The sequence below is a fragment of the Pelmatolapia mariae genome, linkage group LG1, assembly GCF_036321145.2.
Source record: "Pelmatolapia mariae isolate MD_Pm_ZW linkage group LG1, Pm_UMD_F_2, whole genome shotgun sequence".
NCBI lineage: Eukaryota > Metazoa > Chordata > Actinopteri > Cichliformes > Cichlidae > Pelmatolapia > Pelmatolapia mariae.
The window spans coordinates 15006774-15077774 of NC_086227.1; the positions used below are offsets into that span (position 1 = coordinate 15006774).

General features: G+C 40.5%; 4 protein-coding genes across 5 annotated transcripts in view; 3 read left to right on the forward strand and 1 right to left on the reverse strand.

Annotated features, from left to right (window-relative positions):
* Nucleotides 1-4856: 4856 nt before the first annotated feature.
* On the reverse strand, nt 4857-8642 carry psmd14 (proteasome 26S subunit, non-ATPase 14). Its single transcript, XM_063488662.1, has 11 exons — nt 8532-8642; nt 7690-7752; nt 7364-7435; nt 7148-7267; nt 6913-6983; nt 6552-6702; nt 6288-6395; nt 5664-5738; nt 5455-5580; nt 5267-5329; nt 4857-5129 (listed from the first exon to the last, which is right to left on the reverse strand). Exons 2-11 carry the CDS (start codon nt 7735-7737, stop codon nt 5031-5033), a joined length of 933 nt encoding a protein of 310 aa, XP_063344732.1. The 5' UTR covers nt 7738-7752; nt 8532-8642; the 3' UTR covers nt 4857-5030.
* A 4082-nt stretch (nt 8643-12724) lies between these two features.
* On the forward strand, nt 12725-28958 carry rbms1a (RNA binding motif, single stranded interacting protein 1a). Its single transcript, XM_063473569.1, has 14 exons — nt 12725-13219; nt 15157-15296; nt 17912-17970; nt 18985-19076; nt 20049-20206; nt 20898-20977; nt 21111-21211; nt 21474-21523; nt 21624-21714; nt 23030-23080; nt 23886-23987; nt 24579-24647; nt 24906-24980; nt 26927-28958. Exons 1-13 carry the CDS (start codon nt 13169-13171, stop codon nt 24972-24974), a joined length of 1113 nt encoding a protein of 370 aa, XP_063329639.1. The 5' UTR covers nt 12725-13168; the 3' UTR covers nt 24975-24980; nt 26927-28958.
* A 6694-nt stretch (nt 28959-35652) lies between these two features.
* Nucleotides 35653-51798, forward strand: itgb6 (integrin, beta 6). Of its 2 annotated transcripts, none has more exons than XM_063488692.1 (16): nt 35653-35764; nt 37835-37904; nt 38238-38320; nt 38499-38697; nt 38797-39043; nt 39176-39341; nt 39442-39603; nt 39743-39838; nt 40090-40179; nt 41380-41514; nt 45711-46128; nt 46216-46438; nt 46915-47009; nt 49195-49311; nt 49394-49560; nt 51311-51798. In XM_063488692.1, the coding sequence occupies exons 2-16, from the start codon at nt 37850-37852 to the stop codon at nt 51407-51409; spliced, it is 2352 nt and encodes a 783-aa protein (XP_063344762.1). In that variant the 5' UTR covers nt 35653-35764; nt 37835-37849; the 3' UTR covers nt 51410-51798. The 2 variants fall into 2 exon arrangements, with proteins under 2 accessions (XP_063344762.1, XP_063344825.1); XM_063488755.1 differs by having other exon boundaries at nt 38241-38320.
* A 1322-nt stretch (nt 51799-53120) lies between these two features.
* Nucleotides 53121-71001, forward strand: part of pla2r1 (phospholipase A2 receptor 1) — a 29335-nt gene continuing 11454 nt past the window's right edge. Inside the window, exons 1-20 of the mRNA XM_063473580.1 lie at nt 53121-53509; nt 54850-55230; nt 55315-55488; nt 55638-55802; nt 56247-56360; nt 56706-56852; nt 57389-57583; nt 57683-57846; nt 58231-58341; nt 62049-62161; nt 62261-62436; nt 62548-62756; nt 63763-63908; nt 65038-65122; nt 65204-65339; nt 65448-65483; nt 65835-65995; nt 67965-68029; nt 69065-69168; nt 69247-69383. Of these exons, the coding sequence (XP_063329650.1) occupies nt 53362-53509; nt 54850-55230; nt 55315-55488; nt 55638-55802; nt 56247-56360; nt 56706-56852; nt 57389-57583; nt 57683-57846; nt 58231-58341; nt 62049-62161; nt 62261-62436; nt 62548-62756; nt 63763-63908; nt 65038-65122; nt 65204-65339; nt 65448-65483; nt 65835-65995; nt 67965-68029; nt 69065-69168; nt 69247-69383 (2967 nt within the window). The 5' untranslated portion in view covers nt 53121-53361. The remainder of the gene's footprint in view (nt 53510-54849; nt 55231-55314; nt 55489-55637; nt 55803-56246; nt 56361-56705; nt 56853-57388; nt 57584-57682; nt 57847-58230; nt 58342-62048; nt 62162-62260; nt 62437-62547; nt 62757-63762; nt 63909-65037; nt 65123-65203; nt 65340-65447; nt 65484-65834; nt 65996-67964; nt 68030-69064; nt 69169-69246; nt 69384-71001) is intronic.

Below are 71001 nucleotides of genomic sequence, written 5' to 3' on the forward strand. Positions count from 1 at the left end.
GCCTGCCTTGTTTTTCGCCTCCCTCTTTAGCTCATCTCTTTGGAAGTCCTTTGGAAGCAGGGAGAAAAACACTTTTTTTATGAGAGATACCAAGAGATGGTGTCTTTTCAGTTTCCTTGCAGGAGAAGATGTTGTTAGATTTGGGGAGGCAGAGGAGATGATGTCTGACCACGAAGGATCAGCTGCATGTATATTCAAACATGGAGAGGCAGCAAACTTCCCGAGTCATCTAAGAAAAAGAAAGCAGACCGTGCTTTTCTCATTCCCAGAAAAAGTGTCCAACAGCAAATACGTTCAGCTCAGACTTGAAGTTTGGAAGTTTCTGGAGGGTGAAGATAACATTGTGTTGTTGTTATGGCTGCTACTCCGTGTGCACGACTGGTTTTGTGCTGTAATCTCAGGGAGACATCTCCTGACATTTGCAGAAGAATATGTCTGGAAATGCCTCTAGTGCAAGCTAGCAGAAATTAAAAAAAAAACCTACTGTATCATGATTCAGCACTAGAAATATGAAGGTACACTTTGTACCTAAATACAGACTTGCTGCATGTGAATTGGCCCATCATGCTGACTGTTTTTTTACGTAAGTGAAGCATGAGTTATTATTGAAATATGATGATATCCATCTGTTTATGCAAAAGAATCAATCATAATTAGCTACACTAGAACACAAACATGTTATTACAATGTAATAATAATGCAATATTCATACATTTGAACTAATATTACAAAAGAAGCTATGCTTCTATGACTTAAATAAATGGTAATTAGGCATTTTTATTGCTACTTCTGTAGGTTTGTATTTTGGTTTCTGAATGTACGTTGTGGTGTAAATACACTGTGGTTTCCAACATTGTTATCTGGAACTATAACTATGTCTTAATCGGGTGTGGAACATAATATTTTTAAAAGATGGTCTCTGTAGGTCTAATAGCTGATGAAAATGAAAGATCACCAACGTGAACCTCACAGTGGAGCTTACACCGGAGGCCTCTCACAGAGATCTTTCACAAAAAGTAAACATTTTGGCCTGTTGGTGACATCAAAGAAAATCTGCGTCAGTGATGTCAGTAATCACTGATGTAATGTTAGGGCTCATCCTCCAACTGAAATTTTTCACTTCAATTCCAAAAAATGGTGCACTACATGAAAGCGTGAGAGTCTAACACATATACTCACCAAACACTCTGTGAGGTACACACCTGCTTACACTGGGCTGGACTCTCTTAATTCTTCATGGCATAGATTCAGTAAGGTGATGGTAACATATCCATGTTCATATTGACATGACAACATCACGCAGTCACTGTAGATGTGTCAACTGCACCCTTGGGATGCTCTATGCTATGGGAAGCAGCCGTCAATATGTATAATCTGTACATATATTCTGTACTGTCAATTCTTTGTATTTATTATCTCACTCCTATTGCCTGTTTATGCCCTGTCCTTATCTTCAACGTCATGCTGCTCTGTTGTATGTTGATTGCCCCTTGGGGATAAATAAAGTCTTTCTGATTCTGATTCTGATTCTAATCTGCATTCATAATGAGATGGTCATGGATCTGCTTCTGTTTATTTCAGTTATTATTGCCTTTCTATCACCTCTAAGCAGTCTGGGTATTATCTTCTGACCTCTGACCCTCATCAACTGCTTCTCACTGGATATTTTCTCTTTTAAAAACCATTCTCAGTAAACCTTAGAGATGGTGGAAAATCTCAGTAAATCAGCAGTTACTGAAATACTCAGACAATCCGGTCTGGTACCAACAACCACGTCACATTCAAAGTCACTTAAATCAACTGCACTGAGTTACTGCCGTGTGATTGGCTGACTTGATATTTACATTAACAAGCAGTTTGATCGAGTGGTAAGTGTGTGAGTGCATCAAAATAACCCCATGAAGAATTTCAGGAAGAGAAAGACAAGGTCACATTTATAACCAGAGATTATCATCCTTCCACATTCTTACATAAACTGACACTTTGAAATGTTTCTAATTTTATACATTTACAAAATGTTACTGATACTTTTTGGTGTTTGCAAAACTACAGCTTGAGTCGTTATCAATTATTAAGAATGCCAAGCATTTACTGATTTCCTATTGGCTTTTCATTAATTTTTCATTAATTTAGGTCAAAGAATTAGAAAGGGTACTCCAGCTTCCTCCCACTATCCAATGATATTTAGTTAGGTCAACTAGTGATCCTGAATTGGACACTGGAATTTGAGGGGGAATTACTGTGTGCCTCTCTTTCTCTCTTTTGTCATCTCTATTATGTGTTTTATTCTATTTTTAAGTGTTCTTGGGTGTCTTGAAAGGTGTCTCACTGTATGACAGCTGGACTAGGCTTCAGTTCCTGGCAACCATGAACTGGACAATCAGTTGATAAAACAGATGCTTTCCAGTCAGTTACACAGCTGTAAAATGCTTCCCGTCTTGGAATTTCATGTTTTTGATATCAAACTCTTATGAATTATGTGTGGGCTTGCTTTGTCTGTTTTGGCTGCTTAATTAAACAGCCCTTTTTATAAAAATCATTTTTCACAGCTTTGGGTTGCAGAGATTTTGGTGAGGAGCAAAAATGACGTAGCCTGAAATACCTTAAGGTTGACAGAAGGGCAGGAGACCATGTCTGTCATAACTATCTGTCCAGTTAGTGTATATTAGATAGAGCGGAGCGAGACCATATGCTCCACGTTCTTCGCCATCACTGGAGTTGATGTGATATATGTTGTTTGTCTGGCTGAGATCCTGTGAACCCATTGTGTCTTTTTTCCCTTTTTAATGAACTAAGACGAGCATCGGCTGTTAGGCTCAGCTTTTGCTGTTAGAAAATGAGTTCACCCACACATAAACACGCCTTTGCATAAGCTGAGAATGAGGTCTTTGTCAAGATGCTGTATGTTCAGCCATGTAATTTGTAAAGTTTACTGTTCGTGCAGCCTCTCAGTTCATACCAAGGTCTACAGTAATACATCATTACTTTATTTGTTTCTCCTTTCTAGAAAAGCTGTTATCTGTGCAGTTTCTTTTCCATGCCCTCACCGCTGATTCACATACGAAGTGACGCAAATGTCAGCAGAATCACACTAAAAAGGACCTTTCAGTCTCACTGATTAGTCTTTTTTTAAAAACAGGGAAACATAATTATTACTCATATTTTTCCTGTAAACTGACTTTGTGCAAACAAGTCTTGCCTTGGTCAAGAAAAACCTTTCACAACATTTGGCCAGTTATCACTGTCAAAGTCTACAACTGAGAGATGCTTTCATAAAGGCAAGCACAGAGGGTATACCACAAGGTGCAAACTACAGAGTTGTACTCTACAACAAATAGGTCACCTTAGACTTTCCCAGAAAACAGAGTCTGCACAGTTCTGGAAAAATTCTTTGAACAGATGAAACCAAGATTAACTTGTACCAGAATGGCAGGGAGTGAAAAGGAGATGACGAAAAACATCCTGTAAAACATTTGTCAGTGTTGTGGCATGAGCATGTGTGGATGCCAGTAGTATTTGTTTAGTGGCAGTGTTTATTGATGATGTGACTGAGGATAGAAGTCACAGGATGAACTCTGAAGTGTTCGGGGCTGTACTCTCTCCTCAGATTCAGCCAAATGCTGCAAAAGTGATCCCACGGCACTTCACAGTGCAGATGGATAATGGCCGAAAACAAAATGTGAAAGCAACACAGGAGTTTAAAAGGACACAGAAATTGGATATTCTTCAATGTCCAAGTCAGTCACCTCATTTCAACTCAACAAAGCATGCTTTGCAGCTCCTGAAAACAAACCTGAAGGCAGAGAGGTCCACAAACAAGCAGCACTTGAAGGCGGTGAAAAATATATTAATGGTCCAATTAACTTTGAGCTCCTGAAAATGGAACCCTTCATATAAAAAAAAACATCAGTCCAAAACTTTTTTAAAACCCCTCAAAATAAAGCCTCAAATTAAGTCTGCGCCTCACAAATGGTTTGATTTCTTTACTTCCGTAAGTACAGAAGAAAAAAAAAGAATTAAAGTTGTCTCTGTGTACATAAGAGCGTGTGTATGCATATGAACCTTTGTTTCTTCATTAGTTGAATTATGTAAATGCATTTTATATAAGAGCATTATGGTTTTGGGGATTCTCAACCATTTCAAAAGAAACAGCTCTAGACCCTGAGGAAGAAGCCCGCTTTTTTACCAGGTCAGCAGTCAACTGATTTTAATACTGTATTGACTGAAGGTGGGGCTATTGGCCCTGTGGCATGTAACCCTGTCCCCATCTAATGGTCTAGAGAGGCGTTACATGAACATACAGAGAGTCTCTGCTGAGTCAGCTCAGTGCCATTAGAAGCTTTGGCACAAAAGAACAAAGTTGTTTGCCCTCTGCGATGTCTGTAAAATATATTCTGATAAAAGCAGTAACTTCATGGTAGTTTTTTGGTTTTTTTTCCACTTTTGTTTTAAGCTACTGAAACCTCCAACAACGGAAAACATCTGGCTGCTAATACTTGAATGTTCTGTAAAGGCTACAGTTGAGCATCAGGAGTAAGGTGGTCATGTATATTGCGCTGGCACTTATTTATCAAATGTTCAGAGTTGTTTTTACAATCTGTTTTAGAATAACTGATTAATAGACTGCACTGCTTGGTGCAAATAGTCAACCGGACTCCAGTTTCTGACAGATTATATCAACTATAAAACCTAATATGACATTTCTGGTTCTTTCCAATAAATAGTCGGGTATGTTTTTGCTTATTCACAAGTGGGCACTTTTTGCGTCGCATCATCTGACAGGTTACTGTTCTCATATTTGTAAAACTGTATTGGATTAAGCTTTTCCAAAAGCCCTGCGTTAATTAAACTAGATTTCTCCCTGTGGTGCATTTGCTGTGGTTCAACTTCCCTCAGAAACTGTTAACAAGTTCAGTTCACTACAAGTCAGTCCAGACACAAGCACAGGAATTACTGTCATACATACATTTATTTTATATAAAAGAAAACAAGGGTTGTAATATTAACAGTTATACACACACACAGCCCAATCACTGGAAAACTACTGTATCCAACATGGCAGCTAGGCACTGAACAATGTTGGATGTCATTAAAACATCTACGTGCTCCTCCAAGTGCCTCTTGGGATCCTGTAGATTAAATAACAAAAATTTTAAAAAATTAAAAAGATGAAAAACGTCAACCACAGGGTCAAGATTTTCAGATCCTTTTTGAGAATTCCCTGGTTTCAATAAAGTTTATAATAAATACATAAATAAAAATCTACCTGTTTTCCAACATTCTTGATTGCCAGCTGCTCGGGGGTCATTTTGTCCTCTTCTTCAACGGCCTGAGGTGGAAATATGACAGTATGTCAGTATTGTGGAACAGCATGGTAAAAAAAATAATAAAAATAAAATAAATAAAATAAAATAAACATTATCTGCTGCTGAGATACACTATTTCAAGTCGTACCTTATTGTAGTTCTTAGCCAGCTCCAGCATTTCTTTGACGATGGTCTCATTGTGCTTGCAGTGCTCGCTGTAGTCCTGCAGGGTCAGACCCTCCATCCAGCTCTTCTTATGCAAGTTCAGCAGCATCTGAATAAGAAAAGTCATGTTTAATATGTTCTATCACAAATTTAAAAAAGCAATAACTCTTTAATAGGTTGTGAGACTCAAACCTTCTGCTCCAGCTCATTTTTCCTGTAATTGATGGTGATGGAGTAGTAGTGTCTGTTGAGTCCGTGAATCAGGGCCTGAAAACACAAGAAACATCAAGTTTAGCATTTTTTTCCTTTTTGGATAATGTCAACAAACATTGCACAAAAAAAACCCTAACACTGGATTTGTTTTGAATTTTTTTTTTTAAATCCTCTTTAGATCTTTTACACTGATTTAGTTTCAATACAATGGCTGGAAATGAAGTGTGATGAATGGTGGGGCGCACAGCTGTTCCTGTTCTTCACGTCTCACTGAATGCAACCTTACTAATGCCAACTGCCTCAGGTATATGCTGTTATGCAACGATTTAACTGCATGTAAATAAAGTTAACTGAATTGTGTTTGTTCATGTTATAACAAGCTGATTGTTGAGGCTAACTGAACACTAACAACAAAACATCAAACAGCTGATGTTATATGCAAATATTCAAAGAAAACTCTGAACATAATTTTATGGAGAAGCATGAGTGACTATTACTTTGCATATGATGTTCAGAAACTGGAGATAACAATACACTTTGCTACCATCTGTTAGGAGATTTTAAGAAAAAACCCATGTTCTAAGAACAAAAAAAGCAGGTTACCTGGATTGAAGGCTTGTTCAGATGACCCAGGTTGGATGTGGTTTGTCTTGGTTCATGACCCAACACCATCATGTTGGCATTGATCAATCTGAAGGCATCAATAACAACCTGAAGATGACAGTGGAGGAAAAAAACGTTTCACAATTAAACGATCATCATCACTAATTCATTATGAATTCTCACTTAATAACTAATCTTGTGCACTGCAATTGAAATAATAGAGGCTGATTAGAGGGTTTCTCCTTGGTACCCACTCATCCCTACCTTCCCTTTGACGCTCTGAATTGGATCAACGACCACTGCGACAGCTCGCTCTGACAGAGCCTCAAAGCTCTGCTGTGTGTTGATGTCCACACCAGATAACCAACAACCAAACCCAGGGTGACTGTGGTACCATCCCACCACCATCTCTGGTCTGTTAAACAGCACAGGAAGAGGACAGCAGACATATGTGAATATGATTTTAGAGACATTTAATGTAAATTTTTTCATGAAAACTTTTCATTTTCTCTTCTAAGCCTTCACTTTATGCATCAGTTACTAGCTAAGCAGGTATTTGATCAAACTGTCCTTTTGAAAATGCGTTTTTATTCATTTTATACAGTCTCAAGTATTAGCGTGTTACCTGCCGGTCTGCTTTAGCATGTCCAACATCTTGGCCTGAAACACAGGATCCACTGCTTCGACACTCACACCCTGTGAGGCACAAAATTGTGATTTTGTGAAAAAGTATAAAGTCAACATTAATCATCACAAATATATTTCAAAATTGGTCATATCATGATACAAACAAGGTGTTTATTATCCAACTGTGCACTCCTTGGTAATCTAGAGGAGGAGAGTGGGACAAATGAACTTACTGTTCCTGACTGCGGCATGGCAAACACATCAATCACTCGCACTGTGTAGTCATCAACAAATTCTCCCAGCATCAATCCCATGACCTCCATGGGTACACCAGCACGCCCATGTTTCAACATCTGAGGAATAGCATGAAAAGTCATCGAGATGGGTTTTTTTATGGACATCATATATTTACCATATTTACTGCTGATGATGTGGTGCAGAGGTGTTACCTTGAGTAGGGCAAGGGAGGAGATGTACACCTGCTCTGCTGTGTCCACAGCAGGTGCATCTGTTGGGGGGCCCTGAGGAGGCGGGGAAGTGTTTTTTTATTAGTTCAGGCTTTTGTAAGACAGTAGCAGCTTTTACTAATCACCACAATCCAGGTATCAGTTAGAATTTTAGAGCATACAATGTGCATATGCATTATATTTTTTTTCTGGTAATATTTATTTAATGGCAGTAACCATCTGATAAAACCTGCAGCACACAAGCACTCGCCTTTAGCCGGTGTTTTTTCTATGTAATGTAGTTATACTGTTGGTTATCTTTATGTTACCTGGCCAAGACCTGGCATTCCACCTCCGAGCCTAAGCAGCCGGTCCATACTGAGATGTGTTAACTGAAAAACAGAAAACAAACAACAAAAAAAAACTTTGTTAAACTCGTGACCAGGACATGGTTTGTGAAGATACAGAGTTATATGTAATAGTCCCTTGAGTCCACATTTATTCAAAGCAAACTTATAAAGATCAGATTTTACTCTGTTTGGACAATCTCCAAATTGATAAGATTACCCTATATATTATTTTAAATTATATTTAACTGCTAACATTAAAATAAATGTACCTTATACATATTTTATTTTAATATTTTGGTTATATTTTGTTTTTATGAGATTAGACGTTATGTATACAGTGTACGTAGGCCTAACGAGTAAACTTGAGTAGAAAATTCGGACTATTTCTAAGCTCTGTGTGCAGAAAATGAGCTAAACTGCACCGTCAGTAACACAAAAAAAAATGCATTAATTAATCAAATATCCATATTCCGTAGAAAGGCTAATGACAGTTAGCTCCAATGTGCTAATTCACCCATAATCGTCAAACGCAATACGGCAACATCATAAGCCTGATAAAACACTATCGGCTCCTATGTTTTAGTTAATGTATCATTACATGCCTGTGGCTGATGACTATAGTTTTAGCTTGTTTACTGCTTTAAGCTGCTTTTAGCTCAGTTCACGGACACAATTAGCGTGATGCTAGCGCTAGCCTGTTTGTGCTAACTTAGCCTGCACCGTTTAGTACAAGAAAATGATTAACAAATTGTTTACAGTAATCCCCTTTCATCAGATTTAATGACTTCTGTGAGCTGTGTTGAACGTCTGCCTCCACTTACCTGCTGTCAGACCTGTGTGGTATTCAGAAGAGTTTGTTTTTCTGGTCGTAGCCGAAACAAACCACCCGGCTACAATGAATCAGCCAGAATCGTCTTTTTTCCACAGAGTAACTGTCGCGCTAATGACGTATATTGGTGGAGCCCAATGACTGTAGAAAACCGTTTTCTACAGTCATTGGTGGAGCCCGACTGGCATTTGCAACATTGAGACACTAGTGGGAGCCACAGTTATGTATGTGGAGTCATTTAGGACAACAAATCGATTATGTACAGAATTCGACAACAACAACAACAAGGATAAGAAGAACCAGATTTATACCAAATTTCTTTATAATTTATTATTTGTATTAACGTTTCTGTTAATCTAACCAGTTGAATTATGGCTATTTATATATCAGCTCATCTTTCTGTCAATATATACAGATTTTTGAAGTCATTTACATACCCTCATCATGGACATGACTGTCATGTTAATTTTGGACAACTCGGCCCTTGTGTATGCTGTATAGGTTTCCAGGGAGGAATGATTGTACAGGTTACACATTTAGTGACCCAAGAAACAATAATTGGGTGTACAGGCTTGAATTTATTTTGTATTTTCTCTAAGTCACACAGGGTCAGATATAAACATACACATCAACTTATATTAAAATGTCTATTAACAAGCAGCACCTTGACCAGATGCTTTTGCAAGCCATCAAGTCAATCCAAACTAACAGTAACCAAGTTCGAACTGTCTCACTGTTTTTGATGTGATTTGATTTGAGGTGGAGTGGAAGAATTTGGAGGTAGCCCTTCATTATTATTCTTCCATCCATTTTGTGCAATTTATCACTGACAGCAAAACAGCCCCAGAGCATGACACTACAACCACCATGCTTGACAGTCAGTCCAATTTTTTTTTAGTTTGAAAGCCTCACCTTCACTCCTCAGTACCTACATACCTCTTGTCACTGTGACCAAGTAGCTCAGTCTTTATCTCATCTGACTAAAAGGCGTTTTGTTAGCTTTAGATTTTTTGGAGCAGGGGCTTCTTTCTCTCTCTCAGTCCATGGCCATGTAAAACTAGCTTCACTGTGGACAGTGACGCTGGTTTTCCAGCAGTTTTCAGTTAATAGAAGGCGTGAGCCTTGGTTTCTGAACATCCTAACCAATTTACTGTCATCTGAGGGTGAAAGTTTCTTTTTCCAGAACTTGCCAAAGTGGCGACACATCCAAATTACTGATGATCCTGGAATCTGCAGCTGTTTACAAATGGCCCAAGAGACCTTCACAACTTGTGTAACTCTAGAATTCTCTTTCTTAGATCTTCACTGAGATCCTTGGATGTTCCCATTGTTCTAAGTGTTGATCAATCCAGTGAGTGCTGTCAAACAAATCCTTTTTATGTATTTTCTAAATGTAATGAATCTAACCAGTTGCCACCTCTAGCCCTCACATCAGTATCATTTCTATGGAAAACAGTGGTGTATAAAGTAAATAGTATTTTTATATAAAGGCTGAAGACTGCTGTGATGTTTTCATGGTTTCTCCTTTTTCAGCAATCAAGCATTTCATTGCTCCCAAAGGAGCCGCAAACGCTGAGCCAAACCACACCATTACTGGAGTTGTGAAAAAGCTTTTCTGTTTGTTTCCTGTATTCTAGCCAGACAGGAGCCAGTTCTACAGAACAACTCGTATGATCTCACCCAGCACCGTTACTAGCCACACTGCGACACTAGACGCGTCAGCTGCCACGCTGATGGCGCCAAGGGGGTATTTCAAATTCCCTAATTCTTTGGTGGATGTGGACAGAGCAGATAATCATCTACATTCCTCAGTCCCTCCCTCTTTAAACCCTCAGGACCCCCTGCTACATCAACACAGTTCAATACACTCAGCAGTCTTAACCAGGATGTGCTTCCTTATGATGGGTTTCTCTGACCTTTGGGATCCAGGGCTAAATTAGTAGGGCATACATTATTAACTTTGCCTCAAAAGTACATTGTTTCAAGGCTTTCTGCTGGCTTATTGTTTGTTATAGTTTTAATACATACAGTCATTATTCTACCAAAAATGATGATAGAGTCAAAACAGGGAGAGAAGAAATTCTTAAAACATCTGGAGGAGTTATTCAGAAAACTAAAAATAAATTCTATGGAACAATCGACCTACTGGATATTTTAATTATTTATAAAGAAGAGCTTTAAAAAAAAAAAAGTAGAATTAAAACAAACAAACAAACAAACAAACAAACAGATGCTCCATACACAGATTTGACTCATCTACATTTGAATCTTTTGTGAAACCTCATCTGTCACCAGCACATTGGATGTATTGGGTTTATTAATCAAACATAGCCTAACTTCATAAAAACAAGTGCACAAACACATTTATGAAAACAAATGGTGCAGCTGACTGTTCAGATAGGAATGATTGGACTTTTCAAGTCACATCGGAAGTGGCTTGTAACTCAAAACCAGCATGAAACCTTAATCCTACCAGCAGAGGAAATAAGGAAGAGAAATTTGATGCTTTAAGAGCTTCCCTGCACCCTGATGGGATTTGGATTTAGAGCTGCTTTATAAATCTCCAGCAGGACTTGCAGCAGGATGACTACTAGAGGCAGGCACTGCTTTGAGCCTACATTTGTATGTGAATGTAAAATGAGTGTAATTAGATCAAAGTAAAAAAAGGTAAAATAGGTGCTCTAAAAGTTAGAACCAACACATCCACGGCCACATCTACATGTGTGTGGTCTCTGACACCATTTCCTCCTTTGTACATGTGTGAAAACCTCTTGATAATGGTTCAGCTTGGGCTTGGGCTTGTATACCATCATTTTCCTATTATCCCTTCATAATAATAATAATAATAATAATAATAATAATAATAATAATAATAATAATAATAATAATAATAATAATAATAAAACAAAGGCAGAAACGATGCTGAAAATATAGCAGTTTCCTTCTTTAGAAACCCCCCAAAAAGAGCATCATACCGTTTTTCTATGTGTTTATTAATTATTATTATTATTATTTATTCATTTTCTGTAGCAGCTTGTTTCTTTTCTACACTGAAATCCTCTGCATCATTTGCACAGGTGAAAAACTCAAACTCAGTCCTGAAAAGATTCTGATGACCTGCACACTGCTGTGGACTCGTTTTCTTACACAATTAAGGCAATGCACTGTGGTAAATGTGGTCATGTACTTACTATTTATGTCAAACTAGACTACCATGACTGTAAATTGACCCATATCCAGAAGCAATGTCTTGATGCATTCTCAATCATCCAGGAAAGTAAATCTCCAGAAGTTGATTCTGTTCATCTGGACGTAGCGTCACTCATGTGACGAAACGTTTCTCCCACGTCCTCCTACGTCCAGATGAACAGAATCAACTTTTGGAGATACAGAAGCAATGTGTTGCTGTGTGGATGTGAAGTTTATTTGCCCAATAAATAAAAGATTTCTTTACTCAAAATTTCAGATTTCTGTACAGACTTTTTTAGGTTTTTGTTTTTAAATGTTATTTTTTGTTTTATAATAAAATTCTCGGCCTTAGAAGTAGGAGACGGGGGCGGGACTTTTTAAGCGCTTGGTCTTTAAATTAAGTCTTCAATACACAGTGAAGCCGCTGATGAGAATCTAGAAAGGTACAGTTCCTGTTTTCCCATCATTCAGTGAAGTGGTTAGTGTTAAAACGCACTTTTACGAAGGGTTCATGAACTCATCAATCTCGTAAAGCCGTTCAATTAAAAAAAAAAAATTCTTCTTCTACCTCATAATTATGTGACATCAAGTACACGAAGCCTTCCAGAAAACATCAATAGCATTTTTTTTATGTTTTTTGAATTCAATATTTGTTCTGTGTTCATGCCTCCGTCCCACATTGTGCGGTTTACAGGGGAACTGTGACCTCGTCTGTGGGCCGGTGGCGGCTGCTTATATTTCACTGCATCCTGACTTCTGTGACATGTACTAGCCTATGTTGGACGGGGTGTGTGTGTCGGGGGGAGGCGGGGGGAAGGGTACAAAGAGGAAGAGGGTGTGTGTGTACGACTCTGTGTGTGTGGTTTCAGGAGGTGGGGGTGAAGAATGCTTGGTATGTGCGGACGACGACAACATGAAAGGCGGCGAGGGTTGAGCCCAAACTGATTGTGCTTCCCAAAATCAAACCCAAACCCGCTTTGTGTCTGAATTTCGACCGAGCCTCAGACACCACACGTCTGTTTATCGCAATAAGCAAGCGTCCGCTGCGAGTTTTTAGGTGGCGGCAACGCAGTTTATTTGATGTCAAACACCCTGCAGAGGCGGAGATGGTTTAGTCTGTAGTAGGTGGGACTGCCGAGCGGTCTGCAGCAGGACGTCGTAGATCAATGAACCGGACCGGAGGGCTGGTCCATCGCCTGGTGTGCATCTGACTGTATAGATGTAACAGTGTACTTATGCGGGACCGAGACTTCTTTTTTAAAGTGTCCAGCAGCCGTTCATGATGCGGATGTTATAAAGCGACTGGCTATTTGATAGGCTCCTGAACCCCGCTCGGATTTCGTCTCTATAGTGGCTCTCATCTGTGCGATTTTTCCTTTTCTTTTTTTTTTTCCTTTTTTTCTGGGGGGGAGGAAGTAAAATCCATCTGTAACCTCCAGGATGATCTTTGCAAACACGGGCAACCCGCCGAAGACAGCCAATCGTAAGCAGGTAGGCCAAAGACACACACATACACACATTGGGTTTTTCCCCCTTCTTCCTACTTTTTTTTTAAAATCACACTTTGAGGGGAAAAATGGGGTGAATAATAGCACATGACATTGGAAAGCCATTTCAGGATTTACATGCATTCACGCCACATTCTGGTAATATTAATAATAATTAAACCCCGTTTGGAAAACAGATCATCTGCTCTCAGCACTTGTCAAAAGGGGAAACCTAATAAGATGAAGAGATTAAAAAAAAAAAGATAAAATCCGAGCCGATCTGTAGCTGTACAACCGATACTTTAATTATTACGTCCGTATAACCTTGCTGGCCAACTCTGGTCAATGTGCATGACGGTTGTAGTCCATTTTATAGGTTAATGCATTCTGGTTGGATCCAGAGAGGGAGAGAGAGAGAGCTGGGATGAATGTCAGTGTGCTGGGGTGAACTATGCAGCCTGCCTGCCTGCATTCTTCTTTTTGACCTCTCAGGTGAAGAGAAAAGGCTGGTCTGAATGAAGGCCGTGCCCCTGTGCTTTTCCATCTGAAGATGGAAGATGGAAGGAGAGAGGCGGCGGGTGTTTAACCTCTGCCGCTGACGGAAATGTGAACCCTGCTTCAGATAAGGTGGAGCGAGGGTTCAATTTTCTTGTAATATATATTCATCGGAAGGTACTGTACGTTACTTTGAGGACGGGGATGTGAATCCGATCTCCTATGAATCCCTTCAGGGGAAGAATGAGTCTTCAGTGTAGGTGTTTAATCAGCTATAAGAGGGCCCTGCGTGTAAAATATACCATAGCTGCCCTCTAATGGAGAAGCTTTGATGGGCTTTTTTTTTTTTTTAGCTTTAAGTTAAGCTTTGTAATTGCACACCAACAAAAGTGTAAGGCCTCTACTTGAACACACAAGAGACCTAACAGATGTTCCTGCCACAGGAATCAGGTCTTCATGTGTGAAAGAATAATACCTGCTATGAACATTTAGCCATAGTTGGCCATGTTTGGCCCATGTGCACAGTTTTGGCTCCTAAAATGTGGATTGTATTTCGGTTGTGGACAGATGGTGTTATTTTGCCACGCTTTGTCTTTGATCTGATCTGGAGAGGGTTGCGGTGGCTGGTGGGGGGATTTTAATGAATGAGTAAAGGGAAGGAAATGCTTTGCAGGGCAGTGGTGTGGTTTGGTGTACAAGTAAGAAAAAAAAAATGGAAGTGTCTGTCTGATGTCAGACCCAAAGGCCCACCTACAAGAATGCAAAAGAATGCACAGGAAAGGGCAAAATTGTTTTTTTTTTTTTACAGCTATGGGGTTAAAGGCCAAACCTTTTACTCAGTTTAAGAAAAGGTAGAGAATTCAAGGAGTTCCTCTGTGACCCTAAGTCAGATAAGCGAGTTAAGAACACGCATGCATGGATGGAAATATGTAAATGTACAAAATTATTATAAGAACATATTCAAGATGTATTCTGCTTTTAGGCTGCTGTCCCTTTAAATAATGTAATTTGTTTGATTGCTTAATTATAGGTACCTATATGCACAACTGGGTAGTTAATTAGTAACATTTGTTAATATTTGTTGAGTTTTCTGTGATCGGCATCACTGCAAACTCAACAAATGTTTAGCATGCCTTATTCTTTAAAATGAATGTGAGTGGCATACAAGCAAATAACCTAAAAACAGCTCAAAGTTGGCCAATCCTTGAGTCCTTCTTCTGCTACCACCGGACCTGTTGTGGTCTCAGGTGTGTCTCGCTGAAATGCAGCTCTTTAGTGAGCAGTGCTTATTGATGTTAGACGAGTACTGCATGGACTAGTGCAGACAGCGTTTTCCCTGTGTGTTTGTCACACAGATGAAATGTTCTTGTGATCACGCTTGACCTGGGTTTAAATTAGATTATCCAGCTCCCGTACATTTCCTAACAGTGTGTTTCCTGTGTGCAGTCCTACCCCATGACTCCGTCCAGTCCCAGCAGCAACAGCAGCAGCAGCACAGGCCTGGAGCAGCTCAGCAAAACTAACCTTTACATCCGTGGCCTGCCTCCTGCCACGACAGACCTGGACCTGATCAAACTCTGTCACCAGTGAGTTCGTGCGCATATACGCTTATGGCTGTGCAAACTAATGTTTTGTCACTTATTGTACTTTGCAAATGAAAAGGGGTTGAATAGTAGCTCTAAAAAAGGACAGCAACAGTTTCTAAAAATACATTTTAATTGAAAGAATATATGACAAATTCAGGCTCAGATAATGGCCCAGAAAAGGCAAAATATAAGTAGTTTATGGTAGCTCTAAAATAACTCACAAAATTGAAAATTATTTATTAATTTTTTTATGTAAGGGATTTCTTATGGTATATGAGCGGCACTTCAGTGGTTCACCAGGTCGATAAGCCCCACACACTGGGAATCACTGATCCACAGGTTATTGAAGTCCTGCTATCGACCCTTGAGTGTTTTCGCCATGATCGTCCTGGTGTTTAAATTTGCAGCATTAATTTGATCTTTTGTTCAGTGTAATCAGAAACTAGCAGTTGTGACCATAAATGTATCAGGAACATGTTAACCGAGGTCACAGTCCAGGGGTTTCTATCCGCCCAAAGTTATTTTGGAACCACAAGAGTCGTCCCCTGCTGGCTGTTAAAGACAATCCAAAGTAATTCCACCTTAGATTCACTTTTCACGGCTAGAAGCTAGCTCCATTGTTCAAGAGCTGTCCTCCATATTGGACATCAAAAGGGAAAAATATTATATTCCCCAAACATTTCGTAAGTAGTTGCTTTCTTGTACTACAAGAAAAATCCTTTTGCGCTTGCTTTGGTCACTAGCAGTAGCTTGTCTGCAAACACTTGTTAACTACTAGCCAAGTAGTAAACCCTGAAAAAGTGCAACACAAACTGGAAAAGAATAATGTTCGCCTACCCGAGACATTTCAAAAGGCGCATTTTTCACAGTTCTACTGCCATTTTTAGAGTAGTTGGCCAGTGTTGGTAGACAAGCTAGCTGGGTTCATGCAGACTACAGCATTCTGCTAGCAACCAAAAACCATCACAACAAAGTTTTTGCCAATCGGTCAGGGAATCCATTTTTCCCAAGAAATGGATGGTTGTCAGATGGTCACAGACCGGTCTTTAGCCCTGTGTATCTGGGGTTTTATTCACTTAACTTTACATTGTCGGCATGATTGTCACACGTCCAAAAATGGCAGATAAGTTGACATCTCATGGCTGTAAAATCTCAATACTTTCTATGGTCAGGGTCAGCTTGTCTTAGGACAAAGAACAGAAAATAGAAAGCTAACATCTGTACCAGCACAGCATGAAATTGTTACATTTAAGGTTTTTAAAGCTAATAAGTAAGAATTTAAGAGTGGACATGAGACATATTTTGTTCTTTTGGGCAGAATATATATTTATTTTCAATTCATCACATTGTAGTAAGCTAAGCAGATTAACAGATAGAGTTAGCCATCAAACACCACCTGTGTTGTGTGGACTCCTGCTTCGATATTACGGCTTTCACAAGAGGTGAACATATTTGGACAAGATGGTTGGATTTTTGCTACTCAGTGCTTGGTAACAGGAATATTTCATTCACCATATATTCAGCACACTTCTTAAAACTTTCTCCAAAAGGCACCAACACTACAAACACCCGTCACAGTCATTGTCGTTGGATAGTAATTAGTTTAAGTAAAGCCTAGCAGTCTGCCTGTTATTGCATAATTTTAAGTCTGAATGCAGTATAAAGAGGTGAGTTATGATTTCTTGTTATTATTTTGTGTATAACTGGTTTCCTACACAATAAGAAGAGACCTTTCCTGAATATGCTAAATAAATAGCGTAAGTGGTTTAATAGTTACTGAAATTAAAGTAAATATTACACTCTTAAAAAGTCTGTTTGCTGTTTGATGCCAAAAAATCAATGCAGACATGCAAAAACCAATGCTGGTTTAACCGTAGTGTCCACATAAAAGGTGCCAACCACCATAAATCTAAACAGGCACATATAGAAAAGTCACAGCTCATCTTTGGTATGCAAAGCAGATTGCGAAACCCTCATTTAACGCAACTGGTGAGAATGCCTTATATGTGCTGATAGTATAGGACGCCAGTCTAAGTGGTTAATGTGGTGGGTTGCCATAATTAGTGCTGTTTTGTCCAATCTTTTTCCTTCTGATTCACGAGCAAATGGAAAAGGACGTCCACTCATGTAACCCGCAGCAGCAACAGCAGCTGTTTGTGTCATGTTTGCTTGTGTTTTGTTCGTGTTCCCAGTGGTGTTTGGCAGCACAAAGCAGAAATGAAAGTGCTTTTCATAGCAACAAGGTCTGAATGGTGATGTAAGCTAGGCATTCAGTGTGTATGGCGCGCGGGTAGAGAAGCTCACAGTTTGTGTCAGAGTTCAACTTGAGTGGAAAGTCAGAGATAAAGCAAAGCCTGAAACATGTAAACTGAAACCAGTTACACATTGTGTGGTTCTTTTAAAATGAACTGTCTCTATATTTAATCGTCCTGTGAACTTTTCTTTTCTTTAACCTCACTGTAAAGTTGAATGAAAGCTCTCCATGTAGAGATTTCTCTGGAAACAAATCCAGAGAAATCTGGATCTGGAAATCTTAAATAATACACAATGAGAACAGTCTCAGTTGTTGATTCATCGTTGTCTTTAACAGTAGTCTACATCTTTTGTGCACGCAGGTATGGAAAGATTCAGTCTGCAAAGGCAATCCTGGACAAGACAACTAACAAGTGTAAAGGTCAGTGAGATCAATAAGTTCTAGCTGCCAAAATATACTAACAGTTCAACTTTAAATTAAGTACAGAGAGTCACCTAACACGTGAACACTGTTGAATTTCCACACCTATAAATCAGTGATGACCTGAAGCCAACTGTGAATACGCCCGGTTTATAATTTTGTCACACAACGTGTGCTGTTGTTTTGCTTTGCAGGTGAAAGTGTAGATTGATTGGTAAAATCTTCATTGCATTTTAACACTATGAAGACAGAAGTGTGATAAGTATCACAGAGGTTTCACCGAGTCTCCGCAAATAGATTTAACAGATTTTTACACTTTATGGAAATAAATGGAAAACAGTGCATAATGGCTGGCTATATAATAAGAAAGCAGATGGTAAGATTCAATGCACTGTTAAAAAATACGAAAAAACTTTCTTCATTTTAAAATGCAGAACATACTGTACTGCATTTTTATAGATCTTTTTCACACTGTTGGAATGCTCTAGAAAATGGTGAAAAGGCATGCATAGAATGTGGGTGAGACATAGATACCGGTTTAAAGGAATAGTACAGCATTTTGATTTCAATACTACAGAAAGGTGGCTGAAAACCAAAGGTTTTGCCCAGATAAACAGGATACAATGCATTAATTATATCCTGCTCATTCTGAAGAGGTCCTGGTAGACGGTTATCTTTTTATCTTTCAACAAAGCCAAGTATAGTTTTCAGTGTTTATTCTTAGCCGAGCTTACCCGCTCAAGGATCTTAGTGTTATCGAGCTTCTGGTCTAACTCTGGGGAAGGAAATGAATAAGCAGACTTCCCAAAGCAATTCCTTTAAAAGATTTCCCACACATCTCAATTACAAGATTTCTTTTATGAGTCTTTCACGTATAAAATATGTTGTTATATTTACGAGAATAAGCAATTTTTATATATATATATATATATATATATATATATATATATTATCTCGGTAAGTGATGTTATCACTTACCAACTGCTGATGTAAATACTATTCTGCAAACTCCAGGTTACGGCTTTGTGGACTTTGACAGCCCAGCGGCTGCTTTAAAAGCAGTCCATGCTCTGAAAACCAGCGGCATACAGGCCCAGATGGCCAAGGTGAGTTTGGTACATGCACATGTGCGTGTCTGTGCATATTTGTTATGCTTGCGAACATCTCTTTTGGGTTGTGCTTTTTTTCTTCCTTTTTTTTTTTAATGCGTGCACGCTTGTGTCCAGTGTGTGTTGGGGAATGACATTAGACCGGTCACATGACCTCAGCTGACAAGCTGTTCTTCCCGTGACCCCATTTACTTTCACTGTAGAAACCAGATGTCACATCTCTCTCTGCCAAATAACCTGTCAGTCAGTGCAACACATTACCCACTATCCTTTATACACTATACAGAATTTTACCAGGAACTTTACTGCTATTGGGTATTTGCAGTTGCTATTTATACATAGTGATATCTGCAGCAGTGCTCTGTTATAGCAGCACTTTAAGCGTTGACGCATTCCCGAGCCTCTGTGGCCAATTGAAAGTAAAGCACACGAGGATATTTCTGCATAATATCTGTGATTTCTTTCATAGTGGGCAAACGTCTTCCAGTCCTTTCCCTTTCACATGCATGCTGGGTGTGATTGAATTCACGGGTGAGAGTTCACTGGTGTGCGGTGGCTCACTGGAGACCTGCATGTAGTAGGCTTTGTTTGGAGCAAACATGGCTGAACGCAGTTTGTGTGTTGCGGTAGCTAGGCTACGCCGCTCTCCTGCTGTTTCTAGGGAAGACTGTGGAGGCGCTGAGCTGCTGCACAGTGCGGATGAAGTGTGTAACACTGTGTGTGTGTGTCTGTGTGTGCAGGAGAGCTTGTTTAACCAAATGTTCCTCTAGCCATTAACCACACTTTAGCTGATCTGCGCCCAGGCAAGTTTCATGCAGAGATTTTTTTTTTTTTTTTTTGTCATGCATTCATTTGTCAGTAGAGAAATGGCACAACACAGCCTTTGTGAGTGTTGATTTCATTTTATCGTGACATGATGCTAAAGCATTCAGTGCATTTCTTCTTTTCTGTCTCCTTCCACGCGAGCAGCAGCAGGAACAGGACCCCACAAATCTGTACATTTCCAACTTGCCTCTGTCTGTGGATGAGAAAGAGCTGGAGAACATGCTGCAGCCCTTTGGTCAGGTCGTCTCCACGCGGATCCTACGAGACTACAGCGGCAACAGCCGAGGTGTGGGCTTTGCCAGGTCTGTCACAGGAGACTCACAGAAAGAACATTCTTTTCTTTTTTTTCCCTGTTTGATCGGTATTAAAGGAGGTACAAAATAAACCTTCAGCAAACCTATGATGATAAATTGCGTTATGAAGTAGCAGTGGCACTGTGCAGCTCCTGTCCTAGCACAGCAATCTGTAACCTGCCTTCCTTTATTAGACATAGAATTAACAGTGCATTAGTTACTGTTACCGTTTGCTTTTGACATTGTGTAATACAATAGCTCACTTGAGGTACCATTTTATTGCAATGTAGAGCAAACAAGCCTGTGTTCTGCCCTCAGACTTATTAAATAGAGTCAGTTATGGCCCATTGTCTGTGTAAGACATGCTTTTGCATAACACTGCTGTCAGTAACAGCAAACACGAAGCATACAGGCTGTGTTTGTGTTGTCTGTGTTCCTCCAGAAACTGGCGTTACAGTGCAAAACCCAAAGCAGTCATCGATAACTGGACATATAACCCTATACTGCCTCCTGTTTCACTTCACATATCTATGCCGGTTGTTGGCTATAAACCCTACAGAATGTAAATGGTCACAAAAATGAGAATCCGAGTTATTCCAGTCATGCCAGCATCACTGCGTTAAAGAAGATTTCACTTTAGATGATCTCTGTGTCACTTGATGATGAGTCTTTGTTGTTGTTTCATCTCCTCCTCCGTCAGGATGGACACAACAGAGCAGTGCAATGCAGTCATCTCCCACTTCAATGGGAAGTTTATCAAGACGGCTTCTGGAGCTCTGGGTAGGGAAGAGTTTCCCCTTTCTGGATACTTTCCCTCAGATGAAAACCGCAGAGGCGGTGATTTAAAATTGTTGAGTGATTGTTAACATGTCAGGGTTTTTGTTTTGTTTTTTTTCACATCCCTCCTCCCCAGCACCCTCTCAGCCCTTGCTGTGTAAGTTTGCTGACAGTCAAAGGAAGAAACATGCTCATGGCGGATTTGTTCCCAACGGACAGACAGCGGATCTCAGATTAGTACGTAATGTCATCTATCTTGCATGTATGCGACCTCGTTTTTATTACTGAGAATCAATCTTCTTCTAACAAGTCTATCAAGAATATTGTATGGGTCTGTTGAGCCATACCGTTGAAATGAAAGGGTAATTTCTCAAACATAGATAATTCACCTTTGAATCCACCAATTATGGTTTCATGGTGTTTTACTGTTACGCTAAAGTAGTAAGAACTAATAATTCAATTATGTAATTCTACCTTTTTGTCTGGTTTTGTCATTTAGGGGGCAATGACTCTCACTTATGACCCCTCCTCAGCAGCTATACAGAACGGGTAAGTTGCACTCTGGTTATAACAGTTCATGCCCTCATTTCACACTTTACTAGCCTCATAATTCCCAAGCTTTGTTGTAAAATACTGTCTTGTTTCCTAGGTACTATGCTTCTCCTTATCCAGTCACCAACAGGATAATGACTGTGCAGCCCACAATGCCTCCCTACATGTCTCCAGTCTCTGCTTACCAGGTACTGCACAATATCCCTTTAATGGGCCAAGAAAATCCTTTCTAAGAGCTGAACCGCTTTCTCGATACTTGTCCGCTCCTCTGTATTCCACATTTGAGGTTACAGTATGTGGGCTGGTGGGTCTTTTTGCTTGTATATGCAACTTACACTGGCAGCCTAGTCACTGTGTACCCCACCTCTTGCTCAATGCTTGCCGGGATAGGCTCCACCCCTCCAACCCCCACATCCTAAATCAGTTAAGATGGATGGATGAATGTAATTTTCCTGGGCTGCCTCAGACGTTGGAAGCTCCATGTGGTTTTACTTTTTTTTTTTTAATGTGTGAACAGAGCTCGTGGTATCTGACAGTAAGCTTAGGAGTTCGTTGGAATAAACTCATCATTTGAGCAGGCACAGTCATCATCTCTGAGTCACGGTTTCTCTGAATTCTCACGTCTTCCTTCCTGTTGCCAAAGAGTTTTAATGAATGACATTCTGTGTGGAAATACCTCAAACCACTGAAAAGGTCTGTCACTTGCACAGGAGGGATAAATTTAAGTTTTGATTTGGGTTTATTTTTTTTCACCAGCCGTCTGCCAGATGGTTGCAGATAAATTCACTTCAGAGTTTTAAGACCTGTGTAGTAGATACTCGGATCACGTGAGGAGTTAATTATGAACTCCAATAGAATAGGCAGCTGATTACAACAACAAATCAGCTTAAGCTTATAAAAAACTATAAAAACAAATATTTTTAAAAAAGGGTTTTCGGGAAAAGAGCAGTTCATCAGAAGTAGGGTGGACCTCACCCAGGCTGTTAGTAAGGCATATGAACTCCTTAATGGAGATGATTAGGCTCAGTACTGAAGGCAGAACTGGAGTTATGAAGCCACTGGTGTGCTTAGTGCCACACCAAGAGAAGCAACCAGGCTTTTACTTAAAAAGATGATGGCTTTGGATATTACTGGGGCTCTTATATCTGAACAGGAGTGTGCTGTCTTTATGATGATAGATGGCGTTTATGCTGATTCGCCTGTGGCTTGTGATTCAGACTGTTAGAATCATTCAATTTCTATCCTAGTATGCATCCTAGTTTCTTTGTCATATGTATTAATTCTTAGAGTGGTAGATGTTCATATTAAAAATGGCCAAAGGTTCAAATGATCCATTACTTTTGAACTGTAAATTGTGCAGAGCTACTCTTATACAGTCCACAAATAAAACTACTGAGGTGGAGATGAGATAAATTTTTTTGCATTTGTAAATGGGCGACACGTTTTGCTGCTTTCATCCTCTTTCTTTGCATCTGTCTCTCATTCTGTCTCTCCCGTCATTAGGTGCAGAGTCATTCTTGGGTGGCACATCAACCATACATCATGCAACACCCGGTAAGGCAGCTGCAGCCGCGGCTTTATACACTGCGTCGTGTTCTGTGCACAGGAAATGGGTGTGTGGTGCCACTGCAGCTAAACTTCTGAGCTCATAGCCGCTCACAGTGTCACTTTATTCCCCCTGTTCTGCTGATGCAGTCAAGTCCAGCTACAAAACTTCCCCAAACACATGAGAAGGCCAGAGGCTGAGACAAGTTCTGGGAAATAGCCGCTGCATGCTTTAAGTGTGTGTTGGACTGTGTATGAAAGAGAAATGGAACAACTAAAGAGGCTTCCAGCCACTGCCCCCCCCCCCCCCCCCCCCCCTTCTCCCGCTTTCTGGATCCAGCAGGAAATGCCTGAAGCAGAGACAGTCTTGTGACTCTTTGACTCTTCCAACAGATGGTTTCCAGTGGAACAAGTGTCTCTGCTGATCTGCCCCCTCCCCCATTTTTTTTGTTAGGAAATGGTCCGTTCCCTGAGGGCATCATGTTTAAAGCAATACTCCATCTGAAAACTGGCTAGAGCTGGCAACACCACACCTTCTGCATAATTTACTAGCATAGAAGACAATGTTCTGAATGTGCAGCGTTTTCTTTTGACCTGAAACTACTACACCGTCACAGTTAGTGTTACGGACGTGTTTCGAAAGCCAGTCCTTTTCCCCAGCTCGTGGCCTGTGCTGACCTGCATATATGTCAGAAAGTAACACTTGTTATTTTTGTAGCAATCACTGCCTTCCCTGTGTGGTGTTGCTGTTTTTATCAAAATGACTTGACTCATGTGACGGGTGCTACAAAACTGAGCCACTTTGTGTTTTCAGGCCTCTGTGATGTCGCCCTCTGTGGATCCCTCCATGTCACTGCACCCAACAGCCATGATTACTCAGCAGATGGGCCAGCTGTCATTGGGAAACACTGGAGCGGTGAGTGGAATTCTGGGATATCTTCCATCTCTCATGCACACACACACAGCACTAATCAAATGAAATCTGTGCTACCATTAAACAGCACACTAGCAGCAATTATGATTGCAACACTGTGCGCAGATATCTGTGAATTGGCAAGATGAAATCTTTATTTTTGGTTATTACCAGCTGTAGTATAGCTGGTAATTGCACCTTGTGAGTGTGTGTGTGTCATTATTGCAAATAAGGTCATGTTAATTTAAAAAAAAGGGCCTTTGGCACACTTTTATTATTGAGCCTGAGCCAGAAGACACTTTATTTTTTTTGCGCTTTAAGGAAGTTAAATTCATTCATACGTGACAGATGTTTTGGGTTCTTAGAACTGCATCTGCATATCCCCAGATGCAGTTATAAGAACATAACATGAGCATCTAACTGCTACAGTTACAGGAGGGTTTTTTGTCAACCAAACTTTGACATTCTCCTTTGGATCAACGTTGTCATCCTGAAAATGCTGTGCACATAAAGTTGAGTCGCCTAACTGTCTTTCAGTCATCTCAATATGTAATATACTATTAAATTATTTTCATTTTTTTTCTCATCTTTCAGTATATTCCAGCAAACCCAGGTGTCCAGGGAGCTTACATGCCTCAGTATCCCCCCATGCAGGCAGCACCGGTAGGTTTATTCTATCTTTATCATATTCAACTTTTCATTTAAAATGTTCAGCTTCTGCCTTCAAGATGGGATACGTCTTAAAACAATAAACCGCTTAAACAAAATTGCAGCAGCTAGTCCAGTGGTCTTTCCTTCATAAGGGCCTGGGTTGTTTTTGAAGTGCTTGTCCTCTAAAACTATCAATTATCTCAATGCACACACAGCGAGGATGGTTATTATCAGATCCTAAATGAGAGATGCTGATGTTTTGCTTTTCAGGAAAATGGCACGCCGCAGCAAGTGGATTCCTCCAACAACTCGTCCCCTTACAGTCAACTCAGCAAGTAGATGCAGGTATGCTTTGGTTTCCCAACATAAATCTCAACAACTTTAGTGTTTACTTCAGCAGCTTCACTGACACGTAACAGTCAAGTGGACAACCTAATAAAGCCCCGGGACGAATTTCTGTAATGATACAAAACTTTTGAGGAGAAACCTTTGTGTGAATGCAAAGTACTGTAAATGCTTATATAAGCTACTCTGTTACAGTTGTCTCTTTTATTAAGTTAAGAGTTGGGCCTCACTCGGCTGCCTGAGTGCACACATAACATCTGAGCAAAGGCATGTTGAGTCAAGCCCTACTGACTTATTTACCACAAGGACAAAAACATACTGAAAATGTAGATTACAGACTCGTGGGAATGTATATGTCTGAGTTCAAATCGTTAATTTAGTCGGTTATGATTGTTATGTCTGCTATCCTCCATTTAACCTTCGACTGTTGTGTTTGTGCGACGCTATGGTTTAGCTAGCAATGGGCCACCCTGAACTTCTGTAGTCATTAATTGCATCCGGACGGCGTTCAGGATTGTTGTTCAAATCTTAAGTGTGTTTATAGATATACACCGGCCACTTCATTAGTTATACCTTGCCTGTACCAGGTTTGACCCCCTTGTGTCTTCAGAGCTGCCTTGAGTCTTTGCGGCACAGATTCAACAGGGTGCTGGAAACATCCCTCAGAATTTTTGGTTCCATATTGACAGGATAGCATCACAGCCAGTTTCTTCACTTTTGTCATCTTCACATAGAAATAAGTTGACTGCGGATGACGTTTGAGTACAGTCAGCTTATTTATGTTATTGGCCAATTACCGTATTTTTCGGGCCATAAGGCACACTGTCGATGAACGGGTCTGTTTTCATTAATAAGGCACACCGGATTATAAGGCGCATTAAGCGAAACAAAATCAGATAAGTCAGACTTTACTCAAATCATTCTTCTTGCTTCCTCCACTTCCGTACCATTGATTCATTAATGTTGAATTCTCTCACAGCTGCTCTATTCTCATGTTGTTGCAGTATATTAATGACTAACCTCTTATTGTGGATGGATTATCTCAGTTGTTCTCCTGACTGAAGTTTGGTCCGTTTACAGCATCCTGCCATGCGATTGCATTTGTCCCTAACCATCGGGAACCCTCACGTTAACTTTTATAGAGTGGAAAAAGTTAGCGTTCATCCTCCAGCTTCACTGTGTTTATGTTATGCTAACATAGCTGTGTTGCTAGCGATCACGTAGCACATCATTGTATACCAGCTAGCCCAACTTCATTAACCCTACAAAAGTCACTGCTGTTTAGTTTTCTGTCTTCATTTATGTTGGAAGTGATAGCAGAGCTGTACTTTTTAATTCTTTCAGCAATCTCTCAGTCAGAACATGCTATATCATGTTTAGGTGGAAACTAGCGAGCTAACTTCCTGCTAATTTCTAACTCCGTTAAATTTAATCAATTCTGGTTTTATGGATGCCTGGATGTTAAACTTAATTGTTACACCCGGTAAAGCAGAAACGCTGATCATTTTATTAAAGATGATAGAATTTAGAGGGTTTTTAACTCTCAGTGATGCCGCAGTGTTCGTTTGACTAACAGAGTTTTGGACCCAGATTACTCCGCGAGGCTCCTGACTACTACAATCCATCAAGCGGTGTGGCTTCGTAGCTTACCAAGGACGTACTAAAACATTTTTTGACAGATTTTTAAGCACCGCGTACCACATAAAATCGGTTCGAGGTCAGTAAGCACAACCAGAATTCATACATAAGGCGCACCGGATTATAAGGTGCACTGTCGATTTTTGCGAAAATTAAAGGATTTTAAGTGCGCCTTATAGTGCGGAAAATACGGTAGATATTTGCGTTAAGGAGCAGCTGACCTGTAGCAGTTGAGTGTACTTTTTGTGGCCCCTGTTTAGTAAAAAATCAAGTTTTATATCCCTGTTTCTGCTTTCTTTGTCTTTCAGGCCACATTCCTGGTTTGTGAGCCAGTTGGCAGGTGGGAAGTTGCTGATGACATCACAGGAATAACAGTCTCCGTCTGCTGATTGGACCAGAAACATGAACTTTTTTTTTTTTTTTTGCACAGCCCCAACATTTGTAGTTGAAAATGAGGACAGTGTAAACAGACTCAAGCAGCCAGCGAGTCACAGGGGGGGAAAAGGAGAAGAAAAAAAAAAGAAAAAGAAAAACCAAGATTTATTTTGATAAAAAAAAAAATACAAAATGCTGTTCTTGTTTTCCTCTTTTTCAAGGATTCTCAAACACTTGCCAGATGACCCCCGTACCTCCCTCCATCCCCACCTGTGCCCATTCACCCTCACCTTCCCCATTCAAGTACGATGTGGTAATAAATGCATGAGATGGAGATATCACTCCCCCCCTCCTACTCCCATCAAGGTTTCTATGATTTGATAGTTCCTTTATTCGTGGTATATGGACAAAAACCTTGCAGACCTCGTTTGCACTGAATTTTGAAGTTTTAAAATAACTTCACTTTGGTTTTCGACTTTGCCACAGCTCAGAAAACTGCACTCGACAGTTGATACGAGTGACCATTTCATTAGGAATTTACTATTGGAAAAGGTGCCTTCCTTACGCGATATCGAACATTCTCCAACCTTGTTTCATCAAAACTTGATCAGGTGTCACATTTCTTATCGGACTGAGCAAAACGGTGTGTGTGGAATCACGAGGCTTTCCATTGAGCGTTGCGCTATCTAGTCGTCTGGTAGCAATAAAGAAAACGAGAGTCCCGCGGCAATACTGAGAAATGAGAACGGTGACAAACTCAGAGCAAGGAAAATCCTTATATTCTTCTTTCCTTTTTTACAAAAAAAATAAATAAATAAACAAAATGACAACAAATTCATGACATGATTTGAAACGAGAGCTGTACTTTTATGAAATTGCATGTATCTCACCCAGGCGGCATTGTTTTTGGGAGGGTTTTTGTTTCTCTTGTGGTCACTTTGACCCGTAATCTACCTCATGGTTCTGCTAGCGTCCGCTGGGGTGGTGGGGTTTGCAGGTAAAGCCCCTTTTCACCAGGGTGGACAAAAGGGGAACAGAAGCCACGCTCAGGAGCTGGCTAAACAGGACTTCTAACATTTTTCTCCCACATGCAGCATTACACTTTCTGATCTTCAAAAAGGCAACATTGTGCTTTATTTTTTATTTTCCATCCGTATTTGTCATTGCTTCTGTTCCGGGTTTTCTTTTTCTAGACATTACGAGTGCTTTTCAGGTGCGATGCTCCCCCTTTTCGAAAGCAAGACAAATGCCGGCTTCTCTGTAAAGTAGATGGCTTAGTGTGTGCTTGAAACATATGAAATGCAGGCAACATGAATTTGCTGCATTCTTCTGCCTCTGACTTCTATTTTCCCTCTTCAAAATTAATATTACGATTTTGGTTACTCTCCATTTAACAATGTAGATCTCAAACTATTTGGATGAGTGGGGGAAAAAACCCAAATCTTGCCTTGCCTTGTGCAAAACAAAATATATGCAACAATCATGGATGGAATACTTAAAAAATAAAATAAAAACTGCGGTATTTCATTAATCTTAGATGGATGGTGAAATCACACGGCTGATGGCCTGTGTTTCTTAAGAATGCGATGTGTAAATTATATACGTTCAGGGCCAAAAGTGAACAGTTTTATTGTGTTCTTAGCTTTTCTTCTTGACATTTACGATGTATTACCTCTACACCACTCTGAGACAAGAGAAATGGTAAAAGATGTATGGTCATCGTTCATCTGCCCACAATCAATAGTAAGCATTAAATGCTCAACGTAGAAAAATACAGCCAGGCCTTACCTGAGTGTACTTTCCCTTACTGAACATTTGTTGCTGGAAAAAAAAATGTAAAAATGAGAAAAAAAAGAGAAAAAAAATCATTGCTTTCACCTACCACCTTCTGCTGATTCTCAAGTTTCCCCTTGCTCTTTCCTTGGAACAAAACCAGTGCTGAATAAAATGCTCTTTTCTTTTTCAGACGTGACTCCGGTCTCTTTAATTGACTGACAGACTTTATGCATTAGTTCATGTCTCTGTACTTTACTGTACTTTGGGGCTAGCTAACTCGACTTTTTAGGTATGTTACACTCACAAGGTTTCCTTAATTGCCACATTTGAGTTACTGACGAGCACTGTGCTTGATAAGTAAGTAGATTATCATAATAAATATAAATTGGTACAACATAATGCCTTGGGACCAGAATCAGCCTGGGAAAAACTTGGATGGCTTTGGAAATAAAAGATAGAGGGCATAAATTCTGGAGTTTTATCTGTATTTTTATAGGTTTTATAGCTTTTCTTGCTGATAAATAGCTTCCCCGCAGCCATCATACCACACAGCTAAATGTAGTTAAGTAATAGATAAAGAATTAAATGACAGAAAAGTTCTTGTTCTTCATTTTCTACTATAGAAATTTAGCTTAAAGAAAAAAAGGAAATACTTTATCAATCAGCAAAAACGTTTACGTTTTATAAAAGTGAGCTACCAGAACCTTTTCCTCTAGTTTTACACATTTATCATGTAGAAAAACTGAGACGTGCTGTTGAGATTGCACTTCTTTTTCCTACATAAAGATATCTCAGAGATTAAATGTGTAGTTAAATGTCTTTAACTACGTTGTATGTGGCTCTCGATGTAAAATGAGTTTGACATCCCTGGTGTAGACTGGACTCAAACCCTTGAGTGGAGGCTGTTCCAATTATCTGCCAGCAGAGGGTGCTGAGAGCCAAAGCTGTCCAGCATATTTGAATCCAGAGATCATTTTTGAAGGACTGTAAGTCTGCTCTTATCTATGTAACTTATACTGGATCAAATTAGCAACAAGTGCGACATGTGTGCTCGCACCCCAGCCCTTTCCTGCACTATTTCGGGCACACAGGCTTTGTAGTTTCACTCATGTGCCGGATCTCCCTTCTTAAGCTCTGACATAGCACAGCTGATCCCAGGGACATAAAGGCACCATGCGTGCATCTCTTACCAGTTGAAGGGATCAAAAGCACTCGGGGTGCAAGATTAGCCATCATCCCCACACCTCTCCGACCCCCACACCAGGAATATACATACATACATACATACATGTAGTTCATGCACACTCTCATGTCAATCAAATGCTTATTGTAAGGGAATCAGACCTTTGAACGTCACATACAAGACAAATCCCTCTCTCTCATTCTCCACAGCTGAGAGGACACATGGCACTGATCCCTTGGGAAAGACCAAGGTCAGAGTTGGGGCATAGACACAGAGAGGACTCCTACAGTACTTGTTTTCATGCATTTAGTGAAATACGCATGTATCCAAAAAGTGAGATGCAATCAGGCTGAAAAAGCCTGGTAAAGACTCCAATCCAGACCACTAGAGAGCGTCGGAAAATGTGTAGGAGGTCATATATTTGTTATATCTTTTAAAGTTTTATATTTTCTCTTGCTGATAAAGACCTTCCCCATTGCCATTCAAAAAAAAGTAATTAAGTAATAGATAAATAGTAACAATAAAAACACAGGCGGCATTTTCTGTCAATTAGTCTGGCTAGTGAGCCACCAGAACTTTATATATAAATCATTCTATATAATTGTATACATTTATTTATTTGTGGTGACAAATTCCTTCATTTAATACATTTACTTAACTGTTAAAACTGCACTACTTTTTCTCAAATGGGATGAAATGTGTAGAAAACTTACACTGAGAAAAACGAGTTTCACTGGTACAGCCCAGATAAGGTCTAATCAACAGTGCAAAAAGATCAGTTTTAAAGTCGCATCAAAAACAAAAAGAAATCCATTCCAGGACCAAGAAGCTAGCAGAAGCTAGCTAACGGCGACTATTTGAGGGTAGAACAAAAATTATTATTATTATCTTTTAGTTATTAACAATAAAATTCTAATATATATACATAATTGTTAAGTTTATACGAGGTGCGGGCTCTGGATTATCATGTTGACTTCATCATTATTTTCAGTTACTTATAAAAGCATTAAGAAAAACTGGCTCCACCCTGACCAAGTAAAACAGTAAAATGATGCTTCAGGCATCAGTAAAACAATCTATAGAACAGACACAAGCAACATTTTTCTTCATCATAAGTTATTTTAATAGAGAAACTATATTAATATGTTGTTGTTGTTCAGTCTGAATACTTTCACTGTCACTGGTGAAGGCAATTTCTGGCATAAATGTCGTATATATGTCATTTTATGATATCTAATGTTATGAATAAATTTTAGTATTGCAAGCTCATGTTCTGCTTTTACATCACCGGGTAAAAAATTTTTTATGATGGATTGTTAAAAATCTGTCAATCAGCTTTTTGAGTTCTGCTGCTTTGCCTAAACATCAACTGAGCTCAATTTTTAAAATAGTTTATATTTAAAATATACTTCCACATCTGAGCCAAACTTTATTTTGTTTATAAATAGTTAAAATATTAATATTATAAAGAACTAATAATAGTCAGAGAAGTAATCATTGTCTTAAATAAATAACGCCTTTATTGTTTCACAGCTGAAACCAAACCTAAAGTAGAAAATTTGGACTTGTGATGAATTGCGGTTTTCTAAATATAGTCAACACCATTTTTCAGAAGTATCACAAAGGTCAAATGCTATTATAAACAAAGCAATGAAGGGAACATTTGTTATCATTTCTCATTCCTAGTTCCTGTTATGCAAGTCATATTTATGCATTTCCCCATGCTGAGTCACAATACTTAGCCATTAAAAGTATAGCCAGAAGCACCTTCTGACAGGTTTGCATATGTGTACATATATATTTATATGCATATACATATATGTATATACATTCTTTGTTTTTACTACTTTCTACATTGTAGATACTTACTGAAGACATCACATACTGTATATGAAGCAAGATATATGGAATTATATAGCAAAGAAAAAACTTTCATATTTTATATTCCCTTTGTTTTGTTGACAGTGATGCAAACCTTTGGCCTTCTTAATGGGGTTGGGACCATCAGTTGTGTTGTGCAGAAGTCAGGTTGGTACACAGCTGACAGCCCTATTTGACAACTGTTAGAAATCATATTATGGCAAGAACCAATCAGCAAAGTAAAGAAAAACGACAGTCCATCAATACTTTGTAGAACTGAAAGTCAATTAGTCTGGAAAATTGCTACAACTTTAAATGTGTCCCCAAATGCAGTTGCAAAAATCATCAAGCGCTATGACGAAACTGGTTCACATGAGGACCGCCCCAGAAAAGTACAATACAATACAATACAATTTTATTTATATAGCACATTTAAAAACCACAGGCATGCCAAAGTGCTTCACAAAATGAGTTAAGAGCAATATTAAATACAAATATAAAGCATAAAATACAAAATACACATAAAATATACTAACAGGCAGGTGACATAACTAACCAATAATAGACCAGGCATAGTAGGCACAACCCGAAAGGCTGAAGGTTAAAACATTATAATCATTAAGAAGTAATAAAAATAAGTTCCAATACACTAAGGATGTGGGCTCTAAGAGCTGGGGAAGGCAAGGCTAAACAAATAAGTTTTTAATCGAGATTTAAAAGATTGAATTGAATCAGACGCCCGAATAGCTAGGGGGAGGTTATTCCAGAGGTAGGGTGCGACAGCGGCGAATGCGCGGCCACCTCTGGTCTTGAGCCGAGATCTCGGTTGCACCAGGAGCATTTGGCCTGCTGATCTAAGCGCTCTCCCAGGGATATAAAAACTGAGGAGATCCGTAAGATAGCTGGGCGCGGTGTTGTTTATGATTTTAAAAGTGAGCAATAAAATTTTAAAATCAATACGAAATTTAATAGGGAGCCAGTGCAGGTCGGAAAGAACTGGAGTAATAGACTCAAACCTGCCAGTTCCAGTTAAGAGACGCGCAGCCGCATTTTGAACAAGCTGCAGTTTATGAATGAGGGCAGAATGGAGACCAGTATACAGGGAATTACAATAATCTAACCTTGATGTAACAAAGGCATGGATAAGTTTCTCCAGGTCCTTACGTGGTATGTAGGGCCTGGCCTTAGAGATTAGACGTAGTTGATAGAAACTCGATTTAACTACGGAGGACACATGTTTGTCCAACTTGAAGGAACTATCCAAGACAACACCCAGGTCCCTCACAGTGTCAGAAAGGGAATCAGCAAAGGGCCCAAAAATACCAGTTGATTCAGCCCGGGAGAAGGGAGTATCAAAGATTAGAATTTCAGTCTTCTTATCATTTAGTATAAGAGAATTGCTCAGTAACCAGTTTTTAACTTCATTCATACAATCAGAGAAGTGTTGCAATGACGACGTGACATCCTCAGCTAGTTCAAAATAGATTTGAATGTCATCCGCATAAAAGTGAAAAGAGAAATTGTATTTATCAAGGATTCGACCCAAGGGTAACAAATATAATGAAAACAGCATGGGACCCAGCACAGACCCCTGGGGGACACCAGAGGTAACAGGGACCAAAAAGTCCCCTCTGCTGCCAAAGATAAAATCATCTGAGTCCCCAACCTCCAAAATCGCAAGTTAACAGCACCTCAGATTAGAGCCCAGATAAATGCCACACAGAGTTCTAGTAGCAGACGCATCTCTAGATCAACTGTTCAGAGGAGACTGTGCAAATCAGGCATTTATGGTCAAATAGCTGCTAAGAAACCACTACTAAGGGAAAGCAGCAAGCAGAAGAGATTTGTTTGGGCAAAGAAACACAAGGAATGGACATTAAACCAGTGGAAAACTGTACTTTGGTCTGATGAGTCTAAATTTGAGATCTTTCGTTCCATCCGCCGTGTCTTTGTGTGACGCAGAAAAGGTGAACGGATGGTCTCTACGTGCATGGTTCACAGTCCACAGTCACCTGACTTAAACCCAGTCAAGATGGTTTTGGATGAGACGGACCGCAGAATGAAATGCAAAACAGCCAACAAGTGCTCAGCATCTCTGGAAACTCCTTCAAGACTGTTGGAAAACCATTTCAGGTGACTAACTCATGGAGCTCATCGAGAGCATGCCAAGAGTGTGCAAAGAGGTAATCAAAGCAAAGGGTTTCTATTTTGAAATTCTAACATATAAAACATGTTTTGAGTTATTTCACACTTTGTTTACTACATAATTCCATATGTGCTGATTCATAGTTTGGATGCCTTCAGTGAGAATCTACAATGTAAATAGTCATGAAAGCAAAGAAAAACCATTAAATGAGAAGGTGTGTCCAAACTTTTGACTGGTAGTTTATATATATGTACGTATTCTCTTCTTTTTCATTCAAATCAAACAATGGTCCAGCAAAGAAATAGCATGTACAATGCTGTGAAACATTATGTGCTCCTTCCTGATTTCTTGTTCTGTTGCATATTTGTCACCCTACATACATTTTGTATATCATCAAAGAAAAATAATAATATTAGACAAAAATAACCAGAGTAAAATCTAAATACAGTTTTTAAATAGTGATTTCATTTATTAAGGGGGAAAAGCTGGAACTCCAAAGCTTTCCTTCTGTAAGGTGTGGATTGAATGGGTATTCAACCTAAGGACATTCACACTGATGTACCATCCAGTTAAATATCAAAAGAATAATCTCCACTTTGTGTTTCAGTTTTTCCCACAGTGAATCAGACTACTGTCAAGAGAAAGAAACACTGTTGATGTACATGTCGGCACAGCTCCTCGGCTTGACCACCTCACATCAGTTTTGTTTGGCAGACAATGGGTATTGTTTTGTCAGTAAGCAGACTTCAAGACCAACAGCGATTCAGACTTCTGGAATGGATCATAATTAGGAACAACCACTCCTGTGACCTGATCCCTTCTTAATCTCGACGCAAACCGCAGCTTATCCTATGCTCAGACGTTTTTATATTTTTTATATTTATATTTGCTGAACCCCCTGATGAGGTTGACTTTTTAGCCTCTTTTTAGCCTCACAGTACATGGCATGCTGTGAAATTTGGTAATATGGTGATGATTAGCATTCAGCTCAAGTGCATTTGTTTGTAGACTGTTTAGATCAGAAATGAGGCTCAAAGAAAAGAATCCTTTGTTGTTGTCTTAACAGTAACAACTTAGTGAAACCTAGAAGACTTACAGTTATTATTTTTCTCACTAACATATCCATGTACACCTGCATTCCTACCATACCACTGCAAAAAGGAGGCTGTATTACGCTCTGACACTCCTTCTCTTAGCGTCCTCCTCCTCCTCACTGCAGGAAGTAATTGTAGCAAAACACACACACACACAAGCACACACACAGAATCCTGACTAATCACAAGGTCTTTGAGTCAGAAATGTTGTGATCCAGTTCATAAAGGGTTTAGCCTCTAGAGTGCAACACTAGCACATCAGTCAGATCGACTCTTAATAAAGAAGCTGGATCTGGAGGTCTCACAGCCAGCAGTTGTTACCGTCACTCATTGTCGTTGCGGCCTCCCCCTACACACACACACACACACACACACTCACACACACACAGAGGCAAGCTAGAGCTTGTACAAACACCCACACACGACCCCAGAATGCATACATGCACACATACTTACAAACTTCCAGACACACACACTCACACGCGCGCGCACACACACATGAGCCAAGGAGCATGGGCAGCAGGGTCATCCTAGCGCCATGCTTCATAAAGGGCGCCGTTACAATAGGTTTACTGTTACTCTGCCAATTGCTGGGATACAATAGGACTGAATGTGCTGGGCTGATGCTTCTCCACTTCTCTCCATTTTTCACTTGATGTCAAGGAAGAAAGACTGAGACGGGACAGCATGTTATCAGAGGACAGCCTTGAAGGTGAGTCGGCTCACTGCAGTATTACACTTGCGTATACTGCTGAGAGAAGAGAGATAGGGGAACGAGATCTCTGAATTTGTAAATATTGATTGGCCTGATACTCATTGAGAATGCTACTTTGTAGTTTAAAGAGTCCCACTGGGTTTAAAAAGCCTGAATATCTCTGAAATGCTAGTGAAGGGCTACAGGTTTTAAAGTCATTTTGAGACATGAGACAGTGAGGTGAGGTGCAGAGGCAGTGATGCTGCAGTACACCTCTCACACAGGACAAACAGCAGGACATGACAGGCTACAAAAGTGGTGTTGGACTGCATCATGTTGAGGAATTCAGAGGAGAGGAGGAGAGGAGAGGAGTGAAGTGAAGTGTGAGACAAGGGAAGAATTAAGCTGAAGGAGGCATGAATGAAATGGCAGAGGCTACTGGAAAATATGGATCACAACACAAAGAACTTGGGAGAAGAGAGCCAATGAAAGACAAAAGGAGAAGAGGCATTAAGGGGTGAGAGGGTTTGCTGTAAGAGGAGTGGAGGTGGGGTTTAACTCGGGGTGGCAGATGGGTCTCACAGATTCAGAAGGGGTGTGGTGCTGAATTGTGAGATTCCTCTAACTTGGGACATGCGGGGATATCTGCACTGCAGCTGTCAATAGTTCAACACCTACTCAGCCACACCCCTCCTCCCCTTCTATTACACACACACACACACACACACACTGATCATATTTCATATCTTGCGATAGGCCTGGTTTTCATCGTGAGTTAATCGTCAAGCTGGAAAATTCTTGTGAGACAGTGACACTGACTCATGTTCTCTGAGTCGCTGTGTTAAATATTAACATAACTTCTGTTATAGAGCCCACAGAATAGAGTTTTGAAGGATTTATTTGCTCATGGCGTGCCCTGTCTGCACTTTATTATTCCTCTCCACACACAATTTCAGCGATCCCATTTGAATGTAGCTTAATTCTAGCCTATTACACTGTAGCAGCAGTGTAATGAGGGTATAAACAATCTCATATTTCAAATCCAGAGTGACAAGGTGCGCCGCCAGGGCCTCACAGAGAACAACAACATTTTTAAAATAACAGAGACTTCAATGGGATGGCCTAACAGAGAGAAAGAGAGTACATTCAAAAGCAACACTAGTTCGCTATCATTAGCTCATAACAAGATGGCATAGCTTAATATGAAGTATTAAGCCACATTTAATGCTTCATTACAACAGAATGTTGTACTTTTACTTCAGTTTCAAATTTACAAGCAATCTAGCCTTAACAAGAAAGTCACTCACACTTATATAACACAAACACGACTATTTTTTAAAGGCCATTCATTCTACAGAAACACTGTAGCTGATGCAAGGTGGAGCTAATTTTACCTACTTTCTATACCGCTGCAGAGTTTAGACCAACGCTAAGCCAGGGTATCTGCCAAAGGTCACAAAGTCAAATTGAGGAGTCAATATCAAAAATATTTTATTTTTTTTAAAAAGTAGAAAAGACATTCAATTACACATTTGTGACGCCTGAATCTGTGATGTACTGTAAGATTTTACCTCCTGATATTAAAGGGGAGGTACGCATTTAGCTTGAAATAATAAGCTAATTATTTCTAGGAGAAAAATAGGCCTTTTTAATATTTTTATTTACCTATTCATTTATTTGCAATGCCATTTATTTTTGGCTTCAGGTTACTTTTAACTAAGAATTCCTATTTCCTGTCTTATTCCTTAATAACACACAGACGGTGGGAACAAACCTGATTCATTAACGAGCAGCTAAAAGAGAAGGGGAGACGTCAGCTAGCGGTCACGGTTGTTTGCTTGCGGTTTGTTTTCTCCTCGCGCCCGCCTCGCGTTCTCACCTGGACGGAAGTTGACTTAAAAAGGCAGGGCAGGTAGAGGCAGCCCCTCATCTCCTCCTCCTCCTCCTCTATCCAGGTGGTGCTAACTCCTCTCTTATTCGATCCTACTTTTGGCTGAAGAGAGGAGCCATGACGCTGGATAGGCTTCACTCCTGTTAACGCGCTATGAAATAACCTGAAACATTCACCTTGTGTTTCTTATCAACCAGTAACCTCACGGACTCATGGGGCTTCTACTGCTGAGCCTGATTCTCCGGTACTGGATCAACGCCGTGGAGGGTAAGCTGAAGTCCTGGCTTTCTTTTTAAAAGCTCATTTGCAAAGTAGTAGTCACTCAAGAGCAAGTCAACAATGCTGTCTAGGCACTGAAGAGTGGTTGGGATGTTTTATTGTGAGAAGGTATTAAAGTATTTTTAAAATTTGAAACCAAGAATTATGTTACATTTACTGCACTGGACTACACATTTACTACTACTAAGGATTAGAATAAACACACAGATTAAAATAATCATATCAATAAGTAAATAAAAAATGACACCATAAATGTAGACTTTTTCTAGTGTTGGACTCTGGTCTGTGCTGACAACCCTTACCTGTTTATGTGCTGCGCAGCAGGTTTGTGTTCAGCCGGCAGTACTGTGACTTGTGACGACTGTCTGCAACTCAGCCCCCAGTGCGCCTGGTGCACACAGGAGGTGAGCAGCTATACGAGAAGACAGTCACATTTAAAGTGAAGTGATTTTTTGCAAAATATCTTCTCTTGTTTGATTTACATGATGACGCTGATGACAAAGTAATAATCTTTATGGCCTGCTGTAAAACAGCCTGCAAACTGAGGTTGCTACTTGTCACATGTTCCCCTTTGTTTGTCAGAATTTCACAGACTGGTTTTCAGTCACACAAAGATGTGACACACTGGATGTCTTACTGGAAAAGGGATGTGCCAGGAACCAGCTGCAGTTCCCTGTTTCCAAACACCAGATCCTTCAGGATCAGCCACTTGGGAAGAAGATGGGCAGCACTAATAGCACACAGATATTCCCTCAAAAAATGTCCCTCGAGCTCCGACCTGGTATGCAGTCCGACATCCTCTGAAGTGACGATTTGTCTTCTGAAGCAGTTTTTTGAGTTCAGAGAGATAAAACTTTGCCTGATTTTGTTTCTTGCACAGGCAGTGAGGTGACCTTCCAGGTGAAGGTTCAACACACAGAGGACTATCCTGTGGACATGTACTACCTGATGGACCTGTCAGCATCCATGTTCGACGATCTGAAGATGATCAAAGACTTGGGCTCTACTTTGTCAAAAGAAATGGCGAAGCTCACGAGTAAATTTCGAATGGGCTTTGGCTCTTTTGTGGAGAAACCCTTGTTGCCCTTCATCAAGATCACAGAAGAAGAACTGGCCAACCCGTGCAGGTTTACAATAAAATAAAAATCTAAGCATGACTAGAAGTTTGTTTCTTTTTGTTTTTTTAAAGTGCTCTGATCTTGTAAATCTGACACTCTTACTCTTCTAACGCTTGCTTTTAATGTCTTGTTACATTACAGCCGTGTAGACGACACCTGCTTACCAACGTTTGGCTACAAGCACGTCTTGTCTCTGACGAGCAACACCAGCAAGTTCAATGAGATAATCGCCGTGCAGCATATATCTGCAAACATTGACGACACGGAGTGTGGTTTCGACGCCATCATGCAAGCAGCCGTTTGTGGGGTAACATTTTCCATGTCAAGGTTCCAAAGATGCCGGCCGTTCGTTTGTGACGCCACCTCGCCAACTGTTTTTTTCAGAGCAGCTGTGTGTCTCCTGCTAGGACAAGATCGGCTGGAGGAACGACTCCATGCGTTTGCTGGTGTTTGTCAGCGATGGCAACTCACACTTCGGGATGGACAGCAGGCTGGCCGGTATTGTGATTCCCAATGACGGGCAGTGCCACCTGGATGCCAACAATGAATACTCAAAGTCCACAGTGCATGTAAAACCTGATTTTATCATTTGATTCATCTAGGATTATTATTTTTTATTATTATTTGGCTTTCTCCTTTAACACTGTGGTAACTCATGGTAAATAATCACCTGAAACCTCTTATAAATGTAACCCTTTTTTTTTTCAGGAATATCCAACTCTTGGTCAGCTGATTGATAAGCTGGTGGAAAACAACATCTTGCTGATATTTGCAGTGACAGAAGACCAGAAAGACAACTACATGGTAACAGCTCCCTAGTTTTTTTCCCTGTTATAAGAGATCCAAGCTAGAGAGCTGAATAACACAAGTGTTTGTGAGGCTAGCATATTTATCTTCTGAGTTGCATTCAACTTGTTACAACTGGCCCCGTTTCTCTTTCACGCTCCTTTCCGTACTGTTCTTTTAGGGAAGATGTGGGGTGATGAGCTTCCCGTATTTGTAACAGTGACATTACTGTTTATCTGTTTTTTTGTTTTGTTTTCTGTGTCTCTTAGAACTATGCAGATCTCATACCTGGTGCCACCGTTGGAGTGGTGGCGAAAGACTCGCGGAACATCCTGGAACTGATTGTAACAGCATACAAAGTAAATAAAAGGGCCTGATAATCAGGATGTGCTGGCAGAGTGGCTGTGTGTGTGTGTGTGTGTGTGTGTGTGTGTGTGTGTGTGTGTGTGTGTGTGTGCGCGTGTGTGTGTGCGTGTGTGTGTAAAAGTCATAAGACAATAATTTTTTAAATCAAGTAATATTTAATGGTGCAGGCACGAAAAGGTATCTATAGCAAACTGGTACGTTACTATTTTCATTTTCTCCACCCCTTTGTTATTATTTCTTTTCCTTCTTTTATTCTTTCTTCTATCACATTTTCCCCTCTACCACCCAACACTCTGCATCAGCATGTTGGCCAGCATGTTTCTGCTTGTCCCAACCGTTTCATCTCCTCGCCCCCTCCAAATCTGATTTGCTCTTAACTTCCCCTCCCTCTCCCGCACGCTGCCTCTTTTTTCTCACTCTTGGTCGTTTTCGTTCTGCCCATCTCATCCACCGTGCGTCGTTTTGTAAATCCCCCTTGGCGGCGATGACTGGTAGTTGTGCAGTCCTCTAATTACTTCATCGGTTGCGTCATTTAAACCCACATTTAGTCTCTGCCGCACTAGCAGAGGAGTCCCTGTCATCACAGTGATTGTAGATGTGGTGCTTAACTGGAACGCAGTGCAAACAGGGGACTATTTAGTGATACTGCACAGGTGATGAGTACTTCCACTCACCTGTAATTGTGATGAGTAACAGCGAAGTCTCTTTAGATGCGTTTTATCTACTTAATCCATCCTCAGCTGGGTGTATCCCATAAGTGCTCCGGTTTTCTTCTTCCTTACCAACACCAAAGCCAGGAAGCACACAATATGCCCTCTGTTAGCAGTCAGACGGGCCGTTACAGAGTTCATTAGTCAGTCAAGCATACTGTTTTCTCAAGCTGAGGTTAGCTGTCACACTTTCTTCAGGTGCTTTATACAGCGCAGCACACCTGGGATGCTGACTCACCCCCCCAAAAAAGAATTAGATATGAGGTGTCAGGTCAGGTCAATGCAGGGTGAAAAGTATAATTCATCTGACAGCACTGGAAATCCCACTTCATCTTGACTGAACAAAAGGAAAATCTGATTTGATTTTAGTTAACTTAGTTTTGCTTTTTTTTTGCTTTTTTGAAGGAGAAACCTGATCAGTACCAAGGCGTGCTGCCCATTGTGTTCTCATATGGCTCACAATACACATAATCTGTTTTCCAGGAACTTCGCTCAGAGATTGAACTAGAGGTCCTTGGAGCCACGAAGGAGCTGCACATGTCTTTCACAACCATTTGCCCTAATGGAACTATCCTCCCTGATCTAAAACGCTGCTCCAACATCAAACCAGGAGAGACGGTGAGTTGCTGTTGTTTCAAATTGCTTCATTTTTTAAATTTTTTGGAGCGCTTTTCATTAAACTATCTCATCAGACAAGAACAGTTATTAACAATTCTAGTGAAACGCCAAACATAACATAAAAAATGTAGATATTTAAGATTAAATGTGAACAAAAGTTGAAAACTTAAAGGAAACTAAACAAAGGCATTAATTCTCACAAGGCATCAGGAGGGCATCATCCCTGCGTCCTGAAGGTAGGAGGGCCCTCTCCTCTAAAGTATACTGGATGCTCATAATCATGGTGTTATGATGAAGTGGACATACTATAAGAGTTCCACTGTGCCCATGGTTCTGTCTTGTGAATCAAAGCCTAGCTTTTATGCAGTGTACATTTTTCCTTATGAACTGAAACAAGGCTAAATCTGTTTTGAGTTTGTGGGAGCTTAGCTGAAGAAAATAGTGTTAGCGTTCATTCCCATGACCTCTGACCCCGGATGTTGTTCATGGTGCTGATCAAAACGCTGGAATTATACTATTAATAGTATCGATTATTATTATATGCTATTTTTTTGTACTTGCATCGTGTGTCAGAGAGAGAATGGGATGCTGTGTTTGTTCTGTTGTTGTTACGCCTGTGAAACTAAATAATGGAAGGGACAAAAGACTATTCTAACACACAGACAGTCCTAACAGCTCAAGAGTGTTAGGTCTTTCTAACTGTGTTAGGTCTTTCACTACAGCAGTAAAACCTTAATTTTAGGGTATGCGGAGAACTTATCAAGACCTGCAGTGCTTTATAAACTTGTAAAAGTATGTAAAAAAAAAAAATCAATACACAGACTGACAGGTGAAAAAATAACATAACGTGCACTCTGCCTCGTCAACATTCATGCCTTAGTTGTACCTGAAGAATTGTTTGGATTGGGTCAGATAGGAATGTGTTGTGTAAATCTGGAAGATTTTAAGTTGTTTTTTGTCGGAGACTAATGTTGATTAGAGGGAGACCTGGTGAATTTGAGGCTTTAGCACTTGTAACTGATAGATCAGACAATATTTCTGAGAGAAAAAAAAATCAACCAGTTTGTCTGGCAAAACACAAATGCAGAAAACACGCTAGGACAGGATAAGAACTTAGATTAGATTAGATAAGACTTCATTAATCCCTCGGGTGGCTTCCTCTGGGAAATTCAGTAAATGAAGCAAATGTCAATGATATCAATATTAAATAAAACTAAAAGTAGTGTTTTTAATTGAATTTCATTCATACACATTTAAAAAATATAATGGCAGATAGTGTGAATTAATTTTTATATCTGTTGGTTTTATCTGATTTTTTTAACCTCACCTCAACCTTTTTTGTCCTTAAACTAAGTACTGGTTTTGACCCGTGAATTAAATCAGCTATAAAATACACTAAAAACAATAAGTTATCATCCAATTTGTTTCTCATCTCTTGGTTATCTTGTTAGGCTTCCTTATCCATGAAAATGTTGGTTTTAATACTTTTGGTGTGGGCCTCTGGGTCTTTTTTTGTCACTATACCCCTCAATTTCAGTTAAAAAAAATAGTAAAATTAACCTCAAGAGAATCATATTAATAAATAAAAGGTTTTTGTGTTACCTGACTATTACTGAGGGGTATAGGACACATCTCTTAAATAAATCTGTTTTATTGATTTTTTCATTTTAAGCTTAATAACTAAAATGACATCTATGGTGTTACGGGTCAATTTCGACCCATAGATATTTACATCAAGAAAAGACAAAAAAATGTTTTTTTTATCAGCAGTAGACCTTTAATATAAACTGAAAAAAAGAAAAAGTCCACTCCTCCTTTGTTTTGGTTATAGTCGTGGGTAATTGTGGGCTTTTTATCACTTCCCAATGATACAGCTACACCTTTGTGAAGTTTCCTTTGTGAAGTTCTTGTCCGAGGTCATATCTGGTAAAAAATAAAATAAAATAAAATATCACAGCTGATATTGTGATCCTGCAGTCCAGTGGTCATATCGAGGACCACACATTTTCATTGGTTCTTCTCAGGGGTGCCACTCGCAGCTTTGACTGTGAAAATCTGTACATTCCGGGCATAGTTGGTTTTTGCATCACAGGCTTCCCAGATTTTTCTGCTGTATTTCACTGGCTTACTGGGTATGTATTGCCGGAAGGGGCATTTTCCTCGAAAAGTGGACAAGACGTTCATCCACTGTCACCTCTGGCCCTGGGATGAACATCAGCAGAAGAAGCTGCACCCATCTCTCCCAGACATCCCTGATGGGAGCAAGCTTGTCAGACCTCGGTCTGGTCTCTCTGTTGTCAAATCTGAGGACTCTTGAATCAAAATGATATCAAATGTGTGAAGTGACATCGTTGCCCAGAAAATATTTCTGCCTGTTGATGCGTCCCATAGACTATCAGTGGCCTCATTGCAGCATCTGTACACTCCAACCTCAAGAAGAACACCAATGAAAGCATCCAGGTATTCCTCATCAATATCTTTCCACATGTCGCCATGGACTTTTTTTCCTTCAAGGTTTATCATAGTAATGATGATTCTTTTTAGTGACAATGGCATAAATAGCTCAAAACATCTCTTAATGTCACTGACTTTGGTCAGAGCAAACCTTGTGATTCCAGGGGTCATTTTGATGACATTTGCAGCAGCTGCCCTGCTATGTACATCATGAGGTACTGAGCTCCAAAAGATCTTACCCTTTTTGAACTTGAATCTTTCAGCAGGAGTAGCTTCAGCACCAGCGACCTCCTCCTCTGATCAGATGTGTCTGTGTCTTCTGGATGATACTCCACATTGTCTTCCTCTTTAGTAACCTGCCCTTCTAAATCGCTATGCTGCTCTGTGTGCTCTCCTTCATTTTCACCAAAAATATGATCCAGAACTTGGCTCACTGTGAATCTTCTTCTCATTTTTGTATGCTGCAAATTGTAAATGTGCACTCTGGAAGTCAAATGGCCACTCAAATGAGTGAATTCACCTCAAATGTCTTGACATGCCCATCTTTATTTTGTTTTGTTTTTGTGCAGGTATACTGCAAAAAAACACGCAAAATAAGAATCCCCTGAAGCTCATATGATTAGGAGAGGAGCTTGCTGTCAGTGTTTTAGCTGACAGTGCACTTATGATTTCAGTTTTGGCTTTAATTATTGCTTTATACTCATAATATTATACCTGGGTGGAAACCGACCCTAACAACACAAAGGTCATAATTTCAACTAGGGCATTTTATAATTTAGTGAAAAGATTTTTTTTTTGTTTTATTTTGTAGAAATAGAGGTTCCTGACAAAGTCAAAAAGCCTTGATACAATAAACAAATGTATGTGATTTTGTTATGCATTTGAAATTTAAAATGGGTCGGTGCCGACCCTAACACGAGAGGAAGGTTAAACACATTTCAGAGACTCTCAGAGACACTGTGTCTTACTTAATACTACTACTACTACTAATAATAATAATACATTTTATTTTTAGATGCCTTTCAAAACACTTAAGGACACCTTACAAGTAAATAAATAACAAAATGACAGTATGCATGAAAGAAAATATGGACTTTAAATGGAGGGACTATGACTATAAATGGTAAAGGGAGAGAGCATGCTGATATGCAGTGGTGATGGACAAGTTGATGGATGAGGTCAGACAGGAGCCTCTTTGGATTATGATGTTTGCAGATGACATTGTGATCTATAGTGAGAGTAGGGAGCAGGTGGAGGAAAGCCTGGAGAGGTGGGAGACAAGGCTGAGATGGCTTTGGCATGTGCAGAGGAGGGATGGTGGATATATTGGACAAAGTTAAAGATGGAGGAACATAGGAAGTTGACAGAAGATTCGTGGATGTAGTGAAGGAGGACATGCAGAGGGCTGGTGTAACAGAGGACGATGCTACAGATACGTGAAATGGAGATGGGTGATCTGCTGTGGCGACCCCTAAAGGAAGCAGCTGAAAGAAGAAGAAGAACGGAGGAACTAGTTTACTTACTTTCACCAACATCAGGGCTTACTGATCTTGTTTAGCTGGTTCAAATCCGAAGTTTTTCCTCTCCCTCTTAGCTGTGCTGTCTAAAACAGATGAAAAAGCCCCAAATTATCAATAGCGTTCCTGTGGGGATCAATAGCGCTGACTTTTCACAGGCAGAATATTTGCAGTCTGTTCTTAGTTTAATCTTAATTTGATGACCTCCTTGTTTTTGCTCCTCAGGTAGTGTTCAATGTGTCTGTGGAGCTTCTGGGATGCCTGTCAGGAGTTCGGCACTTTTCCCTCAGACCTGTAGGCCTTCAGGACAGTTTGGAGATAGAAGTGCAGTCCCTTTGTTCCTGTGACTGCCGGCAGCCTCCAAAGTCAGACAGCAGCCAGTGCACTGAGGGCCAAGGGGTTTTCCAGTGCGGCGTGTGCATATGTCAGCCGGGCTTCCTGGGAGCGCAGTGCGAATGCAATGAGGAGAGCACTTTGTTGAGCAACTGCCTCGCAAACAATGAGTCTGAAATATGCAGTGGTCAGGGGCAGTGCTACTGTGGACAGTGTGTGTGTCATGCATCCAGTTTTGGGCGCATCTACGGTCCCTACTGCGAGTGTGACAATTACTCCTGTGTTCGCTTCCATGGGGAGCTCTGCGGAGGTGAGTAACTTCATGTGAATGCTTATGACTTATTCATGTGTTTTTGTGGAAAGTCTTTTATTTTAAACAAAGATTTCTTGTTTGTAGGCCATGGAGTGTGTGACTGCGGAGAGTGTGTTTGTGAACACGGATGGAAAGGGCAGTACTGTAACTGCAGCACCAGCATGGAGGCGTGCACATCTGAGGATGGCTCACTTTGCAGCGGCAGGGGGAAATGTGTGTGTGGCCACTGTGTCTGCACTGTACCCGGAGCATCTGGGGACAAGTGTGAGAAGTGTCCAACCTGTGGAAGCTCCTGTACATCTGCAAGGTGAGAACGCAGTCATTCCATCCCTTCTTTCGGCCGAACAAGGGTGTAATGTCGAGTATTTTGTCAGCGTCACCGCGGTGATTGGTATTTCTTTAGCTCAGAGATACAAGATATCGTCTCCTTGCACCGCGTGATCTGCCTGCTCTTTGGAGTTCAGGCATATCAGGTTCTGGTCCTGTTGTTCACATGTGTCTACACCTTCCATGTAACTTCAAAAGATACTAATGTCCCCAACACAGCATTGAGAGATTTCCTTTCTTCACTGTAAAGCAGCTGTCAGGGCCAGGACCATTTGATACTACTCTTACTGTGGAGGGGGGGAACCCGTGATAGAGAGGGAGAGAAGCCTTGGGAAAAAAGCTGATAAGTGACCACGACTGTTATTTCTCCTTTCGCCCCGTGTCAGTGATTGAAGCCTCAAGAAATGCTTGCTGCATCATCTTAACCTTTCGTTTTCCTGCTCATTTCAATGCTAGGACCTGTGTAGAGTGCCATCTTCAAGATAAGGATGATGCTGAGTCATGTGATCAAAGGTGCAGCGCTACTACAATTTCCATCAATACAACAGGAGGTAAAGGATTCCCTAATTTACCTGTTGTTTACTTTATTCAGCTTCTTACTCTAACTCACTGAACTCTAACCGTAACCTAAAATAAACTTACTTACCTAATGGGGTAAATCACTAAATCACCACATACAAACCTTCCCATTTGTCTCTCGTAATGTCGCTCTACAAGGTGCAATCGATACATTTTCTAACTCTGCCTATAAAAGTCATAAAACCATATCTGCTTTAAGTTCGGCCCTTCCTTATTCAATGTTATCTTGTTGGAAAGCCCCACAAAGGTTTTCAAGATGACTGTTATTTTTAGATCACTGCTCCACTGAGTCAAAAATGATGACCAAACAGTTTGAGTTGCATTTCAGACAAAAGGACAAAGTCACAGTGAGACTAATCTGGCAAGTTGAGCGGGTGGCGTGGCTAAAAAGAAACAGTCCTGCCTTTTCAGTGTGTTACATCAGAAAGGGCTAGCTGGTATTTAGGCCTTCCAGGTATTCCTGGTTCAGTAACACAAAACAATTATTCTCTCCCCCAAAGAGAAGGAGGATGTAAGCAGCCTAGTGTCCACAGTTTTCAATATATCATTTTCAAATATTTTTTTGTGATTGTAGATGCCAGTAACAGCTTGAACTGATTTCATTTTGTTGAAAATCGGGTCAAGGTCACTCAAAATGTGAAAATCAGTAAAAACTATCACCCACAATTTGTTATGGATCATCTTCAAACTTCAAAACAATATATTAGGCCTTGGGGGATATGAGTACCTAGGTTGACTAAGCATTTGACCTTGACCTTCATTGTCAGCACCCAAGGTCAAAGTTGACCTTGAAAAATTTTGTTTCAAGAAACCACATCAAGTAATATATTAGTTGAAGGACATGCATAGGGCTGTACAACACTTGTTTTTTTTTTTTTCAATATGACGCTCTATGAGAACACAATGATGGCATAAAAAGTTTTAGAATAGCCCTTGCCCTTCGGAGAGAGTTACGCTCTCTGAGTGCTTTTGTTCGAGCCCTGTGACACCTTTAAATCCAGAGGTCTCTCTGGCTTGATAGTACAATACACTGCAAGCGACGGTATGAAAACTGTGTGAATCCACAGCTAGAAGGAGAGCCTGTTGACTGTTGATGTTCACAAGGAAGAATTTGCAAAACAGGACCTGCTTGCAACTGTCAACGAATGTTTCAAGTCTATGCATGTTAACAATCCTTAGTTAATGGTATTGATTTAAATCAATCAAATAAACCTAGCTGGTTTTTAACTGCCACCAACAGATACTGGATCTCATGCAGGTTTTAAGTCTATGCAGGTTAACGCCCCTTAGTGGGTGAATAGTAAACATATAGTGCTTTTCTACTGTACCAGAGGACTCGCAGTGCTTTATACAACTTGTCTCATTCACCCATTCACACAAGCACTTTTTTTATGTGTGTGTGTGTGTGTGTGCTTTCTAGCCAACATTCATAGATAATCTGCTCTATCTCCTGAGCTACAGCCACCCCAACTGGCATTCATTAAAATTAATGAAAGAAAACCTTCAAAACATATATGACATATTTTGAAGAATGGCCAGGAGCAAAATATTTAAAATAGCTTTTTTTAAATGTGCTAAAATGTAGCAACTACTTAAAACCAAGCAAAATATATTAAAATCAAATAACATCAAGTTTTTGCCTCCCTGTCCTGCAAGGGTTCTTATTTTTGGTGGTGCTATCAACACAGAGGCCTGCTAAGTTTCAGCCAGGGTCGCTGCTTTGGAGGAATGCTGACCTCCATTGACTCGGGTGTCTCTGTGAAGTCTGCACCCCCTCCTCTCTAACACAACGCCATCCATGTCCTTTCGGGCAGTGTGGAACAATGGGGAACATATTATTTACCTTGTTGTACAGGCAAAGCTATTATGGTGCCTGTGAATAGCCAAAGAACCTGGTCTTCCTTTGTATAGGAGTTGATTTTAAAGCCGCTGTACTTGTGCAAGCTGAGAGGCATATCTGATTATCACAGAAGATTTTCAAGCTTCAGATGTGAAACACAATGGTTTGGTCCACACACACCAGATTCTAGTCTTAGATAATGAAGTCACACTGACAGCACAACAGAGCAGAGTATATCATCTGACATTCTCAGCACAATGTCAAAGGGAAGATGATAGCCTTTCCTTATGGATATGTATGTTCACATTTCCTCACAGATTATGACAGGAGTCCTTCTATGTCATGCACGTTTATGATGAAGAATGAGTGCTGGGCGTCATTTAAAGTGGTGGAAGGTGAGACGGACACCACTGCCTATGATCTGCAGATGTACGGTAAGCTTGACACCAACGTAGACGACTAAAGTGAAAGATACTCCCGGTGCAAGTCTCATCTCACTCTCATGTCCTGTCTCAGGATGTCCAGAGCCACCCAACATCCCCATGATTCTTCTTGGGGTCTCCCTTTCTGTCGTCTGTATCGGCCTGATCCTGCTGGGTGTGTGGAAGGTGTTGGTGTCAGTCCATGACCAAAAGGAGGTGGCCAAGTTTGAGGCTGAGAGGGCAAAGGCAAACTGGCAGTCGGTAAGACCGTGGATGACTTCGCTTTTATTCTTTCTAATATCTTTTTGTTGGGCTCAGATGAATAATTAGAAAGCAAACTAATGTATTAGACATTCATTAGATATTCAAAAGGGTGGACAAAGTCTAACAGGGCTTTTCAAAGTCTGATGGTGAGGTGTCTTTCATAACTACAGTGGAACCCCGACTTACGAAATTAATTCGTTCCCGAGGGTCTTTCATAAGTCGAAAATTTTCGTAAGTCGAAGCACCCATCACGCCTTTTGAGTGAGGCGATGCTGAACAATAGGCTATAGGCTAATTGCTAACTGGAACAACAATACGTCGTTCAAGTGGAACAGCGAAGCGCAAGTACGAAAGCCAAGGGGTTGTCACATGATTCGGAAGGCATTGTGGGCATTCTGGGCTCGGCCAATCAGAGCCAGCGGATTTCGTAACACGGGCATTTTGCCGTAACACGGGCAGAAATATTGCCGTTTAGTGCCTTCGTAACTTGAATTTTTCGTTTAACGGGGTATTCGTAAGTCGGGATTCCACTGTAAACTGTTCCCACTAATATTCACCGACGTACATCCCGTGACTCGGTAGCTTGTAGAAACACCTTTGGCAGCAATAAATTCTGTGTGACTTTATCAGTCTCCAAGATTGTTGCGGTGGAATTTTTGCCCTCTGTTTTTTACAACTGTGCTTCAGGTCATTGGGGCTTGTAGGTATTCATTAATGCACAGTCACCTTTTCCACTCTCTATGTGTTTATACACGTCTCTGGGTTTAATCATTAGTTATTATTAATCTCCGGCTCTCTTCCACAGCATGTCTTTTGTCTTATCTTTCTCCCTTCACCCCAACCGGTCACGGCAGATGGCCGACCCTCCCTGAGCCTGGTTCTGCTGGAGGTTTCTTCCTGTTAAAAGGGAGTTTATCCTTTCCATTGTCGCCTTGCTCATAGGGCATCGTGTGATTGTTGGGGTTTTCTCTGTTGTATTGTAGGGTCTACTTTACAATATAAAGCACCTTGAGGTGACTGGTGTTGTGATTTGGCGCTATATAAATAAAATTGAATTGAGTTGAACTGAATAGAATAGAACTGAAAAGTTACTGTAACAGCATTTCAGGCAGGTTGAGGTCTGGACTTTGGTTTCAGCCATTCTGTTGTAGATTTACTGATCTACTTGGGATCACTTGGGCCATCTCTCTGAAACTTTAGCTGTCAGAGAGATGGCATCACATTTGACTCTAGAACACTTTGGTATACAGAAGAGTTCATGGTGGACTCAATGACTGCAAGGTGCCCCGGTCCTGTGACTGTAAACCGAGGCCAAATCATCACCCCTCCACCACATTGTTTGACAGTTGGTATGAGGTGTTTGTGCTGATATTCTGTGTTGTTGTTTTTTCCAAATGTGGTGCCGTGCATTACAGCCAAACATCTGCACTTTGGTCTCATCTGTCCACAGGACATTGTTCCAGATATCGTGTGGTTTGTTCACATGCAACTTTGCAAACCTAAACTTCTTTTTAGAGAGAAAAAGAGGCTTCTCCTGCAACCCTTCCATACTTGTTCAGTCTTTTTTTTTTAACTGTGCTATCATTAACTTTAACATTAAACAAGCTCACTGAGATTTCTGATTTGGGCCAAATGAGCTTCAGGCAGTTTGGAAGGTTTACAGGACTAGTGTGTTGTTGGTTTTGATGTTTCTGTGGCATCTGTAAAAATCTAAACGTCATTGTGTTCTTTCTTTGTTTTCTTTCAGGGGACCAACCCTCTGTTCAGGAGCTCAACATCTACATACAGAAATGTAACTTATAAAAATGCACAGAAAGAAAAGGCTATCACAATGAATCACTACTGATGACGAACTGGATGCGTCTGAGTGCACTTAAGTGTGTGACTTTGTGTGTGTATGAGACAGAGAATAGTTTTTGTACGAATCGTTGTGTTAATTCAGAGATGTCCTAGCACAGTAGACAACACTGTGAACAGACGAACACTGCGAGATGAATTTGCTGCTGTAGAAGTGCACTGTACTGTCAAACACTGGACATTTCTATTTCATGGCCCTACATGTACTGCAACTTGGAACTTGGAAAGGAGAAGTCTACACTACAAGTGATCTACTACTGAATGAAAATGTATAAATATACAGGTGTAAGAGATGTTTTTTTGGGTAATAATGTGTCTATTGTTTTACTGTAAAACAAGGCTGAGCCTTTAATTTTAATAACTGTTGTTCTGAGTTTTTTTATGGTATGTGGCACATAATTAAAGTTGGATTTGGCATTTGTGAAATGACTCCTCTGCAATTCTGGTTTTAATTGCAGGTTACAACACAGTTCTCACAAAGAGTGAGCAGACTGATTTGATTTACCTGCGAGAAACAAAATTTAAAGTTTGTTTTGCTTACAGTGGGATCACTCAGTGCTCAGGGTTTCCATTTTCTAACAAGGCAACTTGCCCTGGATACTAAGGCCCTTTATTCAATGTGTGTCAGTTTGATTACTTGTTTGCAAATCTGACTGAAATTGCAATAAGCTAGGGTGCTTTATTTATCCCCACAGATGGGAAATTCCTTTCACACACAACCTTTAACTTAGTATAAAGGAGCAGGTTTCATAGGGATGAAGGGATGGGGAACGGGGCTGGAACAGAGGAGGATTCAGCGCAAATAACCAAAGTGATGTTGATCGAGAAGGACTCAAGGTCTCACAGTACAGAGGCTCTGGCTCTCCCATAGGACAGGGAGACCAGGAAGGAGACAGAAGTGATGGTGATTCAAAAGACAAGGTAGAATGTGAAGGCAAAAACAGGAATAATCAAGCAAACAAGGCCAATGTGAGCTCAATGAAATAAATAATTTGCTTATAAATCAATTAAAATACAAATTCCATGATAATATACAAGATAGTCACCTGTGAAATGGAGCTCTCCAAAAGCTTAACTTGCAGATACACGTGAATCCCAACATAAATGACTCAATATCCTAAAATAGCCAGAGGAATCCTATCATAAAAATAACACTAATCCAATACATCCAGAGAGTAGCACAAAAAAAATAATAGCATAAACTTCACATAGAGAGTTGTTAAAACTTTTGAGAGATCCTTGCCGTACAGGGTGCGATATAAGACATATTTTAGCAGCAACTGCTGTTTTAGGTGTTTTTAGCTATTCCAAAGTTGTGTACCTTTACAGGTCACACCAAAACTTGTACACTTAATTTTGTTTTGTTTTTTTAGTTTTTTTACGTGTTATATGTGTTGGAGGCATTACACATTGGGACAAGGATACAAAGTCTTATGTTAACTCTAAATACATTATACATAACAGAGGCAATATGAAAGATAGATTTGCTTAGCATAGCCTAACTCCAGAGTACTTGTAGATATCTGGGTGCCTGTCCCAGACATGACACAGCTGTAGGCTACAGTTTGCTGTGTGTAGTTTACCTGAGAGCAGTCTGTTCACAGTCATGTATTTTACAGCTTACAGACAAACTGTCTGTCTGCCCTCTGTCTGTTTTTTTCTTCGGTCAGGTCTAAATACAGACTTGTGGCTCTGCCCCAGCGAAAACAGTCCTGAGCGGCAGGAATGCAGCTTTCAGGCCGGACAGCAGCGGCTCCTCCGTCAGACGTGACGTCGCTGCTTCCCCGCTGAAAAACCAGACTCGACGGAGGAAGTTTTTCTACGAGGGGAGGAAAGAAAGAAAGAAGAAGGGAAAAAAAGAAACCCCCAAAACACCCCCTGCGCCTCTGATCTTCGGAATGTGCGGACATTGGCTCTCCAACGCTGCATCCCGCTGTCGAAATGTTCATCCAGTTGTGCCGCTGCGTGGACTCCGCGCCTGTTCTGGCGATTATTTGCGTGACTGTGTTGTTGGCGAAAAGCTGTGTGTGTGTCACTGAAGACGAGGACGATGAAGTCCTGGAGAAAAAACAGCTCGTGGAGTTTTACAGTAAGTTACCAGCTGGTCCCTTAGTAGAAGTTTAATTGCCTACATGATGGGAAGCATAACGCATGTAGTAGTTCCCTTTTTCTTTTTTCATGAAGATGTTGTTTAACATCAGGGAAATGTGCATGGAGGGGGTGATCTAAAGACTCACCTAAACTCTCCTCAGGTCTGAATAGAGGTCTGTGGACCACAGTTTGAACCCCACAGCTGCACCAGGCTCACGTTTCTTGCTGGGTTTTTTTCTCATTCCCCCCCCCGTTTGTGTGTGTGTGTGTGTGTGTGTGTAATAAAAGGCAGCTCAAGAGCAGCATGAAAACATTTCCTCTGCCTGTAAGTTAATTTTAGGTTAGAATACGTGGTCTTCTTTTTTTAATCTCCTAGAAAGCAACAGGTTTAATACTTGAATACTTTAAAACATGTTGTGAATAGGGAAAAATATGGTTTTTTATAACAGAGGCAATATGAAAGATAGATTTGCTTAGCATAGCCTAACTCTCCCCCCCCCCAGCATGCAGTCTGTTTATTATGAGCACAATAGGCCAGTCAGTCATTCGAGTGATAAGCAGTTGGGTTATTCTGGAAAAATGTCAAACATTCACCTTTGCATGTGTGAGAATGTGCTGATTTTCTCCATCTTACATCCCCGCGTTTTAGAGAGCTCTGCATCATATTGGCATGTTCCAGCTTCTTAAATGTGAAGATCTGGGCATGTTTAAACGATGAGTTAGTCAAAAATATCTGCAACTTACTGAACTGTAAGGAAAGTTATGAGCAACAACCACAGTTTGTTCACTTTTGTTCAGATCAGCCCATGTTCTCGTCCAGAATGCAATCAAATACAGTGTGCACATTAAAAACCCAGAGGAAGAATATCTGGACACTGAAAATGCCCTTTTGGTGATGGATGTGCACACCAGCATCTTTTTTTTTCAAACCAATTGAGCCATGTAAATTCTCAGCAAACAATTTTAGTTATTTGTTTTAGATCCGGTAACATATATTGTTGATTTTCTTTGTCTGTACAAACTAGCGAAATGCAGGAAGAGATGATTCCTCACACTCTTTTCATCACCGCTGCTTGGAATCATCCTCTCTCTTTGTTTGAGTATCCAGTTACAAAAGACCATGATTTGTTTCTAAACACAAGGCCTTCCTCGAGCTTGAATATTGCTCCGTCAGATATGGAAATGTGGAAATGCATGTCTTTGTACTTTACTTTTTGAACCGGTTTTATCTCTGAAGCTGAATGCATTCCCTGTTGTTTATGGCACACATTCACATGAATTGCCCCACATTCCCCCATTTTATCTGCTTCTCCTCGTCTCTCAATCACTTCCTACCAGAGAAAGGTCTGTTTATCCTGGAGAGTGAGCCGCTGAAGCAGTGCATCTCAGCAAATCGCTCGAAACTAGTGCTGGAGGACTGTGAGCGTCCGACGCGCCGCATGCTGTGGAAGTGGGTCTCCCAGCATCGTCTCTTTAATCTGGGCACCAGCGCGTGCCTGGGCCTCAACATTTCCAACTCGACGCAGCCCCTCGGGATGTTCGAGTGCGATGTGTCTCTCCCCGTGCTGTGGTGGCGCTGCAGCGGAAACACGCTGTATGGAGCGTCCCAGTGGAGGGTGACTGTGGTTCGAGGTTTAGTGGCGGTAAAGAAAAACATTTACCATCAGTGGAAGAGGTACAACACTCCCAGAGAGGGTCCCTGCTCATATCCATATGAAGGTAAACAACCCAAAACTTCCTGTGTGCCTTGTCTGCACAAGATATTTCTGACCTCAAGTAAAACTTGGCATGTTTTGTTTACAGATATCCACACTTTGTTGGGGAATGCACATGGAATGCCTTGTGCCTTTCCTTTTAAATACAACAACCAATGGTACTCTGAGTGTACTACTGAGGGGCGTGAGGACCATCTTCTGTGGTGCTCAACCACCCCTCGCTACGATAAAGGCGAAAGATGGGGCTTCTGTCCAGTGCAAGGTAAACCAGACACACAGACGCACCAGTGCAAGAAAGGAAGACAAGTCATCACAGGCCGTTGTTGCTGCGTGCTCATGTTATCTTCGTCATGCCTGGTGACCCACTTTACTTTTGTGCTTATCAGTTTTCATTTGTCTGTTTTTTCATAGTTTCCGGTTGTGAGCACTTCTGGGAGTCAAACCAGGAGTTGCGTGCATGTTACCAGTTCAACCTGTACACTATCCAAACCTGGAGTCAGGCGCTGTCTACCTGCCAGGCCCAAGGTGGAAATTTGCTCAGCATCACCAGCCTGGCAGAGCACAAGTATATCAGAGGTACCGCACATGTTAAAAAAGACACTAGAACTGTTTTTATCTAAGATGAGTGCCGCCCAGCGTGGTCTTCTGCTGCTGTAGTGTTGTGCATTCAGAGATGCTCTTCTGCATACCTTTGTTGCAGTTACCTGCGTTACTCTTGCCTTCCTATGAGCTCAAAGCAGTCTTATCATTCTCCGCTGACCTGTGGAATCACAAAGGCATTTTCATCCATACATTCTCGTTAAACTACCTTTCTTCCCCATTCTAAACGTCCTTGTGAGCATGTGTACATGCCTACATGCATTGAGTCGCTGCCATGTGATTGGCTGATTAGATATTTGCATTAACAAGCAGCTACACCGGTGTACCTAAAAAAGTGTCCCATGAGTGTATACTCAGTTATGTCCGAAGTGTATTTTGAGAACTACGACAACACGTTTCTGTGTTCGCATCTTGTGGTAGATCGAATGGCGAGCGTTGGGGCGATGGTGTGGACCGGGCTGAATCACATTAAGGATGGGCATGGATGGCAGTGGTCTGATGGAGCCCCTCTGTCACTGGTGAATTTCACCACAGGTACTGACTACTGGTTTATCCAGGACCAAGTGAGAGGGAAATTTAAAAAGTACCACACGTTTTCACTAATGAGAATATTAGAAATGCCTCTCCAACAAAGGCAAAAAAGAAGTCATTTTATCATGAAAATAAAGCATAAAAGACTTATTTTATAAAACCTATGTTATAGAAGTTTCATCTAAAATAGCCTTTTCATCTGATGTACCTCCACAGCTCTGTCAGGACTTAAACATCCTTCCATCTTAACACTTTAATGTTTAAATATGTCTAGTTGCAAAACTTTAACTTGTGTAACTGATGAGGAAATAAAGCCAACAAAGCCTTTTTTCCATTTGTGCCCGTCAGATCTCCCAGCCAGCCCGCTACAGGACAATAAACAGTGTGGGGTGTACTCAGGATTTGAGGGTCACTGGCAGAGTCTATCCTGTGAATCTGCTCTGCCTTACATCTGCAAGAAGACACCTAATGACACCCGTGGAGCTGAGCCACTAGGTGAGAACATGTTAACGCACAGGAGACACAAACATATTGGAGACCTCTCTGCATCCTTGGAGGTATCTTACACAAAACAAGCTGTGCTGTGCCCTCACATATCTGAACCCCCAAAATCCAGTTTGTTTGAGTTACATTATCAATGCATGCTTGTGAGGGTAAGGCCAGCTGCAGTTCAGCTGGACTCTGGCACATGACTCTATCCATGCCCCAACATGGATCTCAGATGTTTCCACAGCCATAACTGCATCTGTAAATACTGCTTTTTTTTAAGTAAGAAATTAAAAAAAAGGTATAGGGCAGTGAGAGTGCAAGCCAGGGGAGGAATGTGGACAGGAAACAGTCGTGCTCGAGCTCAGTACAAGGCAGCTGCATCCAGTGTGAATATGCCCTTAGAACGTGACTCGGCAGCTGCACTGCACCTGGGGACCAAACCTTTGGCCTTCCTCTGTGTTGCGCTGTTGGCAGCTAGACCAAAAATAATGTCTGCAGCTTTGAATATTCTGGTCTGGCTTATGTCTCCTCTCCCTTTGCAGAGAACTGGCAGTATATCGATACTGAGTGTGCGGATGGCTGGTGGCCTCACAATGGTTTTTGCTACCGGGTGCTGCCAGAAGCAGAAGTGGGAAGCTGGGAGGAGTCTTCTCAGGAATGTCATTCTTACGGGGCAAATCTCACCAGCATCCACTCCTTGTCTGAGGTGGAAATGCTGGTCAACCTCCTGGCTAACTGTAAGGAGTGTTATGAAATCCAGATATTTCGTGCTGTGTTTGTTATCCACCCTAAATGCTAAATTCTGCGGTGTGTGTGTGTGCCCTCATATTTGACAGATTCTGGGGGGAGTACAGAGGTGTGGATTGGACTTTGGAAACAGGCGTTATTGCCAGCTGTAGAGTGGTCTGATGGCTCACCAGTAACTCTCACTCTCTGGCACCAGTATCACCCTCTTCATAACCTGACGGATGGAACACTGTGTACTAAAGTGGACAGGAAGGTGGGAAACCCTGTGTTGGTGTAAGAACGCTGCAGTATTTACATTTCTGATTAAGCTGCCCGTTTAAAAAACAAACAAACATCTAATTAAATGAAATGTTAAATATGCCCACTTCTAGCCTTTTATTATTACCAACAGTTGAACAAAGGATATTTCACCCTAATCTATTACCAGGAAAAGTGCCAATCTCATTTTTCAGTAGTTGAATGCATTTCCATCAGACTCCATTAAAGCATGTTTTAATGGACTCATGATTAATAAGCTACAGAAATAGCCGCCAATTTATTCTTTGTCAATCAGCTAATAAATTAACCATCTAATTATGTCAGGGTTAATCACTTTTTAATGTTTGTATGCATTCATCATCAAAAACATCTTTCACAGAGTGGCAACTGGCTGCTAGCGTCATGTGACGAGCGACTGGCTGCTGTGTGCAGAAGAGAGAGCCAGAATGGCGTTCAGCACCATGGAACCTGGGATGAGGGCTGTCCTGAGGTAGGGAAACAAGAATACCCACAAACACACACAAGTCCAAATGTGCTGTTTCTTTGAGCAAGATAAGAGAAGTCATCTTTTGGCAATATCTGAGCTTTGAGCTAACCTTTCACATTATATGACGGCATGACACTAAAACAACCTCTGATAACATTTAGTCACAGCAGGGCAAAGCTGAGAAATCAAAAGAAACATCTACAAGGCTTGGGGTTAGAACTGAACCATTATGGTACTTTTCTTTACTTTTAAACGTGAAAGTATTGCTTTTTTTCCAGTGAAAAGTAGGTATATAGTTTCAACAATACTTGTGAACATTGTAAAAAATTAATATAGTCATTAGTATTTAAGTATTTAGATTTTTTTCATTCTGATGAGAAACTTGACATTAAAAAAAATTATTTCTAGGTTTTTCAGGCATATTGTGTGCTGTGTAGCATTAAAATAGCTCCACAGAGATCAGGACTTGCGTTGGAAAGTGCCACATGTCTGCTGTGGTTCAATTTCAGGGCATTCTGCTCCTTCAAATGCACAATTAGCTGACTCATTCAACCTCTGACGTGTTGTCTGGCATGCATGTTGCTCCTTGACTGTGTTTACAGGAATATCAGACTCCTGAGTCATCAGGGTGCTTCATGCCCTGAAACAGGAGGCCAGAAATTACCCCGATGACACAGTATCAGTGGACATTCTCGAGCAGTCTGTGAATTTTTCTGACAATATTTTAAGAATCAAAACAAACTAGACAGGAAACAGGAGTGAAGGGGGAATGTGGGGGTTTTCTCACCTCTTGTCAAAACAGGCTCACCACATTACACACACACACACACACACACACACACACACACACACACACACACACACACACACAAGCGTGTATACTTGCTGATATGCATATTATTACAGTATTGCCATGTTAGAACACATGTAACGGGTTAGTTTTAGCAGTTATGTCAAAATGATATTTTATTTAACATAACTGGCTTAATTGTGATTTTTGTAAGACAGAAATATGATTGTTGAGTGTTTTAATAAGGAAATATCTTTTGACTTATTTATCAGCCAATATTATTTACACTATATTGCTAAAAAAAAAAAGCAGTCTGCGTGTTGGACCAAAGAATTGATTGTGGAATTTAGGTGGACCAGGAAACCCTTGACCCCTGTTTCAATCCAGGGGGTCGATGTGGACATTGTAGAGGACTATAAATACCTCAGATTACACATAGATTGTGTGTGTAATCTGGACTGGGTTAAAAACACCACTGCGCTCTACAGGAAGGGCCAGAGTCGTCTCTATTTTCTGAGGCGGCTGTCCTTTAACATCTGTCAGACAATGCTCAGGATTTTTTACAAGTCTGTTGTGGTCAGTGCTGTCCTCTATGCTGGTGGATGCTGGGCCAGCAGGTTGAGGGTTGCAAATGCCAACAGACTCGATAAACTTATCTACAAGGCCAGTAATCTTGTGGGGACGGAGCTAGACTCCCTTAAGGTGGTGTCGGAGATCCGGATGTTGTCCAAGATAAGGACAATGCTGGATAATGCCTCCCACCTTCTCCATGACGTGCTGGCCAGTCACAGGAGAATATTCAGTGAAAGACTGAAATTACCCAAACGCACCAAAGAACAACACAGGAAATCAATCCTGCCCATCTAACGCACACTACACAGTGCAATAGTTACATCCTTTTGCACACGCTCTACAGTAAAATAGCAAATCACAAGTTTTACAGGTTAGAGTAAAATGTCAATCATATATATTTCACCTCTGTAACTGTAACCACATAATTTCATTAGGGATTAATAAAATATTGTGATTCTGATTCTGATGATTGATGAGAGCAGAGTCAGGCAAAGCATAAACAACTAATCTACAACTTGTAACAATTAAACTAGATTATTTTTAAACTGCTCTGTCGTCTTATCTTAGCAAGGACTCATAAATAGCAACACGTAAGAAATGGTAGGAAAATCTATTTATGTTTCATGTGTCTGAAAGAAAAAGATATCGGCTGACATATTGTCTTCTTATGTCACCAAATATCTATATCGGCTTTGAAATTAGTCAGGCCCTATCTATCTCTGAGTGATCAGTGCCACCTTTCAGTTCCTCGAAAGCTACAGACACATTTCAGTTGTTCACTTTTAAATGATTTAGTTTGTAAAATGCCTTAATTTGTGTGCACAAGCTTAATTTTTGGAGATTATAGAGAAAATAGTAACTGTAGCACTATTTGGCTGAAATGATGTTTTCAGTGGCACAGAAGAAGCATCTCAAATTCTGCCTGTGCTGACTGATCTGTTAATAAAATCTTCATTTTTTTTCTAAACCCTGAATGTATTGTCCATGTGTAATAACCATATATGTAACTACAGCAACCCATCGAGCAGCATAATGACTAGAGATTACAGCCTCTGTGGTAAAACCAAGATCAGTTCCAAGCACCAAAACAATAACTGCAACGTTTTTTCCAATCTTGTGTTTTGGAAAACCAAATTTTTCTTTTTTTGGTTAACAGTAGTGGCTTCTAGTGTGGTCTTCTGCTGCTGTAGCCCATCTGTTTCAACTTTCTATGATGTGTAGCGAATACAGAGATGGTCTTCTGCATACTTTGGTTGTAATAAACAGTTATTTGAGTTACTTTTGCCTTCTTACCAGCTCAAAGCAGCCTGGGAATTCTCATCTGACCTCTAACATCAACAAAGCATTTTCTCCCAGAAAACTGCTGCTCGCTGGATATTTTCTCTTTTTTTTCTGGACCGTTCTATGTAAACCATGGAAATGGTTGTGTGGGAAAAAACCCAGCAGATCAGCAGTTTCTGAAATACTCAAACCAGCCCTTCTGGCACAAACAACCATGCCACGTTTAAAGTCACTTAAATCACCTTTTCTCTCTACTGTGTTGCTCAGTTTGAATTCTGCAGGTCATTGTGACCATGTCCACAGGACTAAATGCACTGAGTTGCATTTAGATTTTTGCATTAACGAGCAGTTGAGGAGGTTTGCCTAATAAAGTGGAATGGGACTGTATGTGTAAAACTGTCATACTTTTACTTACATTACCATAACAACGACTTTAACAAATTATATGAACTATAAATCTGTGTGCAACAAGTACAGAAATGTATAGAAAGCCATATTCTGTTGCAGTCTGTACTGAGGTCCTGACCACTCGTGTCTACACGTCAGGGATCATTAATCACTATAAATAATAGCTGCTGTGCCATGTGCTTAAATATACCTTTCAGCTTTCTCTCTCTGAAAATCCCGTTGCTTTATAAGAGCTGCCTCGATTTAATAAAGAGAGGAAAAAAGACTCCTACAAACAGCTGTAGGCAACAACCAAAATGTCAGCTCCTGTTAAGCTTCTGGCTAAACCTGGATTCGAATCAGTGGCATGAGGGGATGATTGTTCAGCCTCATTAATCTAACCTGTTACGGCATCAGGGACATTTCAGTGAGTAATAGATGGAAAGCTGTAGAGCAAAGCACATGAGGCAAAACCCGACAATCTGTAAATAGAAGCATAATGCATATTTACCCTCTATCGCTGCTCTTTAGATAGTTTATTGAACAGGAGTGCTGAAATGTGAACAATGATGATGAAAGGCAAAATATGTCTAACCTATAAATATGTATTTTTCTTATTTGGAGTTAAGCAGTGAGAGAGAGCCTGATAACGGGTGTTTTTGTGGGGGGGGGGGTTTAGGGCTGGAAGAAGCACGGCCATTCCTGTTACATGGTGACAGGTCAAGAACAGAGCTACGAAGATGCCCTGATGGGGTATTACTGCAAGGGTTCTCTTCTCACTGTGGAAAACAGGTGATTTATCAATTCATTTTTGAATTTGTAATTTTAAGTTTTTACTCACATTTTGCCAGTCTTCTTACTTTTCTCCTCTCTTGCTCCACCTGCTGGTAGGTTTGAGCAGGCGTTTGTCAACAGTCTGCTGAGTGAAAGTGGGGCCAAAAGTAGCATGTATTACTGGATTGGTCTCAGGGACCAGGACCAGGGGAGGAAGGGAGAGTACAGATGGCTTCATCATAACGGCTCCTCTCTGCCTCTCACCTTCACAAACTGGAATAAACACCAGCCAGGTAGCCCAGTGTTTGGAAATGTTTGTTTTTTAATTTGACATTAGTAATAAAATCGGATTCGTAAACATTTTCACTCTTTTTTTTAACTCCTACGTCTTCTGCTTTCACTAGTCAGCACCGGTGGCTGTGTCGCTATGTCAGGAGGACCTGCTCTGGGCCGCTGGGAGGTGAAAGACTGCAAGGTTCACAAGGCCTTGGCTGTGTGTAAGCAGAACATCAGGAGCTACCATGATGTTCAGCTGCCAGAGCATCACATTGATGCCTACGCCCCGTGCCCCCCAGGGTGGGAATCAAACTCTGGGCTGCTCCACTGCTTTAAGGTTAGATTATCCTCCTATTTTTTTTATCACACTAAACAAATCACCATGCACTCTATCTGAAACACACACATGTGGAAATTTGCTTTTTTGTTTTGTTTATTATGCTAAGGGTCACTGGGGACGGTGTCCTATCCCATCATGCACTATGCAACAGGCAGGGCTACCTGGGGTCTCACACATTCACACTGACAGGCAATTTATTTTCCTGATTTCCAATTTCAACCAGCTCTACATTTAATAGTTATTTTCATTATCAGTTCAAACGTCTCCTATAGTATCTGTTTACTCCAGTTTACAGCTGCAAGATATTTACTTCAATACAATAGACAGATCCTAAAAGACATTTTAGGGTCTAGAGCTTATTAACTGTCTGTCGCTTGACTAATGAGTCGATCAGCTTACTATCCCAGCTCTGAAAATGCGTCTCAGTATGTGTTTGTTTGAGATCAGTACTGCACTCCCACACTGGTTTTACTGAAAACCCATCCCCTGGATGGCTATAATTTTGCTGTTGACTGCCTTCTATGAACATCTTCTTTGAGCTGTTCCCTTATAAACGAGGGATCGCGGCATATTTGATTTAACACATGTTTACACCACGCTGCCCTTCTGAAGCAACTCACAGCAGGATCCGTGTCCCCCTCTGGTCTCAAACTGGAACCTTTAGGAAGTTAGGCAGATGTGTAAACCACTTGTCTACCCCCGCCATACATCATGATTGCTAATAGCATTGATGTTTTGATATGTTTCCTCTCCTTCTTGTTTATAGAAAAAGGTGTGGACTAGCTGAAAAAATAGTTAAAATGCAGCACATCTTACTATAAAACTGACGCAGCGCTACAAATCAAAAGCGGGATGGAATAAAACATTTTTTTAGACATAACACCCCACTGCCAAATTGTACCCCAGCTATCAGCATGTTTCCGAGCAACGAGCACATAATGGGATACATTTCTGCTCTTTGGACCCTGTAACCCTCAGCTGACTCCAAGTGTTGCTCTTCCAGGTGTTCCACAGTGAGAAAGTCCTGATGAAGCGCTCCTGGGTGGAAGCAGACTTCTTCTGTCAGGCCCTCGGGGCTCAGCTGGCCAGTTTCCAACACTATGAGGAGCAGGTGTTTGTTAAACAGCTCCTCAGTACCATGTTTGAAGGGTTGGTACTCATCAGTACAGGAATGTTATGGGACGATTGAGATGATTTTATTTTATGTGCTTGGAGCAGTGAATATAGAGTTTAATTATTTGGTTTTGGAGGGCAGATGTCCACCTTTTTTTATGGTGTTAGTTGTTTAGTTGTGTGTAGGAGACTTAGATGTGAAGAGTTATTTAACGCAGCAATCTCGATATCAAGAACAAGGACAAGGTGACCACAGATTCTGAAGTTACATCAGGGCGTCTTCATTTCCAGATAAGACTGATTTAACTCCCTGACGCATATTTCTCAGATTCACGTAAGAAAGACGTCACTCAAATTAGAGATAATTAATCTCAGGATGTCTCTGGGGTCAGTTTGACTTTTTTTTGGTTCATGTTTTCTTAAAAATATGTTTTACATTAAGCTTAAAAAATGAGCAGACACAAGTTGTAAAATGAGTTTCTCACGTAGATCAGAGCAGTCCAGGACTTTGAAGCCCTGAAGTCATACATTTGTCTATTTTTACATGTAAACGGAAAAACAGTCATCAGGTTCTCGTGTTTGTTTTGTGGCAGCAGCTCGGAAATATAAATATAAAACAAATGGTTAGCCAATACAGTGTTGCTAAGGGGGTGGGCTATGACTTCATTTCTAGGTCTTGGGAAAAAAAGAATCAAGGTTTATTTTGTATGACTGCAGAGGATGAAACCAAAAAGAAATTAAGACATTCAAGTCCATTTTACAATCTCAGTTTAAAATAGCACACAGCTGTCAATCTGATCATTACAAAAAACATACTTATCTATTTTGATGTATATACTCAGTTTTGTTTTGCACAGGGAAGACTTTGATGGGTTTTGAGGATTTTAATTGAAGATCATTTGTGGACGGAGGATCTTTCACTTCTAGGAGAACTGCCTGGCTCTGTGGCAACAAACTGCACAATCCAAATAAGATCGAAATGATGAGATCTAAATCTACAGCTAAATCCAAAATATAAAACAAGGGAAACTGTTTCTCCTCACGAAAGCTAGACAGTCTTCCAAGGGGTGATGGGAGGAAAATCATTGCCGAATATCCGAGTCCTAAAAGGTTAGAAGACCCGTTTATCTGTGGCTGTGTTTGTACTGTGCTTCTCTTTTTTCAGAACAGAGGCTCGTAGGTTCTGGGTGGGTTTAAATAAGAGAGACCCTGAATATGCCGGAGCTTGGGAGTGGTCTGATGGTTCTCCTGTGAGTACACAGAGACATTCACTGAGTGTCCTGGTAACCCATCAACGCTCCGTGGAGTGTTACAGATTTGTCTTTGTGCAGGTGGTGACTTCGTTCATTGATGATAAGAGCGAGGAGGATGACAGGAGGGACTGTGCTGCGTACAGTGACCTGACCAACACGTTCACGCCGCAGCTGTGCGACTCCAAACATGAGTGGATCTGTAAGCTGTCCAGAGGTAAACACGCACGCACACAAACACATTCACCTGCACTATCTACACGCACATGCTGCTTATACACACATCAGGACTGCATCATTTACCAAACTCTGTTTTACATTGCAGGTGATAAACTAAACAAACCCTACTGGTACACTGAGCGTAAGTAAAGATTGTCTTTAATTTCAACATTTGGGAACTTCATAGAGGGTTTCCTTGTGTGTCTACAGTCTGCTGCTGGGTACAACTACATCATTATCACGTGACCTGCTAGATTAAAAAAAAAGTTTTGAGAGAAAGTGCTAACCGACCATTTAATGAGCATAACTTCAAGGCATGTTCCTAAAGAGTGCACCTAGTTTGAGCTACATGGATGCCAGAATGCTATACTTAAATTTTATTTTGAAGTAGAGAAATCCAGCTCTTGTGTCATAGCCAGGAGTTTGTCTATATGTAGTCCTATCTTATTACGTGAAAATTGTGTCCTGTTTCTGTGCTTGTCCTCGGCCACAGAGAGCGAGCCCTGGGTGTTTTACCGTGGAGCTGAGTACCTGCTGGCCAAGCAGCCCTTTGACTGGCACGCTGTCTCTCTGGCATGTCAGATGATGGGAGCCTATCTGCTGTCCATTCACTCCAAAGAGGAGCTCAACTTTGTCAAGGAACGCTTGCGGCGGGTCTGTTACTGCCACTGCTCATAGACATGGATTCTACTTTAAATCTTTAAATTCACAACCTGTTAAATTCAATTCAATTCAGTTTTGTTTATCTAGCTCCAAATCACAAAAACATATTGCAAGATAAAGACCCGACAATAATAAAGATCATCAAATGACTCCCTATGAGCAAGCACTTGGTGACAGTGGGAAGGAAAAACTCCCTTTTAACAGGAAGAAACCTCCGACAGGCCCAGGCTCAGGGAGGGGCGGGGCCATCGCAGGCTTGGGGAGAAAGACGGGACAAAATAATGAGATTCCACAGGCACAAAATCAGTTTTTATAATCACTTTGAGGTGGTAACATAATTTATTTCCAGATTACTTGTTAGCATTTTATTTATTAGCATTTATTTCTAACATTAATTGTATTATAATAGTATTTGATGCAATTAATTAAAGCCAATTATATTACACAATTTCTTCTTTATTATATTCTAATTCATACCACTTTAATAATTTAATTTAAATGTGATCAAATGGAAAATCTTTCAATAATTTATTGAATACTTACATAAATATAGTAAATATATATATAAAATGTATTTTGATCATTTTAATACTCCTGGTGAAGCTCGAGTGGGCTAAAAAAGTTGTAATTTAATAAATACACATAAATTGATTGTATTTAATTGTTTTTTGTCCCTCCATCACACCTGGCCCTCAGTATACATTTTGCATCAGATAATTTTAATTTTTTTTAACAAAGTGGCATCAGTTGTTGTTGTTATTTTTTAAATTATTGTTATTAAATTTTATTTATTGAAGTTGCAGGTTTAACATATCCCCAATACAGAACATGAAAGACAGACAGACTGCGTAGCTATTGTTGACTTTCAAACCTTGTTGGGCTTTTATAGCCAAAATAACCAGATAAATTTTAAAGTATTCAGTTAAATAAATCCACAATACATTAATCATGTAAAGCTACAATAAATACACATTAGCTGCAGAGAAAAAAAATGCAAAACTGTTAGGAAATACAAAAAAAAGGAAATAATTTTTTTTTATTTTGATGATTATGATGCTTTAGTATAATTAATTAAAATGGCTGCAGCTCTAAATGTGCTTTTAGCACTAACCTTTGACCTGAACTGTGAAAGATTTAATATTTGTGACTGGTGTTAGTTTGTTTCACAGATGGCAGGCCTTAATGGAGAATGCTGATTGTCCATATTTAGATCAGCGATGTGGTATTTCACAGCTACCATTCACCATGCTCCTAGCATCTCTAGCACTCTCTTGACTTTGGATGAATCTACAAGGAGGCTCCAGGGCTAGATTTTTTTAAACAGCTGAAATGTAATTTAAGAAAACAGAAATGAATGAAAATCAGTGCAAAGTGGTTTATATTTCTTTAAGGTGTGTTTTCAATGATTTCTAATGTTAAACACTATTAATTCTCTTAGGATTAATGGTCCAGCTGAGTAATCCTACTTCCTAATTGCAGTGATTTCAGTGAAATCAGGACCTTTTGAGGCATTTTCTTGTTTTCAGAGATCCAGACAAACAAGCCAAATGAATGCGCTTAATCACAGAGGTTTGTCTCCATTGAATGGGCCACTACATCCATTCTTCAAACAGTTCGCGCACACACTGACGGACAAGCATGAACACAATGGATTTCCTAACTCGAGTGTTTACAGACGCATACAGACAAGCTAAAATGTGCCTCATATGTGGACCCTTTAATGCTCGAGCGCTCCCAAAAAGCCTTTTGGATCGGACTAAAGAAGTCTCTTGTGGCGTCGAGGGTTGTGAGAGGATAATGAGAACAAAACAAGGCAGTGAAAGAGGCCAAGAACAGGCTAAGCAGGGTGCCTGAAAGGCCCCTCATGTCAGGAGCTTTGAAAAGCCAATCTTCCGGCCTGGTGAGGGATGGCTCGCGAGTTTTCTTTGTCATCTATTTTCTGTTTACTGTGTCTCTTCAGCTCTCGCTGGGCCCGACTGACTGGTGGATTGGCCTGTCCATTGGTCCGCCTGGACAGGAGGTCAGGTGTGTGTGTGTGTGTGTGGGGGGGGGGGGGGGGGTTTGGAGTTTGTATCCTGTTTCTGTTACTGTGAGTGAAAAAATGCTGATGTTATTTTATAAATGTCAGACGTGATTTATAAAATGCGAGTCTTTGGAAGGCCTGTGCGTGCTTTGAAGGAGTGGTGTTCTGTTTCAGTTTGTGAAACTTGTAAAAGCGAGCAAGAGGAAATGAACTCATGTTGCAAACTATTGCAAATTTGGTGAAATGGATCCTTACATGACTAAGGAAAAGCAGTATAAACAACTGGCGTTTAAAGTGGGGGGAGGGACATAAAGTGGGTGAAAGACGGTGGAAAAAACAGAAAAAAGCTCAATTTTTTAAAATAAACTACCTACACTTCTACACAAACACATTGAAACTTAAACAGAAGTCAGAAAAAGTCACAAAATGGCTAAATATTTCAAACTTTAATAAATTCAAATTGTGAATTAAATTTAAAGCTAATCTTCACTGTCCATTACTTAAGTCTCTACTTTAATAAAGTGACTAGAATAGCTGCAGTGAAATCATCTGTGTGGTTTCATGAGGAGACAGTAACATAAAGAACATGTTTCCATCAGTAACAACATCATCTCTTTAAGTTGATGTTTTGACGTGGAGAAAATCACTGTGTTCGTACCTCAATACTGCATTTTCTTTTTCCAATTTTGGGTTAAAATTTGTCCAATATTTACATGGAAACATGACCGATATCAAGGCTCACAGCTGCAGCTTCAGGCGTTTGAGGTACGGTGGCTCACAGCACAGTTTGTAATGGGCAAATCTACTCCAGTTCACTTGTATGAGCATGACTGCATTTACTTATTGGCCAGCAGTTGTTAATGTTAGCTTTAAAGCCAATTATATTAAGTATGAAAACAGCAGCAGTGAAACCCTGTCAGTCACAGGTAACGAGGTGGAGGTTAGTGCCAATGAAAAATGGGGTTATTAAGGTGAGAACACTCAGGCATGTAACAATCCTCATTAACAATATATTTTTTTATTTATTCATTTTGCAGGTGGACTGACAAGACTACAGTAGACTTTCAGAAATTTGACGAAGTGGCTGTTGGCGATGATCTTCGGAGAAGAAGGGCGTGTGTCACCATGTCTTCTTCATCAGGTAAGCGCGAGGAAACGCTCTCCGTCGTTCGTGTGTATTACCCTATGCCAGCGCTGAGATCTGCTCCATATGTTGCAGGGAAGTGGGCACTGAGCAGATGCAGTGATCTCCATGGATACGTGTGCAAGAGAGAAACTGTGTCTGTGGTGGAGACCCCCCGGGAACCACACTACATTGGAGGATGCCCGGAGAAATGGCTGTACTTCGGACACAAGGTTCAGATAAACACTTGTTGTCTGTGAAGGTTCTCAGTCATCCAGGTCATCGTAGTCTAAGGAGCTTGGAAAGAAAAGCGTCTGGACTTCTTTAAGTTGTTTGAAGCCGTTTCACCTCTCATCCGAGAAGCTTCTTCAGTTCTAAGAGTCAAATGGTGGAGAGTCCCAGATTTAAACCCATTTAAAGCCATTTATGTCCACTGTGAGCGACCATCTTTGAACAGAGGCGGTGGCTTACGACACCAACTGTCTGACATCTATATCCAGTTTTGAGATCCCTTCCCAGACGTCTTAACACCCACTCACACCCTGGGCCATCTGACCTAAGGTAATCACATGATAGGGTGGGGCCAGGTTTCACAATGAGCTCACCCGAAACCCTGGCTGAAATCTGGGACTCTCCACCATTTGACTCTTAGAACTGAAGAAGCTTCTCGGATGAGAGGTGAAACGTCTTCAAGCAACTTAAAGATGTCCAGACGCTTTTCTTTACAGATAATGAGACATTTGCATTAGTCTGTGGTAACTCTCCTAATCTGGTGATTCGTGCAAGGACACTGCAGCTTTTTAAGCTTGTTAAGTTGGCATATCTTTAATAGCAGCAGTTTATAATGTGTGCATATGTAAGCTTTTATTAATTTTAGTTGTCAGCAACTAAAATTTCAGATATATATCTATAATACTTTTGTGCTATGTCATACCTAAAATACATTATATCTTCACGTGCAACATTGTAATTTTTAGTTTATCCCACCAGATGAATTTATGCCACAGTCAACTGCTGCTCCTCATGTTGGTCAGGACTGAATCGAACATGCACACAGTGATTGCCTAATGCGAGGATGTCAGAGCCATTTATATGAGGGACCACACACAGCGGACTATGATCTTAAGTGGGCCGGACCAGTAAAAATCCCCTTTCTGTCAGTATAAATAACTTTAGCTGCATATTTAATCCCTGCAATAGCTCAGTATAAGAAAAAGAAGTGCAATTTCAACAGTTTAACCACATGTTTAAAAAAGCAACCAAAGCAATCTGTCAGCATGGCTGTCAGGGCTTCAATTCTTAAAATAAATATTTAAAATTACAGAAAAAACTTCTGGTAGCTCATTGCCCAGACTGTTCTGTTATTATAAAGCAGGAAGTTTTTGTTAATTCACAAAACTTTTTCTATTTTATTTATTTATTCTACTGTGGACACATTGTAAAAAAACAGAAATTTCTATTGTGGATAGATTATATTCGATTATAGATTTATGAAAATACAGTTAAATGTACAAAATCTTTTCCCTCCTTCACATTTTCCAAAGATGTCCAGTGGGTTGGGTTGGAGTATTGGCCGATTCTGACCCCCGGGCCTAATGTTTGACACCCATGGCCTTTCACAGCTTTCCCCTTTTCAAAAGGTGAGAAGGTGAATACTTGCAAGATAACTTCCCAAAGACCTGCAGCTGCGTTCTGGCCACTTCTCTACAAATGCATTTAGTTTACTAGAAGAGCTTGCAGATGCTGGCAGGGATGACCAAAACCAAATGTGTGCAAGTATTTCCCACAAGTAGCCTAAACACCCTCGAACACCGAGTAAAACCCGCTACAGTGAACATGAAAGGCAGGAAA

Coding starts and splice junctions, on each gene's coding strand:
- rbms1a (XM_063473569.1), top strand. CDS start 13,169: ATGATCTTTGCAAACACGGGCAACCCGCCGAAGACAGCCAATCGTAAG. Junction 17,971..18,984: donor GACAACTAACAAGTGTAAAG/GTCAGTGAGATC, acceptor TGCAAACTCCAG/GTTACGGCTTTGTGGACTTT. Junction 23,988..24,578: donor CATTGGGAAACACTGGAGCG/GTGAGTGGAATT, acceptor CTCATCTTTCAG/TATATTCCAGCAAACCCAGG.
- itgb6 (XM_063488692.1), top strand. CDS start 37,850: ATGGGGCTTCTACTGCTGAGCCTGATTCTCCGGTACTGGATCAACGCC. Junction 41,515..45,710: donor ACATCAAACCAGGAGAGACG/GTGAGTTGCTGT, acceptor TTTGCTCCTCAG/GTAGTGTTCAATGTGTCTGT. Junction 49,561..51,310: donor CAAAGGCAAACTGGCAGTCG/GTAAGACCGTGG, acceptor GTTTTCTTTCAG/GGGACCAACCCTCTGTTCAG.
- psmd14 (XM_063488662.1), bottom strand. CDS start 7,737: ATGGACCGGCTGCTTAGGCTCGGAGGTGGAATGCCAGGTCTTGGCCAG. Junction 5,581..5,663: donor AAAATGAGCTGGAGCAGAAG/GTTTGAGTCTCA, acceptor TTTCTTATTCAG/ATGCTGCTGAACTTGCATAA. Junction 5,330..5,454: donor TGGCTAAGAACTACAATAAG/GTACGACTTGAA, acceptor TTTCCACCTCAG/GCCGTTGAAGAAGAGGACAA.